Consider the following 72,089-nt stretch of genomic DNA (forward strand, 5'->3'; position numbering starts at 1 on the left):
CCCTTCCACAGAGTTGTTTATTCTTTAAAAATATCTTCTTTGTTTCTTTTCTAGTTTTAACGTTTTATTCACAGTTCATCCCATTTGTACTCATATATATACATATATGTATATATATATATATATATGTATATATATGTATATATATGTATATATGCATATATATATATGCATATATTATATATAGATATATAAATCTAACTTAATGTAGGGCTTTCCAGAGCCATTCAGTTTTCTGTTATTTCATCTTTCTCATAGTTGAATGAAGTTCTGCTGTGTACATGAACACCCCTTTGGCAGTAGCGAGGGAATGAATCAGCTAAGATGCCCATCAGCCGCTGCCTCCTTTTCAGGAAATCTGCATCACAGATTTCCTCTGTCATCATGATACAGAGCCCAGCCCCTTCATATGTTCTCAAAGTTTGCATGGCTTGAGTTTCCCCTGAAGAGATTCAATAGGAAGTTAATTTTTACAATAATATCTTATTAAATTCCAACCACAATTTTGCTCGTTGACAAAATTGTGAGAATCAGCTCTTTCACACAGTGATCAGACATCAACATAAAGCAATGGAATAATAGCTATTGAGGGCCCTTGTTACTATGAACTATATTCATGATTTTGGTGCAGAAGTGTTTTTATGATGAAATATTCCATTTTTTTTTGGTACCATATGCAGAAACAGATAGGCTCAGACTGCAAAGCTTTTCCCTCTCTGTCGCCAAAGTCTCTTGCTCTAACACAGTGTATCTCAGGCATTAGGGTACCCACAGCGATCGGCTTGTGTTAACCTGATGTAGGCCATTCTTCTTTACCAGATTCCGAGTTCTTCAAGGGCAAATCCTTGCTGTAGTGCCTGGAACGTCGTGCGTGTCTGGGAGATGTTTGAGAAGTGACTGAAGAGACCTTTTCATGTATAGGAAGACACTGGGGATAGTGCAGGATAAGATGTGCTGCACAAGGGAAGGCTTGCATACTGAGAGTCGCCAGCACTCTGGATCTGAGCGTAGGTTTCCAAATTACAAAGGTTTCATAATGAACTTGGTCTTCTTCTTGATGCCCTTGTGGTTCACATCGCTGTGGGTTAGACATGTTGGCAGAGAGAAGGAAAAAAAAATCTGTCAAACATGGAAGCTTTCTATGAATTTAGAGAATGGATACACCCAGTTGTGTGTGTATGTGTCTGTGTGTCTGTGTATGTGTGAGTGTGTGCCTGTGTCTGTTGTGAATATGTATGTGTGTATCTGTGTGTGTGCTTGTATGTGTGTGTATGTGTGTATTCACTGTGTATGTATGTGTGTGTTTGTATGTATGTGTGTGTTTATATGTATGTATGTGTGTGTATGTATGTGTATGTTTGTGTATCTATTTATCTGACTATATGTATGAGTGTATGTGTCTGTTGTTCAATGTATGTATATGTGTGTTCATGTGTGTGTTTATCTGTCTGTGTGTGTATATGTGTGAGTGTACGTGTCTGTGGATTTGTGTCTGTGTGTATGCATATGTGTGTGTATATATGTGTATGTATATTGCACATATGCACGAGCACACTCATTCTCTTCTCCTCACTAAAGTCATATCGTCATAATCATTTCCAGGCTCCCTTTCTGTCACTCTATCATAAGGGAGTAGGGAAACCAATGTGCGTTTGGGTGTTTTCTCAAGCCGGTCCTCTGGACTAGCTTTGTAGGGTTTGTTAGAGAAGGAACAATTTCAAAGAAAGCGTTTTAAAAATCCAAGCTCTCCCTGCAGACACACTACATCACCTTCTGGATTTAATAGTAACTCCTAGGAAGATGCAACTGACCTATGCATTTATTCAATAAATATTTGTTAAGGTTCCAGTAAATTAGGCCAGGATTTCCCTCTCCTGTTACCTTTGGAGATAAAGCACTTGGTAAGCAGAAGCGCTCTCGAGGTCTCTGGAGCCTCTGCAGATATTTCATTCTCCTTTGGCAGTGCGGAATCAGCAAGCGCTGCACAGAGGCCTTTGAGAATCCATCAGGGGCTGCACACTCAGGCCTTGGCAGGTGAGAGTGGGCTGCTCCAGGTGATGTGAGGAAAAGCAAGGCAGCGTTATGCTCTCCCCAGACGTTCCCCCTCCCAGACGCACTTACGATCATCTTGCTGACTCGGCGCGAGCTCAAACGGAGTCGGCTCCCTTTGATTTGTTCTTTCCTCGTAATGATTTCCAAAAGGCAACGGGAGAATTGCAAATAAAAGGAACAAATGAAGAAAAAAAAAAAAGATATGCCCTAAGTAGTTTTTAAACAATTCATCTGGAAAGCTTATACATAGGTGCCTATGCCTCTGAAGGCCATTACCAGTTCCTGGAAGGATAATCTGCCTACTTCCTGTTGACTGCATTTATCTTCTCTGCTTGGCAGAAGAAAACTGTTGAGGTTTGCCTTGCAGGAGACTGGAGACCAATCTTCATCTCACCTGTTCTTATCTGAACTTGCACACCACCTAGGAGGGCTCTGAGCATGGAACCTTCCGGAAATATTTGTATAATTTACTCAGCGGCTCTCCTTTCCTCTGTATCAATCAAAACTAGGCAAAGTCATTTGAAAAATGGACATCTGTGGCTAGAAAGATCCCAAGCACTCTCAATAGATCAATGAACCTTACCGTATTCGTCTCCTGATGCCAACTGCCTCCTCATCCCTCATAAACGAACTGGTCACTCAGGCCTGCCCTTAGCATGAATCCTATTAGGCTGCTTCCCCTCTTTCTCTGTCTACCCACTCTTTCTCCTTAAGAATTTTCCGCTCATTTGCTCCCCACAGGGTTCCTTGACTATGAATTCTCATGTATCCATGCAGCACTGAGCTGCGTCCCAGCTCTGGTCCCTGTACTTAACCCATGATGCTGTTAAATAGAGACTTCTTTACTATGTTTTAACATGCGTCATTTATAACCTCTGTGTAACCACATCAAGTTGCCAATTGGCTCAGACCACTTCTATGAATGAACTTTCAAGTGCTTGAAACTGTGATTCATCCCCCTGTCTTCTTTTTACCCAATATGAATCCATAAAATATACAATTATGGATTATATACCCCAGGCCAGACAGGTTTATAGGCACTGGAGATGTACTAGTTACTATAATAGATAACAATTTCATTTTCAAATAGCTTAATTCCAGGGGGGAACTATAAGTAATAACCAGGAGAACACATAAAAAGCAAGTGGTAGATGATACACAGCACGGTGACAATAAGCAGTCACATGATGGTGGCATATCACCCTGGGTGCTCAGGAACCCTTCTGCAGAAACTAATATCTAAACTAAATCCTGACTCAAAAGTAGGAGTCAGCTTACTTAAGGTTGCCATGAAGATGATTACAGTCCAAAGCAAATACACAAGCGAACCTATACAGTGTGAGAACAGACCTACCCACTGTAGTGTGCTGGGATGGGGCTCACACTGCAGAGCAAGCCGAGATGGGGATGCAGATAATTGTGAAACCACGGGCTTAGAGTGTGACTTTATCCCAAGTGTATTATGAAAATATTTGCATGTTATAAGTGAGGAAGCAGTGCAGTATGTTTTTTGGTTTTTTTTTTTTTTTTTTTTTTTTTTTTTTTTTTTTTTTTTTTTGAGGCAGGGTTTTACTAAGTAGGCCCCAGCTGTCCTGGATATTGCTAACAGAGACCAAGCTGTCTCAGACTTGCGGGAAAGAAGGCATAAGGGGCCTGGAAGAAGAGGTAAAATGGGAAGGAATGCAGGATGTCTTGGAGGTGCAGGTGCAAAGAGCGGCTTGAAACATGTCTAATTCCTTAGATTATGCCACTTCCCCGGGGTCTAGAATCTCCTTAGCTGCCGAGCCCACCATTTCTTCAAGCGCTGCCACCGTGCATAATGTCCACTTAGAGTTCTAGAAGCTAGAGTGTGCATCTGTGGCTTTTATGAGTATTTCTCTTTGAGAGTTGCTGGCACGCAGCTCACACACTGAGAAATTGCATCAATAGATACTGCCAAAATAAATGTCATCGCTCGGTCTCTTGGAGCTGTCACCGTGGGTGTTATTTTCTTACACAATGAAAAAACAAATTACATGAAGTTTACAATGAGTAATTAAATATCCACTCAAACCTTCACACGATAAAGAAAACACAGAGGACTTAGATTTTTTTTTTTAAGGGATCTCAAAACTTATCACATTGTCGTTCTCACATAAGTGGGCTGGCCTCTCGTCTCCCTTCAGATAGTGAGAAACAAACCTGAGGGAATTTCCCGCTTCCCTGAGGAGACTTTAAGTCGAGTGTGCACCCCTGTAGCACCTTTATCTCAGCTGCCTGGGCTTTGTGATACATTATCTGGAACTAAGATGGCTAGCCTTGTCATTCACCTGCTTTTATTGGCTTTTTATGTCTGTTCATTTTTTATATCTGTCTACAAGCATCTTCTTCCAGCACCCTTTGGGTTGCCATTGTGAGGAAAAAGTTTGCTCTTCATTTTTAAACTGTGCAAAATACAAAACAGGCTTGACCAGGATGGTGGTTTGATGAAGAGTGGCCCCCATGGGCTCATGCATTTGAATGCTCAGTCACCTGGCAGTGGCACTATTGGAAAGGATTAGATACCTTAGCCTTGTCAGAGGACATACTTCAATGGGGGGGGTGGGCTTTGGAGGGTTCAAAAACCCATGTCAATCACAGTGTTTCTGTGTTGCTCCACCCCCTCCCCCTCTGGCTGACTTGTACTCTCTCTCCCCAGTCCCTCTCTCCCCTTTCCCCTCTCTCCCCTCTTCCCTCTCTCCCCTCTCCCCTCTCCCCTCCCCCTTCCCCTCCTCTCTCCCCCTACCCCCTCTCCCCTCTCCCCTCTTCCTGTAGATCAGGATGCAGCTCTCAGTTACAGCTTCAGCACCATATCTGTCACCATGCTTCCTATCAGGACTAAGCCTCTGAAACTTCAAGCTAGCCCCCCAATTCAATGCTTTCCTTTACAAGAGTTATTTTGGTCATGGTTTCTCGTCCTGATAATAGAACAGTGACTAAGACAACTGGCTCGCTTACCAATGTGTACATCACACAGACTCAAGCCTAACGTTCAGTTAACTTCCGGTTTCCCTGGGAGTAAACTGAAGTCCACTTCATCACACAGGCAAATGATACAGTGTTTGAAAGGAAAAATCACTCAAAGGAGAGATGATAGCATGTTAACACACCCAAATTGCGATCTGCCAGAGGTGTGCTAGACTCTGAAAAAGCCCCTTAGGGAAGGCACAGTGGGAGAGCCAGGTGGGAGAGTCAGGTCCAGAACCCTGGTGTCTGAGATGTTTCTGCAGAAGGTTTCCAAGACCGTTGGTGGTGGGTTGGCTCTTCTAGCATCCCTGTCTTTTCAGGCATAACTGTTGCTGTTCTCAGATGCTACTGTCATGGGTCTCTGCCATGCCAGATTTAATGATAAGAGATATCCCTAGCTCATTGTGTCAAATTTACAAAGATTCCGATTCCCAGGGGCAACACACGGGGCCTCAGCTGGTGGGAAGTGAGAACTAAGCTACCACCTTGTGCTTCCACAGACATAAAGAGCACGCTGTGTCTCAGACCTCCATTCTAACACGCACATCTTAGGAATGCATGGGTGAAGGGCTGTTGGGAAACTCTTCAGCTGTATGACAACATTAAACATCTTTATTTATGCTATCTTACCCCAACAGTTTAGTCTACATACCAGGGACATAAGCTACATGTAGTTAAAATACAGTATTTTATATATGTACATATGTCTCTTATACATGCTGAGTAATATACATACTGATTAGCTGGCCAGGGAATGATATTTTATATATTACAGACTTTAGAAATGAGCAGCCAAACTTTGTGTGCTATGAAAATTAATTAATGTTAGAGTGAAAAAAAAACCTTTCTTATTCTCTATGTATATATTCATATATTTAAATACACATTTTATGTGTGCTCATGTGTGTGTACTGATATGTAAATAACCACAACCATATTTATGAGGATGTACAAACTTTTTCTCCATGTTAAAGTTCCTTTGTACTAATTTATTTTCCTTCCTTATTGACAGCCTGGCTCTTCCTAACCAATTATAGATTGACTTGATTTTTCTATAACCACATGGAAGTGTGATTATACAATATATATTGAGATATATATATATATATATATATTTCTCAACATAATTATTTCAAATTCCCCTAGGTTTTCACCATGTATTTGTGCTTACATGTTTGCTTATAATGGTATATATGTATAGGAAAGTTCACCAGTGTTTGTGTTTGTGTATATGAATGTATATGGAGGTCAAAGATTGATATCTAGTATCTCCCTCTGCTCTTCGACATAATTTTTAAGACATCGTCTGTCATCGAATATGGTCCTGTTTCCACTAGCACGGCCTGCCGTGAGCCCCAGCATGTGTGCCTGTCTTCTCCCCGACTGCTTTGCGACCCAGACTCAGGTCCTCACACTTGTGAAGGGAGTACTTTACTGACACATTGAGCTGCCTTTCCAGCCCTTTCTCCATGCACTAATACATCTTTTTTTTTTAACTTTTTCAGGAGTATGCCATTGGGTAATTATACCAGAGCTGTCCATCTGCCGTTTTATAATTACTTGAGTATTTATACTTGAGTTTAAAGTACTGGAAAGTGTGGGACCCTTACAGATAAAATTCCCTATGACCTTCACCTGGCCTTCACCTGGCAATCTTTACTGACCTACTTCCATGCTTCAGAGTAAATGTCCAGACTGTCTGGGTCATACTGTAGGTCTGTGTCCTTTGAAGAAGCTGCTAAATCTCGTTCTCCAGTAGTTGTAACATGCTACAAACATGGTGATTGAAGACGCCAGGAGCACAGTGTCCCCCTCTACACCTATGTGGAGGGAATATGTATAATTAGGCCATGATAGGCCTGGGATTGTTACAGTTTAGGGTCCAGCAGAAATGAAGGATGAGTGACAGATCTTTTTGCTTTGTTTTATTTTTGTTTTGTTTTCTAATATAAAGTGTTATTGAGTAATTCTAATACTATTAAAAAAAATCACTAGCCTATAACATTTTTGGTCAAGAAAGGAACAAAATGTTGTCGTTGAGAGTTCTATGAGGGGTCATACAGAGAGAGTCACACCGGAAGAACAGAGAAGGGATTCTGGGAAAACATAATGTTCGATATTTTGGAATTGTTTCAAGAGGATATTAAAAACTGTGAAAACTATAGTCAGTGTTGGATAAAACTGGTCAATATTACACAAGGAAGACAATAGGCTTTTGAAGTTTTATATCTGCAAAGGGCAAGTCAAGAAGAAGAAAAACGCTGTAAGTTTTTAAAAAAAAAAAAAATCACGATGTATAGTGTGACCTAAGAAGGACCCTGTGTGCTGACCAGTGTTGAGTGGAAGGTTGGACTTGAGTCCCAGAGGAATGCTTGGCATGGAAGCTTGCACACTGGGAACCCCACCCCCACCCCCACCCCCACCCGCTGACTTCTCTGTTACAATAAAAAGATTCTGTCAGTGAGTCATACCGTAACATGGTAAGTGAAAGGTTAAAAAAAAAATTACTTATCCTCAAATTAAGCAGTCTTGCTCTCAGCCTTCAGAAACACCCCATAGCAGACCAGTACATTATACATCTTTCCTTAAGCCCAGTGCTACTTAATAATTGTCTTAGCTTCTGGTATCTTTAGGGAAATTGATGATCTAATTATTAAAGTAGATTTCAAGTAGAAGTCTAAACTATCCCTTTAAAGATACTAATCTGAGAACAGGATCAGGTATGGGGGAGAGTGGAGGGAGATAAGCCCAGAGGGCCAGGAGAGTGAATGGAAATATGCAGACTCAGGGTTGGGGGGTGGGGACTCTCTAGAATGTACCAGAGACCCAGGAGATAAGAGACTTTCCAGACTCAATGGAGGTGACCTTAGCCAAAATGCCCAACAATGGGGAGAGGGAACTTGAACAGCTCACCTCCAGCAGATAGACAGAGCTTCAAGTGGAGGCACAGGGTTACTAACCCACAGTCAAAATTCCTGACCCAGAATTGTTCCTGTCTAAAAGAACTGCAGGGACAAAAATGGAGAGGAGACTAAAGGAAAGGCCATCTAATGACAGGACCAACTTGGACTCCATCTCTCATAGGGAGAGGGTGGAAAGGGCTGACTCCAAGGCCTGACACTATTACTGACGCTGTGATGTCCTTACAGACAGGAGCCTAGCAAGGCTGTCCTCTGAGAGGCCCTGCCAGCAGTTGACTGAGACAGACACAGATATTTATACCCAACCATTGGACTGAAATTGGGAACTCCCTGGTTAAATTGTGGGAACGACTGAAGAAGCTAAAGGGGAAGGTCACCCCATAAAAAGACCAGCAGTCTCAACTAACCCAGACTCCAGGGAGCTTCCAGAGACTGAGCCACCAACCGGGAACATACAACACTGGTCCAAAGCCTCTGGCATATATGTAGCAAAGGACTACCTGGTCTGGCCTCAAGAAGACTTGCCTAATTCTTGAAAGACTTGAAGCCCCAGGGCAGGAGGGGGACCTGGTTGGGGGGAGCACCCTCTCAAAGACAATGGGGAGGAGAAATGGGATATAGAACTGTGAAGGGGACTGTGGAGGGGGGGGCAACAGCTGGAATGTAAATAAATAAACAATTTTTATAAAAAAGATACTAATCTATGTTCTATTTCTATATGCCCTAACAATCCTGTATATTTTTACTATTAGTGTATAGATACCAGTTCTGCCATTGATATCAATTTATTATATAATAACAGTTTGCTGGTATACTACATAAATATTAGTCGATGGGAAGGGGGCTGCTATGGAATTCTGACCTTCCTAAACTGTTTCAGAACTTAAATAGGTTTTTTCACATTCCTTACAGTTGAGTCATGAACATTACATGAAATTATTGCTACAAAGGAGTATTTCTTGAGAAGTCATGTGGGTGAATTCTAAAGCAGGGGTGGAGAAGACGAATAGATCAAGCACTTCAGGTGGACTGGGATCACATGAACATTTTTATTCTCTAGCTCTGTCCCGGTCGCTTGATGTCTCTATGTTACATTAAACTGCTGGGGTATTTCTTTACGAGTCAAAGTTGTATCTTTCACAAGCAAGTGCTGCTACCTTGCTCCTTATTGTATCAACAGTCCTTACTATCAGGTTTATTGCCCTTGGTTTTCCTTGTTCATTCACTCATCTCAAATTGCAAATCCAGAAGTTCCTCAACTGAATGAAACAGCCTTCGGTTCCAGGGGCTGAATGGTGCGGCTGTAGCAAAACCATAATGACTGAAAGGAAAAAGTATTTTATTTTATGTGTTCTGCCGTACCTGATTGAGTCTCTCTTACTCATCACATGCAAAGAGCCTTCTCTATGAAATTCACATTTCATTAAGGCAGAAAAGAAAGATCAGATGTAGAAATAAATATTCTGCATCAGGGCTGTTGCAGCCTCTCCTCCTCCTCCTCCTCCTCCTCTTCTTCTTCTTCTTCTTCTTCTTCTTCTTCTTCTTCTTCTTCTTCTTCTTCTTCTTCTTCTTTTTCTTCTTCTTCTTCTTCTTCTTCTTCTTCCTCCTCTTCTTCTTCTTCTTCTTCTTCTTCTTCTTCTTCTTCTTCTTCTTCTTCTTCTTCTTCTTCTTTTTCTTCTTCTTCTTCTTCCTCCTTCTTATCCTCCTCCTTCTCTACTTTTTCTTCTTCCTCTTCCTCCTCCTTCTCTTTCTCCTCCTCCTCCTTTTCTTCCTCCTCCTCTTCCTCCTCCTCCTCTCCCTCCTTCTCCTCCTCTTCATCTCCTTACCCTTCATTCTCCTCTTTTTCTCTTTCTCCTCTTTTTATTCCTCTCTCATACGGAATCTTATGAATCCAAGGCTAGCCTTGAACTTGTTATGTCATCAAAAATGACCTTTAACCTTGAGTCCCCTTGTTCTCACCTTCCCTCTAGTAGGGTTGCAGATGTGTCCCAACATGCCCAGGGGTTGTGCATGCTATGCAAATACTTTCCCAACTGAACTATATCCCCAAATGGAACCGGGCTTCCAAATGAAAAGCCTCACATTCAACTTTAAGAGAGGACACCCAAGAATTTCAGGAGCATTCCAGAGTTATGAAAAACAAAACTAACTTTTATACACAACTCTACTACAAAACCAGAAGTAAGCTAAGCTTTAAGAGATCCCCATGAATTGATTCTTCATTTCTGGTGGCAGAGAAGTAACCAAAATGTTGGTGGACTTGCCTGAGAACAGTTTGTCTTTCATATGCTTCCTACTTGTTATTCTTGCCATCTCAAAGACTTGCATGCATGATATCAGAAGCTGGAGCAACAACCTTGTTTTAGTTTGATCGACTGAACCTACCAGCAGCCGACATCATGCAGGCTTCCCATTGACTAGGGCATAAAAACAAACAAAAACCTCACCTTATTTTACTCTATAGTATGTTAGACTTGAAGTTGCTTCTATCTTAAACTATGTCTAATGGAAACAGCACACTGTGAAGCGATATCTACATAAAACTTCATTATCTGAGGATAATTGGTATTGGGAAAGTCCACTTAAGGTGAAACCCCAATCAACATTATAGGGAATGGTGATAAAATGTTTCACTGGGATTTTTATCTTGAAAAATTAAAGTAAAATTGGTGAAATAATTTAATTAATACTAACCACTTAGGTTATAATTATAACTATAGGCAGTTAGACTACGTGGTTTTTTTTTACACGACTGGTTCTCCCTCTCTTGGCACCCACTAATTGCTTGTAGGCTTTCCTCTAGAGCCAGGTGTTTTGAGATTTCCCACATTCATATTGGCCTGTCACCTGTTGTAGTCATGGTATGAGTTTTGTTTAGGTGGCTATATTTTTGAGATTCCTTGGGTGAAGTTTCCCCATTATCCATATCTCCCAGCAAACATGGCTGGTCCCCTCACTCTTAAAATCTTTCCAACCATTCATCTGCAATATGCCCTGGGTATTACATTCAAAGGTTGTATTGTGGATTTGTCAATTTGTGCTGGGAACCCAGGATCAGTATTCTCTTTATATTTATATTGTATGTTATACATTTCCTTTTATTGGAAATAGATTATTTTTTCATACAATATAACCTGATTATCACATCCCCTTTTTCAACTCCTCCAAATTCCTCCCCACCCCCTTCCATCTGGACCCAATTTTGACCAGCTATAAATTTCTGTCGTACTCTCTGTCTGCTATAAAGCTGAGATTCGCTGGGGAAGTGGTGCACACGAGTGAGCCTTGCCCGTGGACATAAGGATAAATATTTAGTAAGCTGTTTCAAATTATGTGGGTATAGGAAAGTGACAGTAATAGCTTCTCTCTAATGTCTATGGCCTAATTAGCTGCCATTAATTGACTGTACTAGATATGAATTCCCACCTACTGAGTGAGGTAAGTCCAATTAGGTGATTGCTGGTTGTAGGAAAGTGATAAGTGTCACTGTTTCACCCGTGGGGACTCTGTGGGTCCTTAAGATTTGTGGCTGGGTAGGACTGTTATTGTTTGCTTTTCTCCTTGGCAGCTTGCATAGTACTGTGTGGTACTCAGCAGGGAGCCTTCCAGGTCAACTACTACAAATACCGAGTCCAAAGCATGGTGTGTCTTCAGCAACTGGGCTTTCCTTTCAAATCCCAGGATAAAATAAATGTCACAGAATTAATTTGGGCAGTTATATAAATGTACCCCCAATCATGTTATATACGATTTCTCTCAGCCTAAGATGTTGTCTGAGACTGTTTTTAGTAGATCTCTACAGCCAGTACCCCAGACACTTGCCAACTTCCTGACAGTATGGCAGTTTTGTCATTTTGTAGCAATTTAGTGTTATCAACATGTCTTAGTTGGGGTTGCTATCTCTGTGACCATGACCAAAAGCTGCAGGGGAGGAGAGAGTTTATTCGGCTTACATGTCTACATCACTGCTCATCATTGAAGGGAGTCAGGGCAGGAACTCAGGCATGGCAGGAACCTAGAGGCGGGAGCTGATGCAGAAGTCATGGAGGGGTGTTACTTACTGGCATGTTCCTCATGTGTTGCTCAGCCTGCTTTCTTAAAGAACTCAGGACCACCAGTCCAGGGGCAGCACCATCACAATGGGCTGGGCCCTCCCATGTCAATCACTGCTTAAGAAAATGCCTTACAGTTTTGCCTACAGTCTTATCTTATGGAGGTATGTTCTCAATTGAGGTTCTCTAGTATGTATGTGTATATATGTGGTGTGTGTGTGTGTGTGATGTATTTATGTGTATGATTGTGTGTGTGTGGTGTGTGTGGTATGTGTATATGGTATATGTGGTGTGTGTGTGGTGTATGTGGTGTGTGTATGATTGTGTGTGTGTGTGGTGTGTGTGATATGTGTTTATGGTATATGTGGTATGTGTATGATGTGGTATGTGTGTATGGTGTATGCGGTGTGTGTGTGAGACTGTGTGTGTGGTATATGTGGTGTGTGTATGGTGTGTGTGGTATGTGTGTATGGTGTGTGCGGTGTGTGTGTGAGACTGTGTGTGTGCTATATGTGTGGTGTGTATGTGGTATGTGTGTATATGTGCATGAGTGTGCTGTGTACGTGTGTGATGTGTGTGGTATGTGTGCATATGTGCATCTGTATTATGTGTTTATGAGTGTCTGGTTGTGTGTATAATGTGTGTGAGGTATGTATATGTGTGAGAGAGAGAGAGTGCTGTGTGCATGCACATGTGTGTGTATGCATGTCTTTATGTGTAGATTTTCATGCCCATGTGTATATATGTGGAGGCCAGAAGAAGATCGTTGGTATTTTGTTTTATTCCTCTCTACCCTATTTCCTGAACATGGGGTCTTTTGCTGAGCCTAGATCTAGGCTGGAAGCCAGCAAGATGGAGAGTCTGATCCTACTGTCTCCACCTTGACAGTGCTGAGGTTAGGGCGACAGCCACGCTTGACTTTTATATATGGTGGCCCAGGTCCTCGTGCCCATTCAGCATGGACTTCTACCACTGAGCTAGTTTCTTCCTTGATTTCCCTTTTACAAGCTTGTTTTCTTTTTCCCACTCCCTAAACTTGACTGGGATTTACTTAAGAGAGGGGCTTTACCATTTCCCCAAAACTCAATTGCTCGCACAGTGACCCCCTTACAGTCTGTGTGTTTTGTTCTCTTCACATATGATTGACGGGGCGGGGGGGGGGGAATGAGAACATGTTTAAGCATGCAAACCAAAGAATTTAAAGACCACCTAAAGAGTGGCTTTCATACCTTAGCTAAGTTCTTACTGTAAAATGGATTGCAATTTGTTACAGGGACTGCCTTTTCTCTCAGGGAGGGAGGAGGAAGGGACATTACATAAAGGTAATGGGCACGTGCTGGTGATGTGCTGGAACTCTGAAACTTGACAGGATCTGTATCCTCGACATTGTCTGTCACTCAGGGGTTCTCTGCAACCTCTGTTGTTTATGCAGGTTCCTTCCACCAGTTGCCTTGGGAATTATGTGTCTAAATTCTAGATTTGAAACTTTCTGTAAAATGTAGACCAACCCTTATCAGGGACATATATCTTGCTTGCTATTCTTGTGTCCTGCACTTACCATTTCATGCTGCCTTAGCATAAAGCTCAAAGCACTAACAAACTAGGATGAAAAGCTGCAGGGGGGGAAAGGTGCTGACACAGAGCCTCGGGGAGTGTCCCCTCACACTGGTGTCTCCTCTTGGGTCTAACAGTGTGTTTACTAGTTTCCTTATTGGCATTGTCTTGACAAGTAACTCTGGGAATTCTATGCATTTTTTCCCCTTCAGCTAGACACTGCCAGAATGTTTGACTTTCCGGATGTGTCAGGCAGGCTTGGTAATTAAATGGCTCAGCATTTTTGTTTGTCAGGGTGATATAACATAAGGGGGGTGGGGGTGGAGAATGTTTGCTTTGTGAAGTCTTGCCATAAAACCTTCAGGAAAGATTATACATCATCAGGCCTTTGGCTCCCAAAGGAAAGTGTTCTGAAAGACAAAACATCTTTAGTGCCAATTTTCAAACAGGAGAAAATTGAGTGGCATGAAGTTTGACATATGGAATGGCTTGTATAAGTTGCTTCACATGTGGATTGTAAGAAAGGTCACTTCGAGGGTATTAATGAAAAGTCAGCTGTATGGACCCGGGAATTTGAACAGTGGGTAGGAATCGCCTGGTGTTGTGTGTTCATGGGCCACACCCACAGCCACGTCCAGACTTGGACAACTTGGATCCAGTCATTGTTGGTGGCTGCAGAGTCTTGGATCTCATGATTGCTTCATTAGACAGTACATGGAACAGGAATGAGAAACATCTTACCTTCATTGCCTATGTTTGTTCTCTGAATATTTCTCTTCTGTCAAATACTAAGGATCGAAAGCCACCCTACAGTAGCTACCTTTCTGAATACAGTTAATACAATAAATAAAATATGGCTACCACAATCACCTCTTGAAATCATAAAAATTTAGTCTATGAAATTACTGCTGAAATCCTATGATGAAACACAGTTGCTAGAGGGGAAAAAGATATTATCAGGGGAGTGTATTGCTCCAGTACCACAATAATATATTCTTTTTCAAGTAACAAGCTAATTCATAAGAAACATGACCCTATAGGCACTATAACTGACTAAAGTCACCATGCTAGATACAACATATGTCACAATATTTGCTTTATAAATATTTGCTTTATATTAGACTTTAAATGGAATTGGACTTTTCCCTAAACATGTATTCTTTGCACATAAATTATGAATCAAACTAATACACTCATTTTATTGTTTACTACTTCTTTTCTAATCCCCAGTATGATTTGAACACATTGTAATTCTTAGATTTGGGTTTTGGTTTTTGTTTTTTTTTGTTTTTTTGTCATTCCCTTTGCAGCATGTGTGTGTGTGTGTGTGTGTGTGTGTGTGTGTGTGTGTGTGTATTAAACATGATGACAAAGGCAACATAGTAACTCCGGCCCTGACTCATGACATCACCCCAAGGAGAAAGAAGGAGAGGTGTGGTCACGCCTGGACAGGAAATGCCTTCCATTTATGAGAAAATGGAAAATAGAGTTTTCATTTCACAATGTGCAAATATATTTCATTGTCCCCCTCCCCTGTCACTGAACAATTATGGTAAGTACAAAAGGAATCTGTTTTGGATTGACAGCGATTGGCTGAGTTTAATTGGTCTTCCTATGAGAGCCACTGTCAGAGGCAGCAACAGAGGCGTTCTAGGACCCAGGATGGCCCCATGTTATCAGAGCGCTCTGCATTATCAGCCCTCTGTCTGGGCTTTTCACGGGGAGCCTGGAGCGTCTCTATGACCCCTACGGCCATGCCACAGCATCCCACAATCTGAGAAACACCCCCCCCACACACACCATGGCCATGCCGTAGCATCCCACAATCTGAGACCCCTACCAAGGTTATGCCGTGGTGTCCCACATTTTGAACACGAGTGTCCATGGTCCAACTGTGGCATCTCACACAGGGCAAACACTAATCCTGAGACTATTTAAAGCAGGGGCCTTTTTAGTGTTAGTCATGCTGATCAATTTTAATTGGAAAAGAAAAAGCCTTCATTGTGCACAGTGTGACGTGGGGCACATCCATTAATGGAGCTGCTAGCAGGGAAGCCAGAGAGTTTCCTGCTTGTTTCTCCCCTATGATGTCTGTCCCCATTTGAGGAAATGCCCATCCTAAGAGGGGTATTCACACAGAGTCTAGAGGCAGAAAAGCATCACTAGCATGCTGGCCAGAATAATCAGGCCATCCCTGGTTGTCTCCATGGAGATGCACGTCACGGTTCACGGCTCTACCATACTTCTTGCTGCAATCCTTAGGAGGAATCAAGTTGTTGGGCAGTGGCTTTCTTATTGCTTAATAGACATGGAAATTAAGCGTCTTCCATGTGGCATCAAATTCCTCCTTAATCATGGCTCTGTTCACTCTGTGCCAGTGCCAGCCCGGTGACCTCCCTTGCCTGCCCTGGCCTATCTGCCATGTCTTGAATATGCCTCTGTGCCCTTTGTGCCAGCTCTGTCTTGCAATTTCTTCTGTGTCCCTGGGTACTGACTGTTATCTTAGGTTAGAAACTTTTCTGGACATCTGCAGAACTGGCTCTCCCTTGGGATATCCAGATGGCATCTGTTGAAACAGACCTTTTGTCCCACAGTGACAACCTGGGATGGTTTAGACTCTAGTGTGTAATCGTCCCCTACCTCATGATAAAATACCCCTGCTCAGAGTTCTTTTACCTCTGTGGTGATTCTAGAACCTATCAAGTTGACAATCAGCATTGCCTGTCACTGTTCATTATACACTGAGTAATTTATGTGTAAGCAGTGAATGGCAATGAAAGGCTATGTAGAACGGCATGCCTAGTCTAGGCCTAGGAGTACACAGTGAGTCAGGGCAGCATGGCCCTTTCTCTACAATTTATGTAACAACTTCAAGAAATCTATTCCCTTCATGTAACTTCTTCGCTTTGGGGAAAGAAGAAGGACTTCAGCAGGAGATAGAGAGGAATTAGAAAGGTCAATGGGAAGAAAAATCGACTAAAAAATCAGGCTGGAGAAGTGGCTCAGCAGTTAAGAGCACTGAGTGCTCTTCTAGAGGTCCTGAGTTCAATTCCCAGCAACCACATGGTGGCTCACAACCATCTGTAATGGGATCTGACGCCCTCTTCTGGGGTGTCTGAAGAGTCAGTTTATTCACATTAAATAAATAAATCTTTTTAAAAATGACTACAAATCATTATACGTATTACACACACTGAATCAACAAGTAATTCATCGGTTCAGGCATTCCCAGAGCTCCATCTGAACAGGGTTTCCCTTCCTATAACATGGCATTTTAAAAATAAATAAGCAAATGAATGTTTAAATAAGAAACAGAAAATCCCCTACCCTCTTGAACTTTCCCAGTGGGATTTGTAAAAACCAAACTATCTCTGTTTTTTTCATGTTACTTGGTTTTCTAATAATATTTTATTGATATATATTTCATATAACAAAATTTATAATTTTACAATGTGTAGTTGGGCCCCAGGAGGAGCCTCAGCTGATCGTGTGCCTACTAGGCAAGCATAAAGACCTTAAGTGAAATCCTCAACGCCCACATAAAAGTCAGCGTGAGGCAGCATATGACTCTAGCCTCAGTGTCAGGGAGGCAGAGATAGCTGGATTCCTGAGGCTCGATGGTCAGCCAGCCTACCTCAGTCATGACCTAGGTTCAGGGGAGGAATTCGTAAGTGATCAAAAGATATATCCAGTTTCATCCTCTGTCCTCTATAAGCACGTGCACTTCTGCACATGTCTGCGCACATACCCACATGAATCTACACACCATGCACGCACATACAAAGACAGAAGTATGGTTGAGCAGTTTTAGAGTGTTAACAGCTAGGCAGCTATGACCACTATCATTCACTTTCCCCATCCTCTCTATAAAACTCTGAAGAAGAGTATTTTTCCCCATGAGCTTTAACCTAGCCTCTAGAACCCAGAAATTTACTCTCTGACTAAATTCTGGGCATTTAATATATAAGTACAATTGTACAATAGGAGAATTTTGCATCTAGCTCCTTTTATGCTTTATCTGTCTGGGAGCTGGTGTCCATATTTCACTTCTTCTATAAAATCATCTAGTGTTCCTTATGTCCCTTTTTGTTTAACCATTCATCAGTTGGTGGACATTTGAATTGTTTTCATGTGTTGGCTTTTGCAGTTGACACCGCAATGACCATTTCTACACCAGTCTATGAACAAATGCTACAGTTCCCTTGGAAATCTGTCTAACCTGCTCAATCATACAGCAACTCTTTGTTTAACCTTTAAGGAAATGAAAAAAAAAAAAAAACCTCTAGAATAGACACACCATTTCACATCCTCATTTTCAGCTCTCAAGGCAGCATTTGTCAAAAGATTCACTTCTCTGTTGTGTCCCCTTTGCTCCTTTGCCCAGGACTCCATAATTAGGAATGTCTGGGTGTGTTCTGAGTGCTCAGTTCTACTCCAGGGATACTTTGTTTCTTGACAACTCCGCACTATAGTGACTATGTAACCATGGTAATCTTGAAGCCTTCTTTAGATCCTCCATCTTTGCTTCTCTGCTTTTCCCCCTCCCCCCTTTCATCTTTAGACTTGTGTTTTTGATTCTTTAAGAAAGTTTAGGAATCAGTTTGTAGATATGCACCAAATACCTTGCTGAGTGTTTGATAGGGGTTTAAAAATCAAGATGGGACGAACTGATATCTTATAAAAATATCAAGTCCTCCTATCAAAGAACACGTGGTATTCTCTGTGTTGTGATATTTTGTGGTTTTCTTTACATAGTTCGTCTACAATTTTATAGATGTATACCTGATATGTCCTTCCGCAGAACAGTAATATTCAAGGGTTTACTCCTTTTTGTCACATGTGCCTTTGAACATTCTGAAAACTTACAGCAACCTCTGGCTGCCATAATACTATAGCTCAAGGGCTATTTGGGAGGCTGAATCTTGCAAAATTCATCTTTCGCTGGACATATTTTATCACATTACAGCTCCAGGGGTATTATATCATGCTGCTGAGATGTTTGAGTGTTTCCATAAAGCCCCTTTGATTAACACTCAACTAAACGTAAACTATTTCCAGCACTAGAGGCTTCACGTTATGAAACATGTCTATTTAGACTCCGTGTGTGTGTGTGTGTGTGTGTGTGTGTGTGTGTGTGTGTGTGTGCTTCTATAGTACCATCTTTCCATGTGACCCCCTCAAACGGCTTTTAGTATCAGTTGCCCTTCCCCATATTCTCTCCTTTTTCCCCTCTCATTCATCCTCCTCCCCATTTAACCTTTCCATTCCAGCCTCCCCCATCTCTCCATCACAATATATAAGTGACATAAAAACCAATATCTACACATAAGAGAAAACATGTAATCCTTGTCTGTCTTAGTTAGGGTTTTACTGCTGTGAACAGATACCATGATCAAGGCCACTCTTATAAGGACAACATGTACTTGGAGCTGGCTTACAGGTCCAGAGTTTCAGTCCATTATCATCAAGGTTATGATAATGCATGGCAGCATCCAGGCAGGCATGGTTCAGGAGGAGCTGAGAGTTCTACATCTTCATCTGAAGGCTGCTGGCAGAATACTGGCTTCCAGGCATCTAGGATAAGGATCTTAAAGCCCACACCCACAGTGATACACCTACTCCAACAAGGCCCTACCTCCTAATAGTGCCACTCCCTGGGCCAAGCATATACAAGCCATCACATTGTCTTTCTGTGTCTGGGTCACCTCTGCTCATGATGAGTTTTTCTAGCTCCATCCATTTGCCTGGTAATGTCATGATTTGGGTTTTGTTTTTTTTTAAAACAGCTGAATAATATTCCATTGTATCAATGCGCCACGTTTTTATGATACATGCCTTAGCTGAAAGGCAGGTAGGTTGCTTTCAATTTCTGGCTATTAGGAACATGGCAACAATGAATATGGATGAGCAATGTCTCTGTAGTAGGCTGTAGAGCCTTTGGGGTATACGTCCAAGAGTGGTTTAGCTAGATTATGAGGTAGATCTACTTCCAGCTTCTGAGCAACTTCCACACTAATTTCCGTGGTGACTGTACAAATTTACACTCCCACCAGCAATAAAAGTTCTCCCTACTCTATATCCTTGCCAGCGTGAGCTGTAATTTGTTTCATTGATTTTATCAATCCTGACTGCTGAAAAATGAAATTTTAAAGTAGTTTGATTTGCATATCCCTAAAGACTAAGGATGATGAACATTTCTTTTAAATGTTTCTCAGTCATTGGTGTTTCATCTTTTGTGAACTCTCTGTTTAGGTCTGTGGTGCCCTTATTATTTGTTTTCTTGATGTACAGTATTTGAATTCTTTATATATTTTAGATATTAACCCTCTATTGGATATTTAATCATTAAAGATCTTTTCCTATTCTTTACCCTGCCACTTTGCCCAAATGATGATGTTCTTTGCCATATAGAAGCTTTTCAGTTTCATGAGGTCCCATTTATTAATCATTGATCTTAGTGTTATTGGTGTTCTGTTCAGAAAGACCTTGTCTGTGTCAGTGATTTCAAGATTATCTGCTTTCTTTTCTATCAGATTCAGGGTATTTTGTATTATGCTGAGGTCCTTGATCCACCTAGAGTTGAGTTTTGTGCTATGTGATAAATACAGATCTATTTTCATTCTTCTACACAAAGCATCCAATTTGACCAGCATCATTTATTGAAGATGCTATATTCTCTCCGGTGTATGTGTTGGCCTCTTTATGTAAAATCATAAAGGTATCCATAGGTATGTGGACTTGTGTCTGGGTCTTCAGTTTGATTCTTCAATTGATTAATGTGTCTGTTTTTAATCCAATATCATGATGTTTTCCTTATTATAGCTCTATAGTATAACTTGAAATCTGGAATGATGAAACCTACCACCTTTCTTTTGTTATTTGAGATTATCTTAGCTATCCTGGGGTTTCATGTGGGTGTGTTTTCATATAAAGCTGCAATTTTTTTCAATTTCTATGAAGAATTGTGTTGAAATTTTGATGGGGATTGCATTTAACCTATAGATTTCTTTTGATAGATAATTTTCACTGTATTCATCCTATCAGTCCATAAGCATGTGATATATTTCTATTGCTATGATGAAAAGTACGAACAAAAAGAACTCAGGGAGGAAAGGGTTTACTTCAACTGACAGTCTACCATGGATGGAAGTCAGGGCAGGACATGAAGGAAGGAGCTGACACAGAAGACACGGAGAAACCCTGCTTATTGGTTTGCTCCTCTTGGGTTATTCAGTCTGATCTCTTAGTAACTTAGGATCACCTAACCAGGGATCCCCCAGTGCATTGGGTCCTTCCACATCAATAATTTTTAAAAAATGATGTTCTGCACACTTGCCTACAGGCAGCCTGAGGATGGCATTTTCTCAACTGAGGTTCCACCTTTCCAATAACTTGTATCAAGTTGACCAAAACCAAACACATAAAACCAACTGTGATAATTGACCCCTGTCAACTTGACACACAAATCATCACTATTCAATTATAATCTTTTCTTTTCTTTTTTTTTGTTTACTCTAATATTTTATATTCTCATTAAGTTTCAATATAAACTATAAATAACTAAAAGATCTATGGCCTCAACATTCAGTCTTCTCCCATCACTTTAAAAGTTGGAAAGTCACTCTAAAAAATCCAAAGACTCATAAATATAGGTTCCTATAAGTAGAAAAGCAAGTCAAAATCAAATCAAAATAAAACCAAAATTCAGCAGTGAGTGTCAAATGTTCACTGCTTGATGTCTAGAATTCATTCATGCTATCCTAATTTCCAAATGGTATAGAAAGCTCCATTTCTCTGCCTCTGTCATCCACAAAATGCATGGTTGGTCTCATGGCTCAGGCAGGTTCTACTCCATACCTGCTACTATTCTTAATAGTCATTCCATGGCACTAATATCTCCAATAGGGTGTGGTCTCTACTGTCTCCGGGGCTGCCCCCTTACCAGTGGCCTCTCCTGAACTCTCCTCGGGGACTCAAACCCTAGATCAGGGTGCCAACTTTAGCTTTTCTCTATGACCCCTTCGATCCTGGGATTTGCGTTGGATTGAAATTCCTTGGAATAATCTCTTTAGCATCAGCACATGGAACTGTGATGTAGAGTGGTCAAGGCTACACGTATCTCATGTTGGCAGCCAGACTTGGAACTATGTTAGAGGCACCCAGGTGGTACCGGTTCTGAAAGCATCCTGGAATACCAAGTTCGATGGGTATTGCCATGACAGACCTGTTCATGTTTTCTTCTTTTATCTTTTTTTAATGCAAGATTGTGGAAAGCATTTGGAATTTTGGGTTAGGAAATCCATTGAGTGTTCAGAGCTTAATAAGTTGTTATGGGAGCTTGGAAGATAATCCTGAGAGCAATGAAGATATGGAGATATGTCTTGTGATATTTCAGAGGGAAGCAAAGACTCTCTCGGGGCCATTCATGTGACAGTGTGAGTTGAAAAATCTGAGGTTCTGGGCAGCTGGGGCAAGCTTTACCCTCGGTGGGCTGGGCCCTCTTATGTCATTTAGCAATCAAGACAGTTCTTCGTAGACATGCCCACAGGCCCATAAAATGTGAGCAATCCCTCTATTGAGTTCCTTCTGAGATGACTGTAGGCTATGTCAGTTTGACAGCTAAAAAACAATTAGGACAACTCTCTCCTCCGACGACACCACCCCATTCACTTGTAGAAAGTGTGAAAGCTTGTGAGTCTCTAAGCCAAGAAGTGAGCTGATATTTTACCAATCATCTAGCACCTCAGCCATAGACTTTCCAGCTTCTGCAATAAGCTACCTGGTTTGTGAACATTTTGTTTCAGAAAACGATAGGGTGGAAGAGAAGCTGACTGTTTGTTTACGGGGAAGACATTTTCTCAATTCCAAGAAAAAGAAGAGAGTATAGGAGACACTTTCGCTATAGTATGGGGAGCAAAGCTGGTCTGTACTTGCTAATATAGGCTTTCGTCTTTAATTGGGGTTTAGGGAGCCTGAATTCTGCTGTCCTTGGTCTTTTAAAATGAGCACTTACGATCAAAGAGCCACCTTCCTTAAATAATTTAAATTGATATCCATTTTAAATAATGCACATATTCAATATTAGACATGAAAATGACTTTTAGCTTTCATCTTTAGGTTTGCTGATTGCCGCTTAAATAAAAGGGCAACTAAACAGGAAAAATGTAGCATCTGGCAAAGTCCTTCTTCGGGAATGAGTATCAAGCACAGACTCAAATGGGAGCCTCCTGTGATCTCCACATGTCCCTGGAATGGAGCAGGTGGGAGGCGCTCTCCTCTGCACTTGCCTCTATCCTCTACAGACACTTCCAGATGCTAGAGGACAAACCAATCTGATTCTGCTTTTCCACAAAAGGGCGTGTGCTCTCCCCGACCCACAGCAACAATGGTTTTTAATGCAGCAAAGCATTTAATGACTTGTTAGGCAGATAGGCAAGATTTCCTTTAAAAGGAAAAAAAAAAAGCTCTCTGCAGAAAAGATAGTGTATTCAGTCTCTCTGAAGAGATGGATTAGGCCCACAGGTACTGTCATATGTAATAAGCTTGTCCTGCCCCAACTTTAAAAAATTGTGTAAAACGCTCAGAATACAAGCTCGAAGAAGAAGGATTAGGCTGCAAGTCTTCGGTTAACTACCCAAATTTTACTTGTTTTCTCTCACTCTCTGCCTCTTTATAGCAGTCCTCTTTCTAGGCTACCCAACACTTCCTTTGTCCTGTTGGTCTCTGGAGAAATACGATAGAGCAGCTGTCATCGGAAAATCAACGCACAATCATACTCAAAGGAAAATTAAAATACAGAGAATAAAGAACTGTAAACAGGAGTCCCTGGATATGATAGATCGAATTTCACTTGGGGATGCTTTTTCATTATTATATACCTATAGGCGTCATCATAGGATTCTGCAAAAAGAGAATAAGCATTCATTTTTTTCTTACTCATCTACTTTCAAGAAATATTTATAGATTCTGCTTAAACTCACCAGACCACGTTTATCTTATTCCTCTGACATTCCATTTGAGTTCAAAGCATAGACTGTTGCTGCCACTCAATTTGGAGATAGATTTCATTGACTGATTAAAAATATTCATAAATAATTAGCACACCTACCAACACTGCTTGGGGGTTTCCTGTAGTCCCACATCCATGTCAGCATTTGTCTTAATCTTAGCCATTCCAACTTGGCTAAGATAAACTATCAAAGTAATTTTAATTTGCATTTCCCTGATGATTAAAGATTGTAAACAGTTTTTCAAACAAAAATAGATTCTTCATGGCTCCCCATGGACCTACATTACCTCTCTCTAGCAAGGGTCCACAGCCAACACACTTGACTAGACCCCAGATATCCGTATCCTTCCTCCATTATGGTCTCTCCAGATACTCTTAGCCCTTCAGCAGCCTGCCATCCCAAGCCCCTTCTCCAAGTCTACCTCTATCCCCTTGAGACTCAGCCTTGTTGTGATTCTGATCCACAGTACCCCTAGCTCATGCCTGCTGTTCCTTTCAGCCATTCTAGCTCACTTCAATTCCTTTGTGAACCCCCCACCACCACCACCATGTGAGTTCCACGTATTCCACTTTTGTGACTATCTTGTCATTCTGGCCATTGTCATTCATAAATGTTACAGCTGCATAGAAATGTTTAATTGCTTCCCATTCTTAGCACCTTGCATAATGGTTTTTTGTTTTTGTTTTGTTTTGTTTTGTTTTTTTTGCTACCACAGAAGCTAGACCAAAGGGAAAAGGCTTTCATATCAGATCCAGCTCAAGTCATCTGACTCTTATGTCATAAGTATGCAGTGTCATCGTAATAGGGACTGATCCTCATTCCCCAAAAGGCAACCAAGGTCTACATTGATAGTCTATACTGTTCTGGGAATCTTAAACTACCCTGATCAGCCATTGGAAAGGAGATTGGAAGGATTTTGTTAATCTATTGCTTTGTGGGGAGCATTGTCAGCTTACGTGCCCTTTGTTCAGTAGATAATAGAAGCAGATCTAGAAGAAGTTAAAAGGAGGACTTGAGAGTAAACATGAGCAAAATACATTGTATAAAAAACATAATTAATAAATTATTTAAAAATATTCATTGATAACCATAACATGAATTAATAAAAGTACCTTCTGGATGTCTACAAAAACTTAACTGCACAGAATAGCTCCTCTGCCTTGTGTAAATGCTCAGTGAGCTGATGAATTAAATTTTCTCCTTGTACCTTTTCATGACCATTGGCTGCCTAACTTCTTGGTTTTATTTTCTCTGATGAATTTTTGACCCTCCATCGTCAACTCAATTCATAGAAATTTCTCTGAGAAAGCCTTAATATAGTAGTTTTTAACCTTCCCAATGCTATGACTCTTAAATGTAGTTCCTCATGTTGTGGTGTCCCTGTTCATAAAACTATTTCATTGATGCTTTCTAAATGTGATTTTTACTGTTACAAATCATAATGCAAATATCTGATATACAGGATATCTAATATGTGACCCCCCCCCAAAGGACTCATGACCCACAGATTGAGAACCACTGCTTTAGTAACTACTCCTTCATTTCATATACTATAGGCAGAGATAAACCAATATGTCCTTTAATCAGTTTCCAAATCTGGGTGACAATTCTTTGCTTCCTACGTTACTTTTCTTCACCAATGGGAGTTGAAGATGGTTGAAGCTATGCAAGTGACAGTTTTGTTAAAGGAAAATAGATAAGCCCCGGGGTTCTGAGTTGAGGCAGTACATGGATGTAAGCAGCAGAGATCTTCATTTGGTACAGATCAATACACTGTCTTGAAGTTAGCAGTGATTTATGGTGGTGGGTGTCACATTAAGCAAGTCAAATAGGTGTGAGCTTAATCATCATGGGGGAGGAGAGAAAAGGTGATGGGAGATAATCTCACATAGAGTACTCTCTGTTAAAAAGATTCAAAAGTTTGTCTCAAGACCTAGGAGCCTGGTACAGATCTAGACAGATGGATTTATACTTATGTGGTTTTCCCCACACTGGCAAAAACCAAATGCCTATGGGACTATCAACTATCAACTGTTCCTTAGCTGTAGATGGAACTCTGTGACCCCCCTCACCTCCCCATGCTGGAATTTTGTCAGGCTTGAGCCTGCATAGTTAGGTTTTTATGTATGTGGTTTCAACTGCTGTCAGTTTATGTGTGAAACCAAGAAAGAAGTCTAAGTGTCCTTACTTGTAGGAAGTATTCTATACACAAGACCCTAAACACTCTGCCAAGAATCTCCAACACAGAAAAATAATTTGAGCAAAGTAACAGGATATTAAATTCACATAAATATCAGTTGTCTCCCTATATACAAATGACAAGAATACTGTGAAGAAAATCAGCAAACCAATCCCATCCACAATAACTCCAATAAAATAAACCATCTTTAGAGTAAAACTTACTAAGGAAGTGAAAGTTATGTATAAAAAAAAAAAAAAGGAAATTTGAGAAGACACTAAAAGTTGGAAAGACTTTAATCTCGGTCACGGATTAGCAGTATTAACACTGTAAAAAGATCCAGCCTGCAAAAGCAGGTTACATATTCAGTGCATTTCTCATTAAAGTCCTAACACAATTGCTCACATGTGTTGAAAAAAATCATGAGATTCATGTGGAAATACAGATATCCAGGATATAAAAAATAACAATACCAAACAATAAAGGGACAGGTAGAGATATCACTATCCCTGATTTTAAATTATACCTCAGAGCTATAGTAATAAAAACAGCATGGCACTGGAATAAGAAAAACAGGCAATAAAATTGAACTATATGTAAGTCCACACCACTAGCTGATTTTTGGCAAAGGGACTAATAATATACATTATGGAAAAGATGACATCTTCAAAAATGGATGCTGGTCAAACTTAATAGCTGCATGTAGAAGAACAAAACTAGATCCTTATCTCTCACCCTACACAAACTTCAACTCCAATGGGAAAAAAAGACCTCAACATAAGACCTGAAACCTTGAATATAGGAGAGAAAATAAGGACTATGCCTAAACTCATTTGCATAGAAAAGAACTTTTTGAACAAGACTTGTTGATAGTGAAAGCATTAAGACCAGAAACTAGTAAACGGGAACTAAGTTTCAAAGCTTCTGTAAAGCAAAGGATGACACTCTTCAAGTGAAGAGGTAGCCTGCAGAGTGGCAAAAATTATTTTCAGGTCATAGATCTGACAAAGAACTAAGAATATACAAAGAACTAAAAAGCAAAGCAAAGCAAAACAAAACCCTGCACATCAATAAAACAATCCAAATTAAAATGGAGCATAGAAGTAAATAGCAAATTCTGAAAGAACTAAACACAAATGACTGAGAAACATTTTTTTAAAAAACATCCCAGGACTATGCATGATAAACTGCCTTTGGTATCATTGGTCAGGGTAGTTCAAGAGACTCCCAAACCAATATAAGCTATTTCTATGGCCTTTGGCTACCTCCTAAAAGTTGAAGGTAAATCCTTATTGCCAAGACACCATGTGCTTTGGACATAAGAATCAGAAGACTTAAGATGGACCTAACATCAAATCACTTCCATGAGGATAGATTTCATAGCAAGTAACCAAACTATAAAAGCAATAAATATCTCTACCCAGCTGTAGAATAATTCTAAGATAGCAATGACCAGCAGAACTGAATATTTCAAAGGTACAATAGTGTCTCTCAAATCTTCTAGTTCAGTGGTTCTTAACCTTTTGGGCGTCACATAACCCTTTTCACGGGGATCACCTAAGATCATCAGGAAACATAGATATTTAAATTATAATTCATAACACTATCAAAATGACAGTTATAAAGTAGTAACAAAAAATAATTTATGGTTGGGGTTACCACAGCATGAGAAACTGTATTAAAGAGTCCCAGCATTAGGAAGGTTGAGAACAACTGATCTAGGTGGACCTAACTACTACTCAATAGGACAGAAATCAGTCACACTTAGTACTGGAAAGCTAGGTAACTACCAGAGGCTAGCAAAGCCATGGCTCTTAGAGGGGAAATTACTACTGCCACTTTATTAAACTAGCATGATTCCTAGCTGTATTCTGAATACTTACCCTGTACCGATTGGTAAGTTTAGTTCTAACGCACCATCAAAGAAACTTCTCTTCATAGCCCACTGAGACCATTACAGAAAACTGCAGCTGGTCGAAATATAAAGGACAACAATTGTGGGGTACTGGGCCCAACAGACACATCTGTACAACATCTGCATTTTTCAGGGAACATGGAGGAAGAGGGGGTGGAAAGACTGCAAGAGCCAGAAGACCAAGAATCCGACTGTGAGCTTGTCTCTCAGAAATGACAGGGAAGTGTCACTGTGAAACCAAAACAGCATAGCTGCCTAAACATGAATTCATATGTGGCAAGACCAGTAGACATGCTAATGTGGAATGGGAAAATACCAAAAGGCCTCATCCTAGACAAAGTATTACAGGTAAGTCATGACTGTTGAGAGAGGAAGGATTAGTCTTCCCCAAAGATGGGCACCCTACGTGATTACCCAAGTAATCAGCTTTGAAATCATATACATACAAACACTAGACAGACTCAGCAGGTTTATGTCTGTATGCAAATGTATATATGTGTATATATTGATATACATCAATAATAATCAACAGGAGAAAGGTAATAAATTTGATAGGGACTGAGAGACGTAGGGTTGGAAAGAGGGAGGGGGAAAATGATGCCCTCATATTTTGATTTTTAAAGCTTTTAACCTCCCTTGCTATCAGTGAGATACAAATTAAAACTACTTTGATGTATCATCTTACTCTAATCAGAATGGAAGCAAATGATGAAAACTGTTGCCATGAATGTGGGGAAAGAAGAACATTTAAACACTATTGGTTGGAAATTCAAAATTAATGATTTTTAAAAAAATAATACTTTTATTTATTCTTTCAAAATTTCATGCATGTATACAATGCATTATGACCACACCTATCCCTGCTCCATTGTTCTGACTTGCTTCAGGCTCTGCCCCAACACCAAACACATCTTCCTGATTTCATGTCTCATTTGCTTGCGTATTTATTTTCTTATTTATTTATGTCTTGTTATAACCCACTGAGTTCAAGTAGTGCTGCCTATAGGAGAATAGGTGTGGGTCTATCCATGGTCAAAAGCAAAGCTGTATAAAGTTTACAAAAAGACACACACACACACACACACACACACACACACACACATATATATATATATATATATATATATATATATATATATGTACACATATACATTATATATACTATATATATTACATATATATATTACATATATACACATATATATGTACACATACTCATTATATATACCATATGTATATACCATATATACATTCCATATACACATATGCAAATAGATAGATAGATAGATAGATAGATAGATAGATAGATAGATAGATAGATAGATAGATTCTGTATATATAGAGAGATGAACAGAAGTACCTGCATGATAGAGCAATATTGTTTCCAAAATACATGGGTTATTAAATGAAAAATCTCGGTGCTAAGCATATGCTATTTATTAGTCAAGGGAGCCTCAGAGAGGCACCGAAAACAACACAGGCAACTGCTATTACCCTTGGTTATTTATGACAATTTGATGGTAAGGGCCTATAGTTAAAAATATACACTTCAACTACAAGACATAAAGGTATCAATCTTTTATTTTATTGGTTATTTTATTCATTTACATTTCAAATGTTATCCCCCGTCCCCATGTCCCCTCTGAAAACCCCCTATCCCACTCACCCCCTGCTTCTATGAGGGAGCTCCCCCACCCATACACCCACTCCTGCCCACTGCCCTAGCATTCCCCTATGTTGGGGCACAGAGGCTCCAAAGGACTCCCCTTGCATCGATGCCAGATAAGGCCACCTCTGCTACATAAGCAGCTGGAGCCATGGGTCCCTCCATGTTGGTTGGTGGTTTAGTCCCTGGGAGCTCTGGGGGTGGGGGGTCTGGTTGGTTGATATTGTTGTGCTTCCTATGGGGTTGAAAACCCCTTCAGTTTCTTCAGTCCTTCAATCTTGAACTGACTCTAAAGCTCTTTCTCTGCTGGCTATCTTTCCTGTGTGGACAGCGCTATGCAAGCTAGGGTTGGGGCATATTAATGGTCTTCAGTTCTGGACCTTTCCTGCTAATAGTACTTGGTTTTGAACACTATATCTTAGTAATAATTGTTTGACAATGCTTGCATGGATAGAGCAAAAAGCCATGTCCACATGTCCACAGTTAAAACACAATTTCTATGCTGCGAATGAATTTTTTCGAGGATTCATCGACTATCTACCTGTTGAAAATGACAAACCTTAGAGGTTCTTTCTTCCTGCTTACACCACAACACACCCCCTCTGGACATCCATTGCCTCTGACAGGGGTGAGGACCAGCAGTTTCTTCAAGGCATTACTACTGTGATGATATCATCGTGGTTCAGATCCTCGATGTGGGCATTGCCCTGTGTATGTGCAGCACAGGAGACTCACCTGACTTTATTCTCCCTGTTTTGAAGTGAACAGTCATGGCAGAGATGGTCTTTTGCTTCACTGCATATAAGTTTCCCTAAAACTAGTAAACCTGATGAACACAATGAGATAATTGTGCCGAATCTCCCTTGAGAAATGCTGGTATCTATCAATTAGTTATGAATAAGCTTGCGTGTGTGTGTGTGTGTCTGTGTGTGTGTCTGTGTGTGTGTGTGTGTGTGTGAGAGAGAGAGAGAGAGAGAGAGAGAGAGAGAGAGAGAGAGAGAGAGAAAACAACCCATTGTTTCATTCATTCACTCACTCAGCAAATACTTAAGCAAATACCATCATTGTGAGGATAAAATGACAAAAATACATATTCAAAAGGGGTATTTCTCAAATAATCAATAATAAGTGATGTGCAGTGTTGACTGGACAAGAAAATGGAAATGATGTTCTGGAATGTGCTCAGATTTTAGGCTAAATAATAAGAATTAAATGAACTTGGTCAAAGGTTGGGGAGAGAAATGTTATAATTATATGCTCAAGAATACCCAGGGTCATTGTACATAATATATTTTCTTGTAAACATCTTGTCTCTTGATCAAATAAAATTAAATATAATTGCTCTTGTCAGAGGAATAGCATGTCTCAATCACCTAGATATTAGAGAGCAAGTCAAGATAGAAGTGTACAAATTGTCCTGTGCTTGAATCCCCAAGAGCATGGAAGTTACTGAGGTGAACTATACAGGAGTTTGGGCAGCACAGGAATAATAAATCAAATGTTGAGGGGCTTGGTTTGTGAAGGAAAGGAACACGCAGAGCTGGCTTGCCTAATGATACATCAAGCTTGCTACCTGCCATTGTGTCTGCTGCCAACACATCCTATGCTTCATTAGTGTGCCCAGGCAAGTAGAAACAAGCTCATATTGCCCTTTGTAGTCTCCCAGTTATTTCTATTTTTCTAGAATGTTTGGTGTGTGTGTGTGTGTGTGTGTGTGTGTGTGTGTGTGTGTGTGTGTGTGTGTAAATATGTTGAGACTTTTTTGGAGGTGTGATAGGTACGTTTCTGTGTACAGGTAGTGTAGAGATCAGTAGACAATCAACTGTCATTTCTTAGGTGTCATTTAACTTTTATTTACTTATGTACTTAACTTGTTTGTTTGTTTGTTTTTAAGTCACATCCTTTAAGTAGCCTAGAAACCATCAAGAAAGCTAGACTGGCCAGCCAGCCTTCTCTGAAGATATGCCAGTCTTCGCTTTGCCAATGCTGGATTACAGGTGCATACCACCACAACGGGCTTCTTTTTATGGGGGTTCTGGGAGTCAGATTTGGTCTTCACTCACATAAGTCAAGCACTTTAACCACTGAGTTAGCCATTACCCTAGGTTTGTATCAGTCTATAGTTTTCTAATAACTGGTTATACTGTTGCAGATACCAGGAGATAACAGAGGCCATTCCCCTTGGTGGAGTTAATTAGTTTGGGATGCCAGTTACTGTATCAACTTTGTATTTCATTTACTGACTTAACTCTTTACTTTCCGAAATAGCAGCATTAAACATAAGAGAAAATTAGACATATAGATTAGGAAGCAAAAAATCTTGACAAAGGAATGCTGCCGCTCTTCCAAAGGCCCTGAGTTTAATTCCCATGGTGGCTCATAACCGTCTATAATGGTGCCCTCTTCTGGCTTGCAGGAATACATGCAGACAGAACACTATATACATAATAAATAAATAAATTTTAAAAAAACACCCTGGAATGAGCAAATAATTTTTTAAAAAAACTTAATAAAAAGGAAATGCTGAGCAGAATGAAGTAACAATGTTAACAAGTCCACTAACAGGATAAACAAATATGTGTGATTTCATGTACTGAAAAGTGGGTGGGAGAGAAGTTGTAACTCCATCCAATTTAATAATATACACTCTTTCTTGGTATCAGGTTTCCTCATACCACATCATCGTACAGAAGAGGTAAGGCTTCCATATATGAACTGGCACAAACAGTCTACCAGCGCATAGAAATTAGATTCTTCTTCCAGAGGTCTAGCATGGAGTCAGCTTGGTTAAATTAAAATGTGAGAGAAAGACTGATTTCATTACTTAGTGTGACACCAACACATTTTGGTACCCCTGAGGTATCTTTAATGGGTTTAGCTGACACAGAGGTAAAATCATTTTGAGAGAATTTTTCAAGTCATTTGAATCTTTATCCATTTTTCTTTCTACTATCATATACTTAAGTATAAAAATATGCAAATATTCTATAATTACGTTATTCCTTTCATTTTTATCAAATTTTGCTCACATATTTTGTAGCTTTGTTACTTAGATGCATTGATGTTCAATTCCTATAAAATACTTAACGTCTCCTGGATGATGTTTTCCTCTGATGATAGTCATATAACTGCTTAAGCTGACTTTTAGTTAACAACATGGTGTGCTGGCTAATTTTATGTCAAGTTGACACAAAGTAGAGTCATTGGGGAGAAGGGAGCCTCAATTAAGATAGTGCCTCCAGGGAGATGAGTGTAAGAGCCACAGGGAATGGAGGACATCAGGAAAACAGACCCTCTAAATCAACAAGAATACAACACAGATGAGCTCACAGAGACCGAGGCAGCATGCACAGGGCCTGCAAGAGTCTGCACCAGACTGGGTTTACCAGCTGAAAGAGAAGAGGACACATGTCCCTATCCCTAACCTAGACACAATCTCCAATTGATACCTACTTGTAAATGAAAATTTAGTTTCCTCCCAGGGAGACTCACTGGGGGAAATAAAACTGTTCTTACTGGTAGGCTGCATGCCCAGCAAGAGATAGCTAACAAAAACTGAACTCAACAGCATCTTTGGAGGTTCCTTGTCTTGGTCTCTGTTTCTTGTACCTTCACTCAGGTTCTTTTTCTTCTGTTTTGTCCTATTCAGATGTGCTAGCTTTTCTTTTATCTTATTATATTTTATATTAATATTATTTATAATTACATTTATTATAGTATTATCTTTTAGAAGTTTGGTTTGTTTTTTTTTTTAATGAGACAGAAAAGAGGGTAGATCCAGATGGGAGGGGAGGTAGGAAGGAATTGGGAGAAGCTGAGGGAGGGGGAACTGTAATTAGGATAAATGATGTGACAAAAAAAATCTATTTTCTGGAGTACTACTCAGCAATTAAAAACAATGAATTCATGAAATTCTTAGGCAAATGGTTGCATCTGGAGGATATCATCCTGAGTGAGGTAACCCAATCACAAAAGAACACACATAGTATGCACTCACTGATAAGTGGATATTAGCCCAGAAACTTAGGATTTCCAAGATACAATGTGCAAAACATATGAAACTCAAGAAAAAGGAAGACAAAAATGTGGATACTTTGTTCCTTCTTAGAATGGGGAACAAAATACCCATGGAAGGAGTCACAGAGACAAAGTTTGGAGCTAAGATGGAAGGAAAGACCATCCAGAGACTGCCCCACCTGGGGATCCATCCCATATACAACCACCAAACCCAGAGAGACACTATTGCATATGCCAGAAAGATTTTGCTGACAGGACTCTGACATAGCCCTCTTGTGAGTCTATGCCATTGCCTGGCAAATACAGAAGTGGATGCTCACAGTCATCTATTGGATGGAACACAGGGCCCCTAATGAAGGAGCAAGAGAAAGTACCCAAGGAGCTAAAGGGGTGTGTAACCCTATAGGAGGAACAACGATATGAACTAACCAGTACCTCCCCCAGAAGTATTTCTCTAGTTGCATATGTAGCAGAGGATGACCTAGTTGGCCATCGATGGGAGGAGAGGCCCTTGGTGTTGCGAAGAGCATATGCCCCAGTACAGGGGAATGCCAGGGCCAGGAAGCAGGAGTGGGTGGGTTGGGGAGCAGGGCAGGAGGAGGGTATAGGGGGCTTTGGGGATAGCATTTGAAATGTAAATGAAGAAAATATCTAATAAAAAAGCAAAAAAATTCTATTTTCAATAAATGGAACAAAAATTCTCAAAAAGAAAGGAAGGAAGAAAGAAAGAAAAGAAAAAGAAAAAAGAAAAATGCTTTCATAAGATCAGGCTGTAGGCAGGCCTGTAGGATACTTTGTTAATTAGTGATGATGGGGGAAGGCCCAGACCATCCTGAGTGGGGCCATTTCTGAGCTAGTGGTCCTGGGTTCTATAAGAAAGCAGGCTGAGCAAGCCACGGGAAGCAAGTCAGTTAGCAGCATCCCTCCATGGCCTCTGCATCAGCTCCTGCCTTCAGGATCTTGCCTGATTTGAGTTCCTGCCTTGGCTTCCTTCAGTGAACTGGGACTTAGGATATGTAAGTGAAATAAACCCTTTTTCCCTCAGGTTGTTTTTAGTTACACTGTTTCACTGTAGCAACAGTAACTCCAGCAGGAACACATGGTACAGTTTTTGTTTTGTTTCGTTTTGTTTTGTTTTTCTATTCTTTTAGTTTTAGTTTATCTATGCTTTTAAAGCTCAGATTTATTCAACTATAGCATATAGGTGAAACATGCTCTTTAAATTTAACTTATCCTCTATAAATAGTATTTTGAACTATTTATACATACTGTAACTATCAATTTGTTTGAATTTAAATCTCTTTCTTCAGTTATTTTCTATGTGTTGTCAACTATTCGTACCTTCATGTTACTTTATATTTTTTTTTATTATTCCATTAAGCCTATTGCTTATAACTCTATTAAATATTTTAGTCATTGCCTTAGAATTTGAAATATGTATCAAATAATAAATTACCACTGCAAATAGTTTAAGAACATAACAGTAACACATTCCTAATTTCTCCCTACCACTTACTATTTAATATCAAACACATCATATAGATTATTTTGCAGATGTATAAGTGCTTAATATATTTTTATATTTTTGCTCAATCATTTGTGTATCAAAATCAATTTTAAAAGTAAGAAATAATGAATCTTATACTTAACTGTATTTCATATGCTTCCAGTGCAGTTGTTGCTCAATGCTTCGAGTGTTGAGGTATCCTCTGTTGCTGCCAGTCTAAGTTACTAGCAAACATTGATTTCTTGAGTCCTGGTAACCATTTCCCATTGACCACATCTAGGTTCCAACTGTAGGAATTAGTCCATCAGGATATTTTAATCCTTGTCAGGAAGCAAAGATTTTGGTGTTGGTTTTGATTTTCTTGTTATTTTTCTCCCCAGTGCCAATGAGTGTTAATCAATGTCCTAATAGCATCGGGTCTTGTAGCCCTTTCTCCAAAACAGAGATTTGGAGCTACAGTAAAGATGGGGAAAGATGATCTGGGCTTTCCCAGATCCCTGTACCCCAGGCCTTCATCACCAGGGCACCGACCAGGGGCTCTCATCAGTATTTCCTGTGACCATTTAATTCTTTGCAAGAAAAAAAAAAACAAAACAAAACAAACAATAACACTAGAATTAGTGAAATGCTCCCTCCAGAGGTTGCCATGTAACCTATAGTAGGATTTTTCTCATTTTATTTAAGCATTCAGCTAATATGTCTTATTTCTAACAATCCATTTCAGATGATTAGATGTTTGTGTATCGGTTCTGTCTTCTACGGACACTGTACCTCTCCTTACCTTTCAGGTTAGTTAGTATTTGTGCTGGTTTGAACAGGTTGGTTCCCCCATAGATTTATGTGTTTGAATGCTTGGCTATAGGAAGTTGCCTTATTGGAAGAGGTATGGCCTTGCTGGGGAGGTATGACCTTGTTGGAGGAAGTGTGTCACTGTGTAGGTGGACTTTAAGGTCTCCTAGTGCTCAAGCTCCACCCAGCTTCAGCACCAAGTTGGCCTGATCGCTGTCATGCTTCCTGCTGGGGCGATAATGGATTGAACCTCTGAAACTGTAAACCAGTCCCAATTAAATGTGGTCCTCTTATAAGCGTTACATTGGTCATGGTGTCTCCGCACAGCAGTAAAGCCCTGTCTAAGATAGTACTCAGAAGCTTTTTGCTAGATCCAAGAATAACTGCGGAAATTCAGGGTGTTTGGGGTCACTGCTGCTGTGGTTATAACAACAAGAAAGATGGTGCTCTTTATAGCATCCTATATTCTGAGCAGAAACTGGGAGTCCTCACATATACAATATTTAACTGGGCATATAGCCAGCTGGAATCAAGACTCCACTTCCCGGCCTCTCGTGACTAGATCTTCCTGATTGCGTATACATGAAAGCTGTGTAGCTTCCAACACATGTCTTTAAAAGGAAAATGGATGCTTTTCCCTTCCACTTTTTCTTGCCCTGCTGACTCATCAGCAGACTCGAGGTCTGAAGCCCCTGTCAGCGCTTAGCCACATGAAGTGGATCAAAAAAGAGAGGGCATGCCTGGGAAGAGAGTAAGATACAAGCAAAGCCCGGAAGCCCTGTTCCCTGGGAGTGAGACAATGCGTTTGGCATGTTCTCTTTCATTGTTAAATTAAATAAACCTTCATTAATAAACTATGTAACAGGTCATGATGAGCTATCGGCATCAAGATGCGAACACTCTGGGCCATCGAGCTGTTGGTTGGTCCCTCCAATATGGTGACCTTTCCCCCTCCTGCATTACCTTCAGTACCTGGCTCAGAGCTTACGATCGGTGGCATTCTACAAATGTTCAATATTCAAAAGTCTACATGTAGCACACAAGTGGGACTGTTTCAGACCATAAACATAAAGTGCTACTTTGTTATTTCATATAATGATTGATTGATTGATTGATCGATTTGTTTTTCGAGACAGGGTTTCTCTGTATAGCCCTGGCTGTCCTAGAACTCACTTTGTAGACCAGGCTGGTCTTGAACTCAGAAATCCGCATGTCTCTGCCTCCCAAGTGTTGGGATTAAGGGCGTGCGCCACCACTGCCCGGCCATAAAATGATTTCTAAGGACCTTGTACTCCTGTACCTTTAAGCTGATCTTTTGTCAGAAACAACAAGATGAATTCTTTTTCTCTTCTGATTTTACTTTTCCCTCTTTGGGAAGCAAAGGGAGTATTTATTAGGCATGTGTCCAGGAGAGCAAGAGACAGACAGACAGACAGACAGACAGACAAGACAAACAGAGACACAGAAAGAGAGAGAGAGAGATCAGAAAACTGATAACCAATATTTATATCCCCTCCTAACTAAGAGGTTATCAATGCAGACAACTCTTAACATCTTTGATTTTTGGCTGAAAGTGGGGTCATGGTAGTATTCTTGGAGAAACATTTCATCTTCTTTCTCAGAAAGACAGTATCTTCCAGTGATTTACGTCAAGTGCTAAAGAGGATAGCACTTAAAACAGCTCTGCAATCTGTCACTGGGCCACAGAGAAAATGCTAGCGCTGCAGCGAAGAACGGCTGGGACACCCCGGGTAAGCTGTCAATTCCTCAAGATTAGAAGCTATGCCATCCATTTAAGTTTCAAATGCCATGCCACAAAAACACATAATATGTAAGGTTTTTTTTTTTTACACCTATAACAGCTGTTACTACAAAAACATCAGAAGCCAGTAACTTGAAGGATTTAATTGAAGATAAAGGAGGCTTTATGAAAAATATCCTTTCCTGAGTAAAAGGCTAAGCAAATGCACACTTCTATTATCTCTGGTTCTAAGGCCTACCTGCCCTCCTTATAGCATCAACTCCTGAAAGATAATTGCCTTGAGTCATTTCCTAGCCATAGAGAAGGTAAGATTAATAAAGACCATTTGTTATAACTTTGCTACCAATTTATATAATGGATTCATGATAAATAACCACACTTAACACAAGTATTCATCAAAACCAATTTACACATCAATTTGTTCGCTGTGGGTTAAACCAACCATTTGTAAGAATAAGTTGGTTTCTTTCTATGTCCCCCATTCTCTCTGTTAAAGTAAAAATTATTGTTAGATATGGTAATTTTGGTTTTCATAGCGGCAGTATTGATAGTGATGTATGCTGACTTCCCAGTTGCTGCTGTGTGATGTATAATTTTGCACAGCATGTTGCTTCAGTCTGAAGTAAGAGGAAATTATTGTTTTAAAAAACGTAAAACTGTTATTAATAGTCTGTTCTTCACTCAGTGACTTGTCACCCCAGGTAGATACAGTTCACCCCAGGGGAGGCTGTGGGTTTTTATAGACTGTCTACTCTTAATTATTCACAGAAAAAAAAATGGACATAAATAGCATGGTAAATGAAATTTGCAGATCCAGAGTGCTTTGCTTTCGGTATTTCTGTTTGGGTGTGGCAATGCGCACCTGCATTCCCAGTACTCGGGGACTGAGATAGGATTGGGAGCTGGAAGCAGAGTAAGAACTTCTGTGTCCAACAAAGCCAAGTGTGCACACAAATTATTTTACCGCCGTAGTCAAGGGTCCCGCCAGTATTATCTTCCCACTATTATAGGAGTAAGACTGTTGTTTTCTTGGTATGGTCTAGAACAGCCTGTTAAATGTTCATATGCAAATATGTAAATAGGTAAAAGGGACCCATAGTATTATACTGACCTGGAAATACTGACATTGGAATTACTGCTTATACTTGTTGAGAATACAATCTTCTGTAGAGGACCTGCACTTCAAATGTGTGGGAAATCCATGTCATAACTACATGATACCTTGTCCTTTAAGGAATCCATACCTAATTCCAGAAACCTGAGCATGTTAGCCAACACAGCAAAGGCTCTTGGCTGTTGTCTTTTACTTATTTAGTCCTGGCATAGGAAGATTGTTCTGATTTACCCGGGACATACTAATGCAGTCATATTATCCTCATAGGAAGGAGAAAGGCAGGTCAGAGTTAGAAAGAAGACTATAGCTCGAGAGGTGAGTTGTAGGCTGAAGAATATACAGGCAGCCTCTGGGAGACAGAAAATGCCTCGTGTTGCTATAACACAATGCTGTGGGTTGGCTATTTTGTGAATAACAGAAACTCAGAGCTGACTGCTCTGGACTCTGAGGAGTCCAAGGGCAGGGTACCAGCACTTGTTTGTCACAGTGTGGGATCTTATCATCATGTCCCCACAGAGTAGAAGGCAGAGAAGGAAGAAAGCACTCCCTTCAGCGTCAGCCCTTCCACACGTGAGCTAATGCAACTCATGAGGGGACCACATTTGTCTTAGTGAGCCCCTAACGGCACCAGCTCTTTCTACAGTTCCATGAGAATGAAATGTCAGAATGAATGTTTGAGTAGAGACCATCATTCAAACTGTATCAAACTAGGAAGTGGGCTTTGATTAAAGAATCCTGCCATCTCTCTTCTGATACTCGGATGATCCATGACTGAATCCCCTTCCTTCTGCCCTTTGATTCTCAACTCTGGGATGTATTTACTCCACAGTGCCTGTGCCTACATATCCAACCATCCATTTCTCAGTGACCGCTTTGGCAAATGCTTCCCTGCATGACTAAGCTGGTCATTTAAAAAGCGACTACAACCCGATCTATCCTCTTATCAGCTTTTGTTTGGCTGATGTCACCCTAGTTCACCGAGAATGAACTTCCATTTCTTTCTCGTGTCCTTTGCTAAATGCCTTACACATGTTATTCTCCCTTTTTCCTTAAAGATTTATTTTATGTCTGTGAGTACACTATAGCTGTCTTCGGGCACAGAAGAGGGCATCGGATCCCGTTTCAGATGGTTATGAGCCACTGTGTGGTTGCTGGGATTTGAACTCAGGACCTCTGGAAGAGCAGTCAGTGCTCTTAACCACTGAGACATCTCTGCAGCCTGTGCTTGTTATTCCCCTAAGAAAGAAAATGTTCTTTAGTTATATGGGCCATGTCCATTTGAGACCTTCAAAAACTACAACTGATTAATGGTAGAAAAGATTTTATTTGCATATGTATCATTCATGCATGTGGGTGCACATGTACACATGTAGGTGCCAAGCATGTATGCACATGCATGTGGAGGACAGAGGCAAATGTCATAGATCTTCCTCAGTCACCCTCCAACTTATTGCCTGAGACAGGACTCTCTGAATCTAGAGCTTACCAATTTCACTTCGCTTGCTGACCGGGGAGCCCCGGGGAGCCCCGGGGAGCCTCCTGCCTATGTTTCCCCAGTGCTGGTTAGAGGCATGTGTATGGGTGCTGAAGATGCCCCAAAAGTAAGTCCTCCCACCTATACAACCAACACTCTACTGACAGAGCTGTCCTCCAGCTCCAGGGCTTAGACACCAGCCCTTTGATCTCTCTTCATTCTGATACTTATTGTAAATGACTGGAATAGATGATATCTTTGGGATTGCATTTTGCATAGGTTCCTTTTCTTTGGATTTATGCCAAATATTTTTTTTGTTGCTTCTATCCCTCAAGATAATGATACCATTCTATTGGCTGATACCTAGTTCCACCATTCACTCTTGCTCTTGTAAAATAAATAGGCTTGAACCGCTATGCTCAAGCCTCATCTCACGGTTGGTGGGCAGGGAAATGGTGTGTTGTTTTCTAGACCCCTCTTCTAGACCCCTGACCCTGAGTCGTATTCCAGGTCTGTGAAATGGTAGGTTCAGGTTGCACACGTATGCGAGAGAGGCTGAGAAAGGGAGGTGTGCGCAAAACCATGGCGTTCCTGGCTTCTCCTCCAGGCAGAAGTGCGAAGGCCCCATAATCCGTGAGCCTTGGCATCTCACGCTATTTATTCCGACTTAGTGTGGTCACTGGCCGTGAGCTCGTGAAGAAGATTACAGGAGATGGGAGTATCCTGAAGCGGTGCAGATGATGCTGAAAAAAAAATATCCAACCGAGCTGCTTGGTCAGGGAGATAAAGAACAACCCTGCCGTCTTGCAAAGCTCTCAGACTTCCTTTACATTGCCATCTTCAGTGAGCCACAGTTTGAGGATGACGGGGCTGGGGAGGTGGGAGTGGGGAAAAAGCAGAACCATCCTTGCCTGTTTTGCTAACCAAAAAGCAAACGAACAGGTATTGGAAATAGGAGCCAAGGAATTCCTGCGGATAGCTCTCTCTAGGCGTGGCTTCCCCTGCTTCAAAAGCAACAGAACTCTGGTGACTTGTTACCCATGGGGACTGCTGAGGTTCAAACTAGAACCTCTTCTCTCAGCCTGTGAGGATGGTGGACACGGCACCCCGCGATCCCTTTGCGTGTATACTTTCAGGTTCCATAGCTCCCTTGCCACAGAGAACGCCAAGGAACATTCCGTCTAACCTAGGGCAGGAAACCGCTTACACTGGCGCAAGGAAAGGGAAGACAGCCGCAAGAGGTAAACTTTTTTGACGGTTGGCTTTCTTCTGAGCACAGCCATTAATCCTGCTGTCAGGAGGAATAAAGACACTTCCTGAAGAAGGTATGAAGAGCTGAGCTGGATTCTGGTCATACCCAGGCACAGTTGCATATAAATGCCAGGAAGCCTTCAGAGCCTCCCTCCCTCCTCCCCCCTCCCCCCTGCTTACGAACTCTGCAACAGACCTGTGTCAAATCTTTACTAAAATAAACTCTTTCTCTTCAGAACCCAGAAATAAAATACTTAATCTCTCTGGGAGACAACCGGTCTGCAGAAAAGCTGAGAATTTTTTTTATTGATTGATTTCTGTTTTCATGTTTGAAGGGAATAAGGATTATATAAAGATGAGAGGGGGAGAGGGACAGAGGGACAGAGGGAGGGTGGGAATGGGGGAAGGAGAGGGGTAGAATTGAATTGAATTGAATTATTCTTTAAATACCCTGCCAATCAAACCCTGTTATGACAAAGCAAAGAAGCACAGCCGTAGTCATGCTTCACTCATTTCTGACTGATTCACACACTGCTGAAGAGTCTGTGGTTGTCTCTGCTCAGAGGGCCCAGCCATGGGTATCTCTGATGACCTATGTGGCATGGGCCACTCAGGGAAGTCCCCAAGTGGCCTATTTACCACAGCTGAGCAGCACGGTCCGTTTCTGCTGCTTGGGCCTTGTTAAGACCCATCTTCCTCCCCACCCCCGTAAGATTTCTTTATCTGTTGATAATTAAGTCTGTCATCCTTATTCATTCTCCGAAAGCCCCTCCCAGGGTCCACTCCTCTGTGATGCTCCAGAGCCTGGGCCTAGGGCGGTGGCCTCTGAACGCTGAAGCAAGCCACTCCTCCGTGTCATTTTCTGAGTCCACATTAGACACGGCGGTCCTTCTAGCTTGTGATAATGTTTAAAGTCCTGACTGCTCCACCCACAAAATACAGGACATTAAGCCAATTTAAAATGACATTTGCATCTCGGTTTTCTATTTAAAAAAAAAATGACCAGTATTAACAATTTAACTGATATTCTGATGTGCTGCTGGTCAAAGGGAAGCAGAATTGGGGACACAGTAATTTCCTCATTATCATGATGTACTCAAATAAATAACTTATATAAGTTCAGCATTGATAAAAAAAAATTACTTTAGTGGAAATAGTATATTCTGCCCCAACAGTAGTCAAGAATAGTCTAGATTAAGAAACACACCAGATTCCATATGTATATGTATATTGTACCACTCGGATCTGTTAGTGGAAGGTCGAGTCAAATAATTATATTCTTTCACTCTAGCTTGTGTGATTCCATAATCTAAATTAAGAATATTTATTTTTGTTTGCATCTAAAGTTTATTTTTAACCAACAGCACATCATCATAATGGTTGCCTGTATTTGTGGCGTGCTGGATAGTTTTAATATACATAGACATCGTATGCTGTTTGAATCTGATCGAACAACATCTAGACCTTCAAAGGACTTTGATTAACTTACAGTAAAGACACCAAAGACTCCTGTCCCATGTCTTCTCCTCCCTTCTGGTGGCCCACTGCGCACCACGCTGAACTGGAGGGCGGGAAGCTTAGCTGGGAAGGGTGGAGGTGCGGGTACAGGCAGGATCGTGGGGGGCTATGAGGGTCTGGGTAAAGAACACACCCAGGAGCAGCTTCAGAGGATGGGGGGAGCAAAGGCTATTCCTACCTTTGGAGGGGATGAGCAGGGGCTTTGGGGTGAGGGCACATCACTGGCCAGGGCCAGGGTGCTGGGGATCCCTCATTTGCGTCAGGAAAATTTCCAGGTGCTGTTGGACATGACCTTAGAATGGGGGGAAAAAGGAACTTTAACCTGGCTACCAGCTATGTGACCTCCTCTGGTGAGGTCAGAGTGGGGGTCGGGGGGGTGGTTACAGGGCTGCTGCATACAGGAGGACATGCAGACCCAGGGCAGGGGTTGTGATCCTAAGAGATCTCAGGACGAGATTTCAGGAATCTGGACACACCTCAGTTCCACTCTTGCTCCAGGCCTGCTCCCTACAACTCCCTGGCCCCACAAAGGTTGAAGGCCGGAGAGTTGGCTCAGTGGTTGAGAGTACCTGTTGATGTTGCAGAAGACCTTGGCTCCATCCTCAGCACCCACAGGGAGGTCCACCACCTCCTTGGGGACCAAGCAGGCAGGTGGTGTTCAGAAGTGCAAGAAGACAAAGCAGTCCTACACATAAACTAATATAAATAAACCTGAAACAAGGGAGCTAGGTGGTGATGGGATACACTTTTAATCACAGCATTCAAACTCGGGCAAGTCTCTGAGCTCAAGGCCAGCCTGGTCTATGGGGTGAGTTCCAGGACAGCCAGGGCTACACGGAGAAACCCTGTCTCAAAAGCAAAGTCCCTTCTAACATGGGACACACAGCAGGTTAGTGTCTGCGATAACCACTCTACTGCACAACAGCACATCGCAGCTTCTTCTTCCTACCTAATTCTGACTTAGTACTCACCCGTCAATCCCTTCCCACCTTTTCCATCCTCCTAGTTACGTATATTAGAAAATTCTCATAAACATTCTGGCGTGTATGGAAACACTGACTTGCATGAACAAACAGACGTTTCTACTTTCGTAGATTCTAGACCTCTAGACCCTGTGTTCTGAGACTACCGTTGTTGTAACACTCAGTAATTCTGTGCTGTATTCTCATTTCCAGTTATCTTAACCTTGCTCCTAAGGCAACTGAATTCCCTCCTCCCTACAGTCATTAGGAAATGACATTCACTCTCCTGTCTCCTTCTACTTCCAATTCTCCCTCAAAGCAACATGTGTCAGAAACCCCCTTCCTCCTTGGTATTTGAGAGTCTTGTGTCAAAGAGAAAAACAGTGCCACTTTCTGTTATGCCTGGGTGTAAATGAGGCTGAGGTATTTCGGAAACTGCTTGTCTGAAGCCGCTGGAGTCTGACTCATGCATCTGGACAGGGTGATGCTCTGACTCTCTCAGAGGCTTGAAGATCCTCGGTGACAAAAACAGGAGTTTGTTTCCCTCCAGAATTCAGCAGGGAGCTCTAGTAGCCCAAAAGTAACAGGACATGGGCATCACATTCGTTGCTAATATTCGGGGACTGCAAGCCCTGAAAGGAGGGTTCCTTAGTCTGTTCTGACACACCACGGCAGGAGTGAATGCACACGCTCACGCCAGCACAGGAGTGTTTTTCTCACTCACCCCACTGTTGTCCAGCACGGTTAGGCCCTGAAGGTCTTGGTATGGTATCTCTGTGTATTCATTCCACGACTAAAGTACCCTGTTAGGGTTTCTGAGTTCAATGTGTTAAAACCAAATTGAAATAGTGTGCTCCTACAAGTTTTAAATGTCTTAAATTTGTATAGGGGATTTTTCAGAGAGGAAACTAGGAAAGGGGATACCATTTGAAATGTAAATGAAGAAAACATCTAATTAAAAAAAAAGAACAATGGGACTAATACAAATATTAGAATAAATAAATAAATAAATAAATAAGGAAAAAATAAAAGAAAGAAAAGGGTGGTTTGTTTCTGAATACCCGAGACTCCTGGGGATCCCCTGAGAACAGGAATGAATTTCTGCCACCTTAGTCCTCGAACGGGCATTGCTGTTCTCCTGGAGTGGACAATATTTTCCTAGACATCTCTTTCCATCATCACTGGAAACCAAGAGGAGAGACTGAAGTGGCTGTCAAAGAAAGCCATGGCAAATCATGACTTTTTGTGGAAATGTGGAACTTAAATGCGCATGTATGTACACATACGTAGGTTCGTACTGCATTGGACTCTCCCATCTCCATCATGTGCTCCCCACAGATGCTACAACTTGCAAGCAACACCAGTTCTAAAGCTTGGTGGCTTTAGGGACAGCTGAATGCACTGTCTTGTTGCTCTGTTACTCAGCAGACATGAGTGCTGCGTGCTGACTAAAATGTGTACACTTCTCCTCCGAACAATGACTTATGAAGTAGCCCCTTCTGAATTCTACTCGAGATATTTAAGTTTTGTGTGGTAAGAAATCAAAGTTAGAAATGGATCATAGAGTAGGCAATTACTGTTAAAATCGTCTACAATCTAACTGGACATATTTTTATAAGTAACATTTCTACGTAAATAGCACAAGAAAATCCTGGCAATTTAACCAGAAGTCATTAGGATTTGGGAGGTCCCACAACCTGTGACAGCTCTAAAGAGGATGAAGATCAGGAATATGGGGACAGCTCCGTTCAGGAAAGCTGGGTGACAGTTTTCTCAGCACGCTTCCGATGACAGGTAACATTGCCAAAGAGGCTTAGTGTTTTGCTTGCTTGTTTGTTTTGATTTTTTTCCTTATTCTTCCATCTATTGACTTAAGACTCAAAGTCCACACATCCAGAATCCCCAGAGGAAATGACATTTTCTTCCAAGAAGAAGTCAGTGTGCCTTGATTGACAATCTCACCAAGGAAAGAAAATCATTTCCTAATGGAAAAAAAAAAATCACACATTTAGAACCAGATCAAAAAATGGAAGGATTCTAACCAGATGGTGGTGGTGCACACCTTTAGTCCCAGCCCAGGAGGGAGAAGCAAGCAGATCTCTGAGTAGAGGTCAACCTGGTCTACAGAGCAAGTTCCAGGTCAGCCAGCGATACACAGGGAAAACCTATCTCGAAAAACCAAAGGAAGGATGCTAACTAAACCAGTGTAAACGCTCCTTTTCTTTGCTTACCACTGTCTAGCAGGACATTTTGAATGTCTTTAAATCTGTAAAGATGTAATGGAATGAAAATGGATAGTGTGCTCTGCCCTTCAGGCACAGATTCCCTCATCCATGGAGGGTCACACACTGACAGCCCAAGTATCTCCACACCCCCGTGTAAAATAAGTATTCAGATTCCCCACATAGATAGAAGTGTCTCAATCTCGGTACTTCAACTCTAGAGGAAATTTCAAGTAATAAAACACTTAGTGCACAGAATTAGAAAATTGTATAAATGTATTTAAACTGCTGTAAGACGAAGAAATACATCTGAGTGCTGAATGTTGAGTTTTCTAGCAAGAAAAGCTCTCATGACCACCACTCTCAGCAAGATCAAAGTAATCCACTCTGGTGCCTCAGGATAGAATTTTCCTTTCCCTTCAGGATTTGCTGGAAAAATGAAGGTAACCCCATCCTTATTTTGATCTGTTCAGCTTCATTTATCCAGAGATTTTTCAAGAGGTGAGACAGTGGTGTGGCTGAGAGCTGAGAGGGACCGGTCAGAGCTCTGGAGATTTAGCCAGAATATCAGAAAATAAGTAGCTTGTGACACCCTAGAAATGCTGCAAAGATTTGTTGAAAGGAGGCGAATTATTTATGCCAGCGGGAAGAATCACAACAGGAATGTGTGGGGATTTGAGTTGATGAATTCAAAACCAAGATGAATTTAGCCTTTGTTAATATAATTCAAAAGTCCTTGGAGTCCAGCAGCCTGAAAATGTTCAGTAGGCACCATGGGCCCATCAGTGAAATCTCTGAATTTACTTCAGCTGATAGGGGCAGACAGGGAGTGTGGAGGGGAAGTGTAGAGCAAGAGCTGGCTCTTGTGACCACATTTCCAAGGTCCAACAGTGACTTGTGTTAAGGGTCGGACTATTTTGTAATGTGTTTAATTTTTTTAGTATTCTATGCATGAATACTGTATTTAAATCATTTACACCCCTATCTCTTACAATGCCACTCATGTCTCCTTCCCCTCTATTTCTGTCTGTCTGTCTGTCTGCCTGCCTGCCTGTCTCTATCTATCTATCTATCTATCTATCTATCTATCTATCTATCTATCTATCTATCCTGCTCATAAACTCTTCTTCTACAGTTATTACTGCCATCAAGGAAGGCAGACAGCTTAGGATTGGACCTGTCAGGGATCACTGAAGGAGATGGAATCACCTCTCCCATCAGTTACTGACCACCCATGGCTCTTCATCTAGAAATGAGGCATTTTGAGAAGTCTCCTAGCAACATCAACATGTAGACTAATGTGGTTATTACTCAAAGTTCATTGAGGCAACCATATCATTGAGATTTTATGGGCACAGTCTCCAGTCATATCTGGAAGGCACTATCACGCAGCAAGCATCCTTCAGTTCCTAATGATCTTTCTACCCTTTCTTCCACAAAGTCTTCACATCAGATGATACAAAACCAACAAAATAAATCCATGTGCCCAAGTTCTATTGAAAAAAATACAAACAATATTAAAGACCAAGACAGTATGTACCCTCTGCCAAAGACCACCCAACTTGAAGATAAGTTCTCCAATGGAAATTACCTAGACAAAACATAGGACACGGAAGTCAAAAGTACAATGATAAATTAAATTAAAGAATTCAAGACTACAAAAATAAATTCAAGGAATTCAGAAAGGACAAAAACAAATACCTTAATGAACTTAAAAGGGACAGAAATAAACTCCAAACTGAAGACCAGGAAAACACAAGAGATAATGAAAGTATGAAGATGATACAGGGTTTTAAAACTGAATTCAATAAAGAGATAGAAATACTGATGAAAACTCAAGCTCAACTGAAGACTAGACTGAAAAAAAAATCACAGGTTCAATTAGAAAACTGAAGGAAGGCCTTAACAGTGTAATGGTTCAAATTGAAGACAAAGAAGCATGACTTGTGAAGTAGTTGGACCAGCCAACAAGGGTAGACCTTTAAAAATTTATATCCATTTTGGTTTTATATTTTGTCTTTGAGAATGTCATACTATTTGTTCTAATCACAGTCACATCTTCCACAAGCTCCTCCCACCCCCTTACTGTGTCCACTCAAATTTGTGTCCCCCATAACCGCCTATTTGTGCTGCCCATATATTCCAGGATGTGTGGTCTTCCATAGGAGGGTGGTTAGCTTGTTGGGGGGTGGGAGGAGTGGCAAACTCCTAAAGAAAACTCATTCTCCTCTCAGTAGCTATCAGCTGCCAATATCTCCTGGGATAAGGGTGGGACTTCATATCTAATTTTTTTTCTCTCCATTTTGATATTTGTTCTGGCTTGAGCTTGTGCAGGTCCTGTAAATGCTATCAAGTTCTGGATAATAAGCAATTGTGTTGGCAATAGCATGTAATGTAATTCAGAGGCTATGGGAACCCAGTGGCCATCAAAGGGGGTCTATCAAACTACTGTGAGCTCATATGTGGAGCTGTGTCCAGCTATTTCCTCAGAGTCATCCACCACTTCTGACCCTTAAATCCTTTCTGTTCCCTCTCTACAATCATCCCTGAGCCTTAGAAAGAGAGGCTGTGATAGAAGGTTTTTTTTTTTTTTAGGGCTGAGCATTTTACAGTCCCTTATTTTCTGAACTTTGACCAGCTATGGGTCTCAGTGTGAATTATTCTCTACTTCAAGTAGAAGCTTCTCCAATAAGGATTGAGAGATGCATTCGGTGTATGGGTATTACAATAAGTCATCAGGAGTCAGGTAATATATATCTAATACTATGTCCATTTAACATAAAAGTTGTTGTAGATGATCTCCTAGGACCTGTGAACAGGGTAGTCACAGGTCCTTGGCCTGATAATGGGATAGGTGTGGGTTTCACTTTCTGGAGCAAGACTTCAATCAGAAAGCAGTTGGTTACTCTTACGATGCTCGTGCTACTACTGTACCAGTGGGCATGTAGCCCAGGCTAGTCATCACTGTAGCTCATAGGGTTTACAGCTGGATATGATGGCTGCTTTTCTCCTCTGGTAGCATCTACAGTACCTTCCAGCATTATGAAATCTATTCAATGGGGGTGAAGCTTCCAATTCATGGTCTATGACTCAAATACATGGTGTCTCTGTCACGTTCTAAAGGACAGCCAATGATGTTAGAAGCAGTAGTAATGTTTGGGGGCATGGGAATCCACTGGCCTTCAAAAGAGGCAGCCCATGCTTGGTACTGAGCTTTTCATTTGTTTTCCTGTGTTATCTAGTAGGAACGTCATTGCCCCCATTATAGGCAATCTTCATTCTAACTCAATTTTTATTTATCCTTTGGGAATATCATGCAATGTGTTTTAGACATATTCATTCCCTCCCAGAATTCCTTTCAAGTTTTTCTCCTGCTTCCCAATCCAATGCAATTTCATATCTGTTCCCTCTCAAAAACTGAGTCCCGCTTGTGTTGGCTGACTACTCCTGGTTCTGGGGCCTGCCCTGGAATGTGATCGTTATACCAAATATCATTCCATTGAGGGCAACTGTCTTCATTTCTCCCAGTAACAATCAAATTCCTCAGGTAGGGGTAACATTTGTACCTGCCTCCCCTTCTTCAGGCTGGATTTTGTCCAGGTTTGAGCTTCTGCAGATCTTATCCATGTGGTCAAAGACTCTGTGAGCTTGCATGTGAATCTGAATATGGTTTCATTGAAGTTATTCACTTTACAATCTTTCTACCCCACATAGATCCTTGATCCATGAGGAGAGGGATGTAATATAGACATCCCAGTTAGTGAGGAGCAACCTGATGCCCCTTAACTTCTGTACATTAAACAGTTGTGGGTTTCCATCTATTTTTCAAAAATAAAAAAACAATTGCTTAAAAATAGAGCACAAACTAAACAGATTTCTCAAAAAAAAATCATAAATGACTCAGAAACTCCTAAAAAAAAATGTGGAGCAACATTAGCCATTAGGAATAATCAAATTAAAACAACTTTGAAATTTTATCTTAACCTAGTCAGATCGACTAAGATCAAAAAGAATAAGTTATAATAAATGCAGGAATAGACATGGGGAAAGAGAAACACTTATTCACTGCTGATAGGAGTACAAAGTGGCATAATCACTATGGAAACCAGTATGGAGGCTCCCCACTAGAGATAGACTGACCACACAACCCAACTATACAGTTCAAATGTCTATATCCTAATAGAGCAATACTTGTTCATCTCTACCATATTTGCGACAGGGTTGCATAAAATTTGGAAGCTTCTGTACAGTAAAGAATAAGGAAACATTTTGACTACTATTCTTGTGATGGTAGATTAATATTTAGAATATAGAGATAACAAGTAACACATACACACACACACACACACACACACACACACACACACACACACACATCAAAGGGAGAAATTAATTGAATGGACATATACCAGAAGGAGAAACTCAAATCAAGTCTGCAGTAAGATTTTAATTTACCCCAGGGCATAATGACTACCATCAAGACAACAAAGACCAAGTGCTGATCAGGTGTAGGGGACAAGGAACTCATACTCAGATGGCAGACATGTCACTAGCATAGCCACGATACAAGTCAGTATAGAGGCCTCTCACAAAATGAAAGAGAACTATTGTATGCTTGGCCAAGGGCCCTTCTGGCTGTATACTTGAATGAGTCTATGTCAGCATACTGCAACGATACCTGCACATCCATGTTTTATTTCTTCTTAAGGGTTCTTTTCTTTTTCACATTTTTTAGGTAGGGCACCATGGCATGACTCATGTGAAAGTCAGAGGACAATCTGAAGGAATCTTCTCTCCCTTGGCTTCATAGGTTCTGGTGGAAGCAAACTTCAGTTATCAGGCTTCGCAGCAAGTACCTTTTCCCACTGAGCCACCTCGCCCACCCTATAGCCACATTTGTTATGATATGATTCACAACATCCAAAGTATAAAATTGGGGTTGGAAAGATGGCTCAGTGGATAAGAGCACTGACTGCTCTTCCAAAGATCCCAGCAACCACATGGTGGCTCCCAGCCATCTGTAATGAAATCTGATGCTCTCTTCTGGGGTGTCTGAAGACAGCTACAGTATACTTACATATAATAAATAAATAAGTCTTAAAAAAAAAACACAAAGTGTAAATGTAAAATTAGCCTCTATATGTGTGTGTGTGTGTGTGTGTGTGTGTGTGTGTGTACATCAACAAATGAATTGGTAAAGAAAATGTGGTGTATATACATAGCAAAGTCTTATTCAAACAAAGAGGAACAACTCTTGTCATTTGTGGGGAAATGGGTGGAACGAGAGATCAGCAGGTTAAATGAAAAATGGCAGAACAAGAGAACAAATATCATGTCTTTTCTCCCATACACAGAATAAAATTTTAAGTATATTGTTATTTTATGCAAAAATAGTTTGTATACTTATAACAAAAGTAGAAGGGAGAGTAAAAGAAAAAAGGAAAGACATGGGATAGCTGAAGGGGGCACAAGGGAAGGCAACAAGGGCGTCAGAAGGAACAAAACGCGTGACATGGTGCATGGAAATGCTGTGATAAATCCCACTATTTTACACACTAATTAAACAACTTAAACCCTAATAAAGAGGAGACACTGGAGCATGTCTTAGTCTTCAGGGGCTGGGATAAAAAAGTCACTCATGTGTAGGATTCGGAGAAGAGCTTGGGCAATATAGCAAAGCATGCAGCAACAAAAGGTCCTAAAGTTGGAAATCGTGGGCCACGGAGATGGCTCGGTGCATAAAGGTCCTTGCTGTCACCAACCCTGACAACTTAAATGCAACCTCAGGACTCAGCTCACATGGGAGAAGGAGCACGATTTCCGGAAGTTTTGCTTAGCCCTGTACGTGCATACCACTTTGCAAGTCAGGACTTTGCAAGTCCTGTGCTATTGCAGATAAGCATTGGAAGTGAGCTGGTAATGATGGAGTGAGGGGAAACCCTTATGTGTTTATGGGACACTGTAAAATAGTAAACTGTGAGAAATACTTGAGTTTCTCTGACATAGTTTGGCTTTCGACACACCTACAGCCTAGAAGTGGTGTTTTCAGGATCTATCGGGAGAAATAAAAATATATTTTTGCAAAACTTACCATGTCAAAAAATTTGCTGCCCAAACTGGAAGCAGCCATCAACGGGAGAATGCACAAAGTGTTTGGTGTGTTCATGCAGTGGAATAACAACTTGTAAAACAAAAGGATGAAGATGTACAGGCATTGTGAATGAACCTTAAAAACTACACTGGGTTCAAGTTCCAGGTTCAGAAGAACACATACAACATGAATCCATCTACATGGATTTCTGTGGGTCAGGTGTGCTGGTGCATGTATTTCTGTGATCCAGGCAGGTTGAAGCGGTAAGATAATGAGTTCAAGGCCACCCTGAGCAACATAACAATAACTTGTATCAAGACACATGGGAGGGGGGGCAAATAAAATGAAAAACATAGGGAAAAAAAGCAGCTATACAATAGTTAAAAAAAAAAGAAAAGAAAAAGAAAAAAGAAAAGAAACTAGAACTGAATTATCTTCTCATTGTAAGGAGATTGCTTGCTCATAAATGTAGATAGCAGAGCTTTTAAAAGTACTGGAAACATTCTATACAATCTGTACCTTGATTACATTCTTTTTACTTCGATATGCAACTAACAACACTCATGAGAATAAAATTTCTATTCAGTATAGAAACTATTCCTCGATAAATCAAGACATACAAGGTAAAAACACAATGAGGAATTTTATGACAAATTTTTGAAAATTAGAAAAAAAATGATTAAATTTTAAATCAAACACAAAGTTCCAAATGAACATAAGAACCTGAGTGATATAACAACTATTAAAATCACATGAGCAACCTTCCTGACCTTTCAGTTCTCACCTTTGATCCCAGCACTGGGGAAGGATGTGTTTCTCTTATCAACGAACATTGCAAAAGAAACAACAGAGAGATTGTTCAGATCCTGAGGATTGGGGACTCTGCTGTGAGGCCATGTCTCCTAGGAATGTCAGAAGCTATACCCATAAAGTGGCACCAATGTGATTGTCCAAACCTGGGCTGGATAAGGGCAATAGACAGGAAAAGCCTATGAGGCACCAACCCTACACAACAAACTACGGGGAACTAAAGAATTCTGAGAGGGGAGAAAAATCTTCCCCAGGGAAGAGCACACCAATTAATCATTGGGTTTCAAATGGTCATGACTGAAGACATATATACATACATACACATACATACATACAAGTAACATTACACAGACCGAGCATGTACTATTTAGGAACACATATATGTTACATGTATGCATGTAACAGCATTTCATGAAAAGAAGCCATGATTCTGAAAGAGAGCAAGGAAGGATACAAGAGAGGACTTGCAGGCAGGAAAGGGAAGGGGGAAATGACACATTATTTTCTCAATAAAAGAAGCAATAAGAAGCCATTTGAAACCATGACACTATCCCCACCTCTGCCTATTTACAAATCAATCGTCCTGTGTCAGAGTCTCCAGAGATTTGCTCTCGGGCCGGGCCGGAACCCACTGATGCTTGTCCTCAGGAGAATAGCAGGGAAGAGACGAGGTGATGAGGAGAGCGTGAGAAGACTGAATGAGAGACAGGGTATTGGTAGCCACAGGCTTGAGGCCACCTGCAGAAGACCCAAGTGAGGCCCAGCCATGGTCAAGAGCCGTTGGATGGAGAACATTCTTCCTTTACCTCATTGCTCACTCTTGATCCCAGTGAGCTGGGAATGAGTGTGGTTCTCTTATTTCGGGCTGCAAACCCCTGGCCTTTGATGTAACAACTCCAAGATACAAATTCAGAGCTTTCCAAGAAACAACAAAATTAGTTATTAACAGTGTGTAGTCATCATGAGTTGGAATGAGTATCTGGAAAGGGTGACGTGTAGCCACGCTCATAGAGAAGAAACTATCCACAATGCAAATGAGTGTAGATCCTATATTACCTGTAATACTTCTCATATTTATTCAGTAATAACAGCATCACTCAATCAATGACAGAACAAACGAATGCTCTGAATTTGGAAACTGAGAAGATAATTAGAAGCTCAAGGTTGGGACACCCCCTGAGACCTTATGTTGAAACACCAAAATAAGAATCCTGGAATTTGACACTTTGGACAATTTGTAGCATGTTTCTTTGGTGACTCTACATAAATATTCAGCTCCTTGTCTTTCTAAATCCTCTACGGCTCAATATATAGAGTAAGACTTGTGGTTAAAATGAGTCCGGATTGCCAGCATATTTTTCCTCTTATCATAAATGTCTGTACTTAGCTACTTTGGGATGTACTGGATAAAACAGGTTATAGCCAGACATTTGGCCACTGTCTCTACAACTTCACTTTCTCAAATAAAAGAGTACCCCGTTGTCACTTTCCATAGGACACGCAGGAACTTGTGGACTCTTTCACTGCTATGAATGGCCATGGTGAGTTGGAGAGCCAGGGTATTTATTTCAGAATTCTCTTCTCTGGATATATAGCATATTTCTTTATGCCAAGTATAAGATTAATGACTTAGACTTAGACTATCCCTGGTACAAGAATTCTTAGCCTGGAAACCATAGATACCCGAAGTGTCTGTAATAAATTGAGAGTGTCACTGACTTTGGTGTTTGTTTCTTTGCTTTTGCTTTTAGTTAGTGATTTGTTTTCATTTCTGTGCATGTATGTGAGCCTGCATGAGTATATGTGTATGCCATGCATGAAACAGTCCCACAGGCCAGGTGAGGGTGCCAGATTTCCTAGAACTAGGGTTACAGCCAGTTGTTAGCTGCTGTGGAGGTGCTGGAACTAAACTCATGTCCTCTGCTAGAGGAGCAAGTGTTCTTAACTGCTAGATGATCTATCTCTATAGCCCCTTTCTGTGAATTTGGATGTACATGATACTGTATCATATATTCACTAGCCTCCAATTTCATTTTTTCCTCTTAGTTACAATAAAATACATACATGTGCTTTGCTGCCAACAGACATAAATTATTTTCATATAGATGTACACATTTTGAAACTATTTAGGTATGTCATTTAAGGTTATAATTAGCAGACCTGTGGCTAAATCATTAGTCATTTATATTACTATATTCAAATGACTTTTATGCTATCTTGACAGTTCCTTATAATCTTTCTTTACTTTATACAATTAAAATTGTCCTAATGAGTTCATGAGTACCCGTATTAAACAAAACTACATCTGGAAAGGCATCAACTCAATGCTTTGATTTTCTGTTCTAGTTGGGTATTTGATTTACATGCTCTACCATGCTCCCACTTAGACAGGAAAGTTCAAGGCCCGCTTTTATTTACTCCCCAAATGCCAACAAGAATAGGAAGATAAATTTAAAGAGTCACGTGCTATATACTGCTTTATAAATACTTTCTTTAGTTGTAATTTCACAGTTTCCCCGATTCCTTGAACATATAAGCATCAATGTTGCCACAGAGATGAGGTTTTGCAAGAGTGAATTAAAAAAATCATTAGCTCATTTTGATTTTGATAACGTCACCATAATATTTTCCCTCTAGTGCATTTCTAAACCAGCACAAGTATAATCGAGGTGTCTCTGCCATTCTTTTTTTTTTTTTTTTTTTTTTTTTGGTTTTTCGAGACAGGGTTTCTCTGTATAGCCCTGGCTGTCCTGGAACTCACTTTGTAGAAGGTATGCACTACCATGCCTGGCTTGTCTCTGACATTCTTAAAGGATGAAAGTTATTTCTGAGCCTGTTTATCTGGCTGCTCCCCATATTTTCAGCTTTAACTAGGCGAATAAAACAGATTCTTCCCAGAAAAGAGATACAAATGGCCATTGAATATGTGGGGAAATCTTCCCATCATTTGCAACTCGAGGCTACACTGAGATTTCATCACATCAAGGTTGTAGAGGCTAATTAATGAACGCTAATACTGACAAATGCTGCCAGAGATGTGGAGGATAGACTATTTATACACTATGGGGGATCATGCAAATGACTCTGGTCACCATGGAAAACAATAGGAGGGTTTCTCTAAAAAATAAAATTAGAACCACTATGTGATTTACCCATCTACTCCCAGGTATGTATACAAGGCAAATGAAGTCACCACCCAAAAGAGATACCTATATTCCCATATCTATTGTAGCTCTATTCCCAATACCTAAGCTATGGGATTGGCTGAAATGTTCATCCACAGATATGTAGATGAAGAGAATCTAGTATATATGTAATAGAATAGTACTAAGTCGGAAAGAAGAATGGAACCCATTGTTTGCAGCAAAATGAAGGACTGAACATCATATTCAGCAAAATGGATATACAAGAGAAAGACGTACGGAGCTGGGGCTGAAAGAAGAAAATGATTACTGGGACTGAAAAGGGGGTACATGTAGAGGAAGCTCCGGGAATAAGAGGAGCAGATGAACATGATCAACACAGGAAGTGTATGTGCATGTATGTACACATATACATATAGTCAACATGATGAAGCTCATCAATTTATACAATTAATGTGTTAATAATTTTAATAAAACCCCGGGATCCTTATGAGAAACCTTAGATTCCATCATTAGACCTGTATCTTTTTTTTTCCTCCAGGAACGTTTGTTTCCTAGTGGCAGCTGAGCATCTTCAGCCCACCCTTCCCACTCACAGTGAAACCTTGATGTATCTATTCCCACATGAGAATGCTGTGAAGGGAGCAGATGCCTCTGCTGGGAGAGATGTGGGAAGCAAGTGCCAAAACTCAGTTCAAATCCTTCCTCCTCGTGTTTCTCACCCCAGACCCCACCCCAGCCGAAGTTCAGCTTCATGTCCTGTAGAACCAGTATCAGCAGCCATTCCCCTTTCCAGCCCCTATTCCTGTGACCTCTCAAGCTGCCCTTGGTTTTTATTCTACTAACTAGCTTACTCTTAAGGGCATATTGTTTTCCTATGGGCCCCAACCTTCACAAATAGAACTTAAAAATTTAAAACATCTTTCTGTAAAGGGTGCTGTCTGTATGCTATTAACCTTAAAAAAAAAAAAACTACTATGATGTTCAATAATTCTCTAGTGATAAAGCTACATGATACATTATTTGTTCCCATCACCCTGTCCTTGCCTTAAATTGTTTTTTCTTTTTCAATTCTAAATTGTTTGCCAACTTTTGTTATGTTCAGTGGACACACAGCCATTGTTCTCACACCGGTCAGGGAAGGAATCTGTTTTACATCTGCACCTCACTCCTGCCTCTGGTACTCATGTTCTTTCTAATGTAAACTGTAGTTTCGTTCACCAAAGAGCAGAAAACACCCCCTTCCTTTAGCTTTAGTCAAGAATGGCTTCCATCCCCCAGATAGCTAACAAAAGGCTGGCACTCTGGTGGTGTTCTGCACAAGTTCAGGATGCTATCCTGCATAATCCTGGTGAGTCTGGTCCTTCCAGTTGGAAGGCTAAAAGCATGTGATAATCACCATCTGGGATATCAATTCTTCCTTTATTAGAGCTTGACCTATGGATTTTAGACTTCTCTTGTTATATATGCCCTACAATTACATAAGCCACAAAAGTGATGCCCTTCTTTCTTAAAAATACCTTCCCTACAATCTCTCCAACTGTCTCCTGGCTACTCTACTGGACTGTGTCCCCTAGGCTGAGTGCAATCAATGTGCTAATTCCAAACAGTGTTGTTAGAGCATGAATGTTTACTCATTCTTTTTCATCCTTTAAGATTTTCATATGTATTTACATCGTGCTATGATTATATCAAGTACTAGCTCCCTTCCTTAACAGTTCCAGATCTCCCAGCATGTCTTCCTGAGTCCATGCCCTCTTTTTTCCATCCATTCTTTTTGTTCCCAATCATAAGAAAGAGAAAACCATGCCTCTCTAGCCTGCTACTCCTAGGGGGTTTCTAGGAACCATGTAAAATGGAGGCCTGGGAAGTTGAGCCCCCTAGGTACTCTTTGCCTTGACCAGATACATTCAGGATTGTAGTTTAGCTGTTTTAAGCTTAAGACTTTGCAGGTGGAGTTATACAATGTTATTGTACCAAGAGATCAGCAATAAACTAAGCAAGAAAATATCCACGATTTCACCTTTTTGTGCTCACCTTTTTGTGCGTACCCATACTTTCAATGTTATTTCTTGCTACTTTGAAAGCAAATATGAAGTTGCAAATATTCTTCTAATCATAAGCATTTATTTCTCAAACACTAAATTTGTGCTGGACCATTTCTGTCTTCTTACACACAACTGACTTGCTTCAGGGTCAGTTCACAGTGCAATCCTTTTGGAGATGTTTTAAGTAGACATCTGACTCTATTCATGAAGGACCAACAACGCACACAGCTCTATGACACATGGTCAGCTGTATACAGCTGTGATCAAATTCATGCATGCATAGGGCACTAACAGCCAAGTCACAACTGCCACTTGTGTGACTGCAGTTATAAAGTATTCATCAATTACTAAACCATTCCCCTTTTAAAATGTTGAAATGTAAGATAAATGTGAGTCATTTGTTAAAGTAATTCATTGGTCACTGCATTCACAGCATGGATTATTATTGGAATCTGCATTCCCTCTATGGAGAAATTTTAGAATGAACTCTATGACCTTTGAACCCATGTATCAGAAAGTATCAGAAAGGTTGGTATATATTGCCAGTGTCAGCATCACTTCACTGGATCGTACAATGTATCTATTCACAAACTTGGCATGTTGAATAGGTTGCAACATTGTGTACGCATGGTAGGGAAGGACAAAAGGAGCTATAGGCTTGCCTTCCAGGGTCAGCAGGTCCCAACAGAGAATACCATGATAACTCAAAAGTACAGATTTTCTTTAAGAGTTTATTAACTTGGCTTCTTTACTTTAAATGACTGTGATTTAGTAACCAATGCTCTGGGAGATTTCTAGACACGGATGTCACTAGTATTAAGTACAAGTACACAGGTTAGGAATACAAGGGGATGCTATAAAATGCCATGGGAAAGTTGCTTCCATGCATCTGTACAAAAGGGATTTGTCAGTTTTTCTAGAGTAATTGATCTGTTTTCCTTATCCCATATTCAACTTAGTGTCAGAAGGTGGAAGACTTGGGCTTCTCCTTTGAAATCAACTGTTCTTTTCTACAGGCAGCATTTGGAAATTTATATCTGATAATTCTCAGACTCTTCTTCAATAATAATAAAAAATGACACATTTTTTGAGGACTGCGTGCCAAGTACTGGGGTAGAATTGAGCTTGGGGTTGTGCTAAGGACACACTATTAGACAGAGCTACACCCCATCCAAGACAAGTTTTATGATTGGCACATTTAACCAGTAAAACTCACGAGTGGCTAATGAGTCAAGTGGCAACGCTTGGAGCTGAAGGAGCCGGGAATGGGTCTGAATCAGATGAGCCTTGGTGTTCACAGTGTTCTCAGAGTTGCTGTACTGCCTCTCCCGGATATGGACTGCATTCCTCTTTCCCCTAGACCCTGGCCACGCCATTCTACTTTCTGTTTTATGCACTTGACCACTCTGAATATTGTCCTCTTGTTTTCTTACTGTCCACAGAATGAGATCCTTGGGGTCTGTCCGTGCCCTACCATGCATTTAAATCTATTTTTTTTAAAGCTAACCACATGGAATGTATGTGTTGCACTTTGTCTGTCTACTCACCCATTAAACACAGTTTGTTTCCACCTTTTGGGTACTGTGAACAACGATGCTTTGTGCTCCTCTTGGAGTAAAACAGTTTTTGTTTTTGAGACACAGCCCCTCTCCATAGCCCTTTAGACTTTGAATTAACCGTATAGATAAGATTAGCTTCAAACTGGGACTAATCCTTCTACCCCAGCCTCTCAATGCTGGAATTATAGGCATGAGCCATTATCTCTCGCTGAATAATGTAGCATTTAATGACAATAGGGGACTATAATTTATAGGAAGAATAAAATACCTAATGTATATATTAATTAAATGTTTTCACAATGTAATTTCTGCTATATCCTGCATTATGCCTCTTTAGAGTTTTGATCTCAGAAACACAGAAACAAGCAGCCAAATAAATGTACTCATTCACTTCTCCATAGCAGCACCTGCTCTCCCTTCCTTCAAAGGGAATATGATTTTTTTACATTAGAAATAAGTCAATATCAAAGCTAATTGCATTGGATACTTGAGACTTTGTTTCACCTTGCTTCTTACAGCAGGAAATAATTGGGAATTCAACCTTGATCAAGCCTGTCTTTCACAAGTACTGTGAGTGGAAAGCAACTGCCAAGTGCAATCACATCTCTTTTTCTTCCCATTGCTATGACAATGCACAGCGAATGGGCACACAGGAGCACCTGTGTATCCACACGGAGACACCAGCCTGTCTTCAATTGCCTTGCCGCCCCGCCAGCTCAGGTTGATGCAATTGTGACCATTGATTTATCAAATACATGATGTTTCTGAGGGGGAAGATTAAATAGATCGCATTAAAGTAGCTCTGTCTCCAATTCCAGCAACAGCAATGCCAAGAAGCATAAAACTCCATGGCATTAAAGTTATGTCTGTATTTACCTCGAGCACACCATTTCCCAACAAAACTGAAGACATCCCACTACCATCTAGAGCATTCGTTTTAGTGTTAAGCTTTTATCTTTACCAAGTTAGTACTAAGTGTTTCACAAATTTCCAGGTGTTTACAAAAGAAGGATATTTAATTTCATCCTTGTTTTGCATCATAGTTTGTATGAGATTTTTGGAAGTTGGAACTTTAAAGTCGAAATCTGTCCTTTAAAATAAAAATAATTAATTTTTTAAAGGTTTTAGGAAAACATATGAAGAATTGGGCATGTTAGATATGAATTTCAGAGCATGGGGATGTTATAGGTCAGTAGTAGTAGGGTTGCCTGGAGTGCACATGTTGCCAAATTTGGATCCCAGCACCTCAAAAGAAAAATAAATGCACCTTTCAAATTAAAAAAAAAAAGTTACACATTTTAACATATTTACCTGGTGGATTAGCTTCATCATCACCTTAGAATTATTTCTCAGCACTCAGGAAAAAAAATCCCAAACAGAAAGCCCAGCTCTTGTAGCTTCATGGTCTGTGCTAAACTTACCTCTCAGATTTGACCTCCTTTCCACTGTCTGGTCTCAGCACCAGCTCTGTGGTACTCTACTTTTCTTTAAGCACACTAAACTCAAAAAAAACAAACAAAAAAGTCTCATTTTGCTAGCTGAGCTCTTCAATAGTAATATAACTAAAAAAACTCAGGCTCTTATATTCAAATGACTCTGTCTTTGCAGGTGTGTCATTTTTATTAAGGAAGCCCAGAGAATCAGGATTTTGAAAGTCATTAGTCTGAACAGGGGTAAAAGGCATAATACATTCTCAACCCAGCATGTAAGCGCTTCAGCTGAAAGTGTCACTTATCCTGTCCGTTCACAAACATCCGAATGAGTCATGTGACCAGCCACAACACAACAGAGACACATAATAAAATGCTACTGTGTATCAAAGTAGGAAGAATGGTAATTTTTAACAAGAAGCAGAAATCTTTACCCTTCGGGTCCTCCCACCCCTTTGTGTGTGGCGTACACGTGTGATTGTGGGGAGGGTTATGTTGAAGTTGGCAGTCATCCGGGGTCTTTTTCCATCACTCTGCTTATTTTCTGAGACGGGGCTTCTCGCTGAATCCAGAGCTCAGTGATTCACTGTGGCTGCCTAACAGTGAACTCCGCGGTGCCCAGTGATCCTATGTCCACATGGTAGGGTTACAGACTTGCGCTGTCGTGCCTGGCTTGTTGCAAGCTTGAGCAACAAATGCTCCACCAACTGAGCCATCCTTCCAGGCCTGTTTTAGGTATTTTCAATTCTGTGTTTTCCCATCTCCAACACTGTTTCCTCAGGGCTCCGGACTTTAGATGACTTTAGTGCCACTGCATTCTGATCTTTGTCAAAATCCTTAGAGTGGTCCCTCCTTCTAGCCTTATCCAAAAAAGAAAAAAAAAGCCCCCCCATCTTTTTCACTCATCACCCTAACTGATCTGTTCCTCACCCAAGTCTATATGAAATTATGAAATTAATAATTTACTTGTAATTCATTTTACACACATATTATATTTAAATACATAGAGTGGCATGCTCTCTGTAATATACATTTATTCACTGGTATATCTCCAGGGACTAACAGAGTACCTGGAATTTAGCAATCAATAAACATTTTCTTTTTTTTTTTTTTTTTTTAGACTTCTCTGTCCTTTTATTTTATTTTTCCAAGAAATGTTCCTGTTCTCATGACCACTACCCTAAAACTCATAGTCATCATCACCATTACCACCGATCGCCAAAACACCATTACCACCACACTGCCACCACCATCTTTATGATATCATTATCATCACCATTATCATCACCATCATCAAAATATGATGGCATACAAGGGCAGCAAGAAAGTCAAAGGTAGTGTCTCTTTTCCTTATTTTTTTTTTTTCACACCAAACACAAAGTTATCTTTAGATACATCTGAAACATGAAATTATCAAATTCATGGGAGAAAATACAAAAGGTAATAAACATTTTCTAATAAACAAGTGAACACATGAGTGAATGTATCAGATCAATGTACAGATGTTTAGATACAGACCTCTGTCTGTTCATGTATATAATATGTTTAAAATGCTGGTTTCATAGATCCACTGCAAGGAAACAAATTTAGTTCCATATTGCATTTTAAGTATCAAAAGAAAATGTACTCTTTGAAGGGTTATGAAAACATTGTTTTTTTTTTCTTCACAAACCTCTGCTGGTGGTATTCAGGGAGGAGGGCAAAAATTAGGCTCAGGCGCTCAGATTTAAAATTAGCCAAATCCAGGAATTAAAGAGGCTCTTTAAATATTAATGTGTTTACTCTGGAAAATTAATTAACCCCTTCAGACTCTCTTTTCCACATTATCTTTCCAAGGCAATGACTGGACATATGCAATGGGATAGAGCCTGGGTAAGGCAGGAGATGGGGCTGAGTCCTAAAATCTTCCCTGTGCCCTCTAGTTCCTTCCTGGTCTTCACTGCACAGTGAATGAACTGAGAGCTTCCTTTACTGACATGGTGTGAGGTGAACTAATTCTTTCTACCTGTTTGTATTTAATGCACTGAAAGAAAGGGTGTTGATCGCTGTCATTCACTTATTCATGTCCCCTTAATGGCTGTATCCTAGGGAATGGCTGAGTTCAATAGTCATCCTGATAATTCAGCGGGTCCTCGGGAGTGCAGGGATTGATGGTACCAACCTGCTCATCCTTGGCTGTCTGGATTCTTCTAAACCTCAGATGTCTGTCTGCCTGCTTCCCTTGAGTTAAGAGGTGTGGCACCTAGGACCCTCAAATCTATCTTTACTTGACTTTTCGCAATTTCTTCTCCTAATGAGTTGGAAGAAACTTTTTCTTATTGATTATTTTTTGAGTATGAAACTTTTCATTGGGAAGACAAGAAAAATAATTAGATTTTTATCTCTTTATTATTATTTGAAACACCATTGAAAGCACTGCCAGGTCACAGGCATTTTAAAAGGGCACTAGATCCTGAGATTCATGACCTCTACCTTACTTGGTTCATTAAAAAAAAAAAGAAAATCCCTTTTCCTCAAATAGATTCAGGTTGAGACAGTTGATTGGAAACTCAATTGCCATAAATGTCCACCAACAAGGAAGCATCTTAGGATACGTTTCTTTTTGTTTATTTTAGGATTCTCAATGAAGCAGTTGAAAGAAACAAGGTATTAGATATTATGTAAATACATCCCTCAGCTAGAACGACTGTAGGAAAGAATGAGCTTGAATAACCTTAGGACCAAATTATCCCTGAAATATGTGTCACTATGAAAAATTCATGTAGTCCAGAAGTAACCAAATCAACAACAGGATTTTCAAAAGCTGTGCAAACCTATGAATTTCATTTTATACAAGATGATAATTTAACACACATTTTCCCCTGGTTGCATACACGTTCTGCACCTGAGAAAACAGCTAGACTTGGTACAAGGAGATACAAAAGCACAAATCTCCAGAAAGTGAACCCGAGGGCCGGGAAGTACAGCTTGCTTCCTGATGGGCAGGGGCACCACACTGCTATTATCCCTGCCTCCCTTTGCATTTAGCTCACAGAGAAGTGATAAAAGTCATTAAGTGATTAATTAACTAACTAATTAACTACATGCAAAAAAATGACAACAAATCGCTGGCGTGTTTAAAATATAGAATCAAAATCCGCTGGAAAACTCCTAGAGCGAATAATAAACAATTTCAGCAAAATAGCAGGATACAAAATTAACATTCAAAAAGCAAAACCATTCCTGTGCACCAACGGCAGACTGAGAAAGAGATCAGGGGAATCCTCACATTCAATCAAAGCGAGGAAATGAGAGAGCTCTACAGTTAAGAAAGTTAGAAGACTGAAGAGGAGAATTGACTATGACTCTAGTGGAAAGGTATCCCATACTCATGGAAAGGAAGAATTAATATAAAAAGGTCCATCCTACAAAACACAATTTATGGACTCAATTCAATCTCAATCAAAATGACAACTCGGTTCTTCACAAACATTGAGAACAATCTTAAAATTCATAAGAGAACATCAAGGACCCCGGACATCGAAGGTAATGCTGAACAACAACCAAAGATGTTAGCGGCATAATATTATCTGATAGCAAGTTACACTACAGGGATCGATCCCTTTTCCCCCCCAAATAGACTCAGCTTGGAACATTGGGTTACAATGCAATACACAGAAATACAAACGCAGAGCAGCGGAGAAAGCTGGGCTCCTGCATCTCTCTCCTTGACGGCCTCCTTACGGCTGCAATACTATCTCCTTCCTGCATAGCAGTCCAGTCACCAGAAACACGCAGGGTCTATTCTGAAAACTCTATGCTAGAGAGATCTTCGACAGTTGTGGCAATCTCACATTGACACTGAACACTGCACTCCAGAAGAGAGCCCTTGGTTAGCAAGAAACTGAATGTTGAACAGGAGAAGGTTGACAGACTGTTGGTTGAGAGAGATATCTGAAAGTGGAAATAAATCTAAGTTTGGTGCACACGCCATCCTCAAAGTGTCCTTTGCTGTCTGCAGAGGTGCTGCTGTGGAGAAGCTTGTGCCTTGCACCATCACGTCGCTGACTTAGCTGGCACCCCACCATCGGCCTGCTACCCCCGACTCTCGATGGGATCAACAGAGGTGTCTGTGCAAGCAACAAGCTGACCGTGAAGGAGTTAATGATCTTCCCCCATGGAAGCATTCAAGCTTCTGGAAATCCCTGAGCCTCGAAGCAGAAATCTACCATAACCTGAAGGATATAATCAAGAACTACGTGGAAGACTCCATCAACAGTGGAAGTGGAGGTGGCGGTGGGAGGTGGGTTTGCCCTTGACGCCCTGGGGAACCAAGAAGCGCTGGGGCTGCTGAGGGCTGCCCTTGGGAAAACAATCTTCTCTCAGACCTCTCGACTCTGATCAGATCGTCACGGGCCTGGATACGGCTGCCTTTCAGTTCTCCATGGCTGGGAAATAACCGCCTCACCTTCATGCCTCCGGATGGTAATTGCACACCTGGCCAGCTGCCTGACCCATGTATGCCCTTTATCCTGGATTGTCCAGCGGCGTTCATCGAAGACTCCTTTGACCAGGATGGCGGGGAATCGTGGCAGAGTTTCACAGCTGGTTGCAGGCATCCAGGTGTTTGGCAGTGATTCCCCCAGTGACCAACCCTAAGAGGAATGCTGAGGCAGTTGAGCTGTGTCCTGCAACTAACTGCCTCCTGCTCAAAGTGAAACGGATTGACTCTCTGATCAAGTCTTTACAAGTGTGCAAGTTTTCCCAGATCAATGGCATGTTGTGCTGCTCTGAGTGACTGGCCAAGTACAATCAGATCCTCAGAATCTAGTAGGATCTGACCTAGTCAACTAGCAGGTCCTTTATAAATCTCTGGCCAAATAAACCATAGGCTGGCAATTCCTTGAGCCATCAGTGACCACTAGCTGCTTAGACCCTGTCCCTAATGTCATTCAGCAGCCCTAGGCTAGCGCCATGATTGACTGGCCTCTGTAGTTAACACCCTCCCCTGCCATTGGTCAGAAGCTTTGCCTGACCTCCCAGAACTGGATATGCCAGCTCTGCAATCATATGATTAGCTCAAGTTATTGTTTCTGTCACTTCCTACCCCAACCCTACTGCCTGGAGCCTTCAGACTTCCGGTGCTACCTCCTCGGTGGTCACACCACAGACTCCTCGTGGTTCTGTCAGCAAAATTGAAACCTCAGTACCCATCCTCAAAAAAAGTCAGCATGGTTCTGACACAAAGACAGACATGTGCACCAGTGCAATAGAGTGGAAAACAGGGAGTTAAGCCCATGCAACTACAGCCACCTGACTTTTTTCATAAAAGAGGGCAAAGGCGCAGTGGAGGAAAAAAAAAAAACTAGCATTTTCAACAAATGGTGTGTGAAACATTGTATAGCTACTGTATTGCTAAAGGGCCTGCTGGCAGGCTAGACCAGTTCCTGTAGCTATATAGAAGAATAAAGCAAGATCCTTGTCTCTCATCCTGCAATTGTGAATGAATCAAGGATCTCAACATAAGACCCACAACTCTAAGATTGCTAGAGGAATAATTGGGAGTACCCTACACAATAAAGGTATATACATATGGACATTCTTAACGGGGCTTTGGATGCTCAGGAACTAAAGCCAATAAGTTGTCCAATGGGACCTTGTGGGATTCAAAGGTTTCAGTACAGCAAAGGAAACTGTACAGTTAGTGAGGCTGCAGAAAGTCTGTGTCAGCCACATCTCTGACAGAAGATAAATGTGTAGAATATACAGAGAACTAAGCATACAAAAGAAACTTAACTCTGAGTAAAGCCAATCAACCCAAACAGGAAAACATCCATGGAACTGAACAGAGAAATCTCAAAGCGACACAAAGGACTAACACATACTTTGAAAGGTGTTCAAGGTCATTATCCATCCGGGAATGCAAATTTAAACAATTTTGAGATTCTGTCTCAGTCAGAAAAGCCATCGCCAGGAATATAAACGTCAATAAATGCTGGCAAGGATGCAGCCAAAATGGTACTTAATATACTGTTGGTATGAGTGCAAAGTGGTGCAGCCACTTTAGGCTGGATGCATCTCAAAATCCGAAGAATAGAACTTCTGTATGATTCAGAAACACCACTCCTGGGAACGCACCCAATGCGCTCTATATCCCGCAACAGAGATACCTGCTCATCCATATTCATTGCCGCTCTCTCTAACGATGAGATTTAGGAAATAGAATCTCACTAGACGTCCATCAGCTGGAGAATGGATAATGAAAATGTTGTGTGTGTATGCGATGGGATTCTACTTTGCACTTAAGAAAAATGAAACTATGAAATTTGCAAGGAAATGGATTGGGCCGGGAAGTATCAAGCCAATTGAAGTAACCCAGGCCCAGAAAAGAAGATGCCATCTGTTCTTTCTCTTCATGAAGATCCTAGCTTTGAATTCTTCTATTCTTTCCATTGTCAAGCTTGCGTGAGTGTCCGCAGAGGCCGGGAAATGATTTGGGGGTGTGCTTAAGCTGGGATGATAAGCAAAAGAGGAGAGAGCACTAGACTGAAATGTGAAGACAGGATGGGAGAAGGGCATGTAGGGAGAGGGCCTAATCAGGACTAAAGATGCATGGGCAAATCATACAGATACCCCCTACTACACAATACGATTAAATGGTAATACTATGGTTTTAAAAAGATAATTAAAACTGAGGTACTCTGTCTATGTGGACAATTCTGTTCCCACAAGGCATGGGTTTTTACATTAAAATCCCAATGCCAGATACAGTAACCCTCCCTAATGAGTTCTTATCCAGGGTGGGACCAGGTGGTTCCAAAACAGTACAGGGCTATCGCCATTGCTTCTAGCTGCCCATCAAAACTAGAGGGCAATAACAGATTGCCAACCATACATTTCTGATATGGCATGCAAAGAAATCAAGCCAGTGCTTATCTGTGATGTTGTAAGAAGCTATTCTGGGTGCTGGAGGAGAAAAGTCAACTTTTTTAGTCTACGGTGCTCCCTGCATGCCACAGTTCCAACCTATCAGGCAAGTCACGTCCACTGGTGTAATGGCAGTATGAAAACCTGGGGGTGGGAGATCTGGTTAGATCTGAGGCTCATTCCATGGGGGGGTGGGGGGGGGGAAATAGATATATAAGCCTGATCAAAGCCAAAGGCCCTGGAGTGTAACTTACTACTGTTGTTCTGATGAATAGACATGTTGCCAAACTGCCTTCTAAATATTTATGTTCATACCTACAGCTTAGTGCTGTTCTCAGCCTTGGACAAAAAAAAGCTTGACTTGCTGCAGGTGAAAGCTAATGCAGACTCAGACTTGGTCCTTAGTCCTAAGCAGAACCTCTATACTACCCTTTTCAAGACCCAAGCAACATTGCCAATGAGGGTCTGGAAGGATTGTAATCCAGAAGACAGGGAGGGATGTTAGGAAACACTCTTTCTGACACCACTCCATTATTGCAACTGTGAATATACAGTGGCTATGGATACCTGCATAAGATCCACCCAAGACTTAGTCCTTCTACTTTTCCCCATGGATGGGGAAGGGGTCGTGAGGACCCGCCCCTTTCTGAGTTATTGGCCCTTACCTGTGACTTGAGCAAGGTTACTTTCCTCAATGGTGCAGCCACCGCTCATGTTCCAATAATAACTTTCTATCGACGGTCACACAAGCAATCCTAATTAAACTCATTCTGTCTGAAGAAAAAGAAGAAAGAGATGTGAAGGTGGGAGAGGACTAACTGGCAATCGGCAGCCAGGAGGCGTAGGAAGGAAATAATAGAGAATAATTGGGCATTAGTAAAACCACAATTGTATAAAGCCGTGCAATAGTCAAAAACTAACAAAACTGCATCTTAAAAGCTCTGATGTTATGATTCACTGTCCCCACTGCAGTAAATGGAGAGGTGACGGGGCATTCATGAGTGTCACTCCAGTCTTTTCCACCCAGGAGCCACTGGGTCCTTTCCAAAGGACCCTTGATTGTCACAGCTGGAAGCAGAGTGGTTGAGAGGGCAGGGTGGGGTGCTGCTGGCCTCTACTGTAAGGATGTGAAAAGTGCAGTTTAACAGCTCAGGAGCACAGAGAATCCCCCATATTAAATAATTACCCATCTACAGTATTAGATAAAAATCTCCCATCGTGCTATAGTTGTGAGCATCATAATATAATTATGGGGGCATGCTAGGGGAAGAGAATCTCTGTGGATTTTAAGCAATAAGGTCCAGGAATTTATGGATGATGTCGAAACCTTCTTTGATTTTGTTGATAGGATAAATTTAAAGTATGAGAAAGGACAATCAAGTTTAGCTCCCTAGAAAACGGTAACAGACGGTTACTGATAGAGAGGGACGAATCAGCTACTTGAAGTATAATGTCTGTATATTCCTATGGTCTTTCTAGATGAATGATGTCAGCTGCTCTTGATGCTTCTTGATGCTCCACTGCTCCATAAGTAACCACTTTGCTGAGGCTGAGTGTATGTTTGGTGGTTATTTTTTTTTCTTTAGAAGTATCTCTTGTGTCCTTCCAGACCTTCATAGGTCAACTGACCTGTGCTTCTAAAATTAGAGCAAGAGAAATGATCATTTCATGTTGTGGTTCAGCATAAACTTCTCTTTTCTGTTTCTTTCCTCGACAACACATGCCTTAGAGTTTCTAGTCCTATAGGAAAACTAACTCAAAGAGTCTTATGGGTATTTTCATTCTTAATCCTGTGAGACGCTATGAGTTAGCGTGAAAACTATATTATTATATTTTGGTGGTTATTAGGAGGAAATCTACAGGAAATCCACAACCAATATTCATTCATAAAGCCTTGGTTTATTCTTGTAAACTGGAAGCAAACATAGAAGGTAAATTATACTAGAAATCTATTTGGCAAAATAAGAAAGGAGAGTCCCTTATACTGTGTAGCCTAGAACATCCGAGATGTTGCACTACATATTCTTCCTAGTCACTTAGTGACATCGGTTCTAAGCCCATCCCTTCCTCTTTTTTTTTTGTGAGGCTGGGAAACAAAAGCTGAAGGAAAAATGAGAGAAGAGGGGGGATCTGGTTGTTTCTGGATTTTGCTTTTTCCAGGCAGTGTGATCTGTAACAGACAGCTTGTTCCTCTTTTGATGATTTCTTTGTCTGTGCTCCTCAAACCAGTTCCATTGTGTCCCTCAGAGGCACCAGCAACAGGAGAGATCAGTCTCCTCACCAAATATCTGAGTTCCCCTCTGTGAGGTGTCACCCCCCCACACACATATAACTCTTGTGTTCTTGAGTCTCTGGAGCTAAAGGGTGAGCATTCTCCTAGAGTTCCATGTTATTTCAGTTCTGAAACGTCTTTTTAAAAACAATTCCTTGGGGCTGGAACAATGACTCATCACGGGGACTAGACCACCAGCCTACGAGTTCGCATGAAGGGATCCATGGCTCCAGCCGCATATATGGCAGAGGATGGCCTTGTCGGTCATCAATGGGAAGAGAGGCCCTTGGTCCTGGGAAGGCTCTGTGCCCCAGTGTAGGGGAAAGAGAGGGTGTGAAGGTGGGAGTGGGTAGGCAGGTGGGGGAACACCCTCATAGAAGCAGGGGGAGGGGGGATGGGGATAACATTTGAAGTGTAAATAAAGAAAATATCCAATTTTAAAAAAAGAAAGGAAGGAAGGAAGGAAGGAAGGAAGGAAGGAAGGAAGGAAGGAAGGAAGGAAGGAAGGAAAGAAAAGAAAGGAAAGAAAGAAAGAAAGAAAGAAAGAAAGAAAGAAAGAAAGAAAGAAAGAAAGAAAGAAAGAAAGAAAGAAAGAAGAGCACTTACTGCTCTTACAAAGGACCTGACTTTGGTTCCATTCCCAGGACTCACATCAGGGCTCATACCTGCTTTATAGCTCTAGTTCCAGGAGATTCCGCATCATTATCTGGTCTCCAAGGACTCCTGCAAGTATATGGTGCTCATAAACTTGTTCAGGCACACAAACATTTTTAAATCAGTTCTTTATATTGAATTCTCTCTGTTAAAATTATTGACAACCTTGTTTTTCTAATTAGCGTTTGCTGGTGACAATCTTTACCTAATTATGTCAACCTTAAAAAATGAATGAATTTAAGCACAAGGGGTTTATTAACATGTCTACTACTTCAGAGCAACCAGAAATCAAACTAGAATGTATCTCCAGATCTATGAGCATGAACTCGGCAACATTTCAAGAGGAATCGGAGATAGAGAACTAGAAGAAATGTCTGCTTTCATATTTTAAAATGTAATTTAAGAAGGATATAGAAATTCTAATCACCTCCCTCTCTTCTAATCGACCCCTGTCTACCTGCTAATGTATAGATATTACACCTGCTTCCTTTCACGTCACAATCACTATGACAGCAAAAAAGATTTTTAACAACAAATCTATGCATATGCAAGGATGAAAGATGATGGCACATTGGAAATATTGAGAAAGTTATGGAACCGTGAGGGTAATCGACCAATGAGGATTAAGACTATAGCAGAAAAAGTAAGTCTCCAGGGGAACCAGAACACACTTCAGATGCCAGAAAGATTCAGAAATGGAGAGACCAGCATCTCTCTACATAGTTATTCTTTAGGGCCCTTCACTGATTTGGGGTACGACTCCAACCTGTGTCAGCATTTGACATCCCAGATAAAGTACTTGCCTGTTGAATATCACCAAACTACATGTGTGAAATTTAAAAATATTTTATCTATATTTTCAGAAAGGAACACCAGGAGCCATAGGAACTACATCCCTTTATCCTTTCCCATAGGTTGAGAATCTCAGATGAAATGAAATACCATTTATAGAATAATTCCTGATTAGACGACTGCCTTGAGTCGTTAGCACCAAACTTTCTGGACTCCTTCAAACCCAGTCTCATCAACTCATATGGCAAACTAAAACATCTGTCACTCAGGGGTGTCTTTAGCCATCCCTTAAACATCACACTGATCTTAGAGACTTACCTTTCTAGACTTGCTTCTACACAGTCGTGTATCCTGTGGGGTTTAGTTCTTCAGAAAACCGACGATAAAATACAGACTCCAGGGCCATCCTAATTTCTTTATTCAAATAGAAGTGA

General features: G+C 40.8%; 1 protein-coding gene across 2 annotated transcripts in view; it reads right to left on the reverse strand.

Moving 5' to 3' along the window:
* Nucleotides 1–72,050: 72,050 nt before the first annotated feature.
* The window catches only part of Tmem232 (transmembrane protein 232), a 209,513-nt gene continuing 209,474 nt past the window's right edge, over nucleotides 72,051–72,089 (reverse strand). The window contains exon 13 of one of the 2 annotated variants that reach the window (XM_021217978.1): nucleotides 72,051–72,089. This exon is cut by the window's right edge and continues 572 nt beyond it. The gene's annotated coding sequence lies outside the window, so the exon portion shown is untranslated. The other variant, XM_021217977.2, reaches the window with a different exon arrangement.

The sequence above is a fragment of the Mus pahari genome, chromosome 18 (genome assembly GCF_900095145.1).
Source record: "Mus pahari chromosome 18, PAHARI_EIJ_v1.1, whole genome shotgun sequence".
NCBI classification, from domain to species: Eukaryota; Metazoa; Chordata; class Mammalia; order Rodentia; family Muridae; genus Mus; species Mus pahari.